General features: G+C 33.0%; 3 protein-coding genes, 1 long non-coding RNA gene and 1 pseudogene across 4 annotated transcripts in view; 1 reads left to right on the forward strand and 4 right to left on the reverse strand.

The window, feature by feature from the left end:
* The window catches only part of LOC148606018 (uncharacterized), a 5,930-nt gene extending 2,226 nt beyond the window's left edge, over positions 1–3,704 (reverse strand). Inside the window, exons 1-5 of the mRNA XM_088546491.1 lie at positions 3,558–3,704; positions 2,923–2,989; positions 2,214–2,336; positions 1,708–1,781; positions 780–925 (exon numbers count right to left, since the gene is read on the reverse strand). Of these exons, the coding sequence (XP_088402617.1) occupies positions 780–925; positions 1,708–1,781; positions 2,214–2,336; positions 2,923–2,989; positions 3,558–3,672 (525 nt within the window). The 5' untranslated portion in view covers positions 3,673–3,704. The remainder of the gene's footprint in view (positions 1–779; positions 926–1,707; positions 1,782–2,213; positions 2,337–2,922; positions 2,990–3,557) is intronic.
* Positions 3,705–10,384: 6,680 nt separating this feature from the next.
* On the reverse strand, positions 10,385–13,570 carry LOC148606019 (uncharacterized). The gene is made up of 4 exons (XR_015915417.1): positions 13,455–13,570; positions 12,933–13,006; positions 11,979–12,124; positions 10,385–10,821 (listed from the first exon to the last, which is right to left on the reverse strand). It is a non-coding gene; the product is annotated as an uncharacterized LOC148606019 (long non-coding RNA).
* An 11,344-nt stretch (positions 13,571–24,914) lies between these two features.
* Positions 24,915–34,978, reverse strand: LOC148606020 (uncharacterized). The gene is made up of 6 exons (XM_088546818.1): positions 34,872–34,978; positions 33,311–33,341; positions 32,188–32,310; positions 31,747–31,823; positions 28,829–28,986; positions 24,915–25,038 (listed from the first exon to the last, which is right to left on the reverse strand). The coding sequence occupies exons 1-6, from the start codon at positions 34,960–34,962 to the stop codon at positions 24,973–24,975; spliced, it is 546 nt and encodes a 181-aa protein (XP_088402944.1). The 5' UTR covers positions 34,963–34,978; the 3' UTR covers positions 24,915–24,972.
* Positions 34,979–38,222: 3,244 nt separating this feature from the next.
* Positions 38,223–50,209, reverse strand: LOC148606021 (uncharacterized). Its single transcript, XM_088546723.1, has 6 exons — positions 50,074–50,209; positions 48,770–48,860; positions 47,670–47,792; positions 47,138–47,205; positions 39,048–39,205; positions 38,223–38,435 (listed from the first exon to the last, which is right to left on the reverse strand). The coding sequence occupies exons 1-6, from the start codon at positions 50,177–50,179 to the stop codon at positions 38,274–38,276; spliced, it is 708 nt and encodes a 235-aa protein (XP_088402849.1). The 5' UTR covers positions 50,180–50,209; the 3' UTR covers positions 38,223–38,273.
* Positions 42,905–44,031, forward strand: LOC148606022 (uncharacterized; annotated as a pseudogene).
* Positions 50,210–58,453: the final 8,244 nt, after the last annotated feature.

Genomic DNA, 58,453 nt, shown 5'->3' on the forward strand with positions numbered 1-58,453 from the left:
GTTTTCCTTTCCTCGTTTGTCTACCCCGGACTTGACTTTTCATGAGCAACTCGGCGGGTGTTTCTTGAAAAGTAGATAGTGGACGTTTACCCTACTGGTGCACCTGGTCCATGCCCACAGTTTTTAGTGGAGTCTGAGTTGATCATTTGCTTTTGTTACTTTGTATGTATGATTTACTTCATGTTCTTTGTTGCGTATGTCTGTTTTCCATCTCTGGTCTTTGTCCCTGGATTACATTCTTTTGATTGCAACTATAACCTTGGTTCCCTTGATTACTCTTGTTGAAATAGATAAAGTTAGAATTGGAAGTAGATTATGAAAAAGGCATAGTGGATATAATATACCTAGGCCTAAATTCATTTTACACAGTGTTTCGATGTGAGTTGGATTTCACATAAATGCACAGAGGATAACGTACTTATACTAAAAAAAAATTGAAATATCTTACGGAAACCCCAGTTCAAGATTATTATCAGAATACAATAGCCGGGATGACCTTTCATTCTGTATTGTCAACTTTCCTGAAATCTGTGGCAACATCGCTTCAGGGCCTGGGTATGGGGATTTCATTTAACTTATACGTTATGCAAGAGCTCGCTAGACTTCTTAAAGTTAGGCTTTTAAAGCATGATTATGTCGCTACAAGATTGAAGTCATCAATACTACTACAGAAGTTGTCATTTGATGAAATCATAATTGTGAGACAGACTTTGGGACTGAGTAAAGAACCAAATTAATTTGGAAAGGTTACAGATTTTGCAATATTATACTGGGCTTACCTTTCCATTGAGGAACTTGTGCAGGAGTTTGAGAACAGCTGATTTGGGTTTACTGGTTAAAAACTCAAACATGGGACTTCCAGTGAAGGAAATGTCCAATTTCTTTACAGACTGCGAGCACTTCTTGACCTTAAGCGATTCTTTACCTGTGCAAATAGAGATAGCTTCTTTATTCTTAGTATGCATGATTGTATGATAAAGAATAAAAAAAAGGTATGTACCATGATGGTAAATGTAATGTCGTTCTGAAGAGAACGATATTCATCGGAAAAAATTCGATATATCTATCTGATCATAGGATCTTGAAAATGGAAACAACTTTCAAAATTAGCCTTGCAACTTGCTCTTGGTTTTCATAATGACCTCGTAAGTTTGGAGTGGCCCTCGGTGTTCCCTGGCCTCGGGCAATTACTGCATCCTCGCCCATTATTAATACTTAGAGCATGTTACATGGCCAATACGTAAAAAGTCATACATTAAAATAGTGCTAACATTATTTGGGTAATTTGTTTACTGTCCCTTTTATTGAATTTTTGATGTAGTAGATATAGACTATATCTATCTAGGATTCAGTACATAATTTCAGTACCCTAACGGTGCACCTGGTCCATGCTCCCAGTTTTTAGTTGAGTCCGAGTTGCTCATTTACTTTTGTTACTTTGTATGTATGATTTTAGTTACTTTATGTTCTTAGTTGTGTATGTCTGTTTTCCATGTCTGGTATTTGTCCCTGGATTACATTCTTTTGATTACCGCTATAACCTAGGTTACCCTGATTACTCTTTAATCTTAAAAACTTGTAAATTTGAATTCGCGTTTGCGTATTTTCAAATGCTAGGAAATTTTTGTCTCGATAATTCATAATATATCTCTCATGAATTGATATACATGTAGTTTATCACGCATAACTCCAGTAAATAAGTCTTACTTAATTCCAGAGTTACTTGTACGCCTTCGACATCCGTCATCACATCACCATGACCTTTGATGTTATGTTTGTTTCTATAAATAATTTCACTTTTAAATGTTGTGTTCAGGAAAAACGTGATTCCTGGATATTCTATAAACCAGGTTAGTCCCACAGGATAAATCTTAATCTATTCTGAATCTACTTGAACCAAACAAAAAATCGGCCAGAAAGATGACTGGATTAGGCAGATCTCCCACTTTTGTATTTAAATACAAAGAGCGACAATTACATGCAACATGAAAGTTTACAAAAAAAAAAAAAAAAAAAAAAAAAAAAAAAAATAATAATAAAATAAAATCATATTAGGATGTTCGTAAAGTATGTGCTTCTTGTTTTCAAGTTCATGTCACATATTTAAATGTTGCCGCATTTGAGTTGTCCCAATGTTCGAAAGTCGGCGTTTTTAGTCAATTTAAGTTGGTTAAAGACGGATCAAAAATATATTTCAGTATTCATGTACTTACTTTTTATAGTTCACATTCCAGTTCATCAAGTCTTTGAATCCAAAATCCAGAATATCTATAATAATTGTATTCTTGGAATCTGTTATTTTCACGTCAGGACTTATAAGCTGAAACACGTTATTGCTTTAACAGAAAGAAAATCATCTTAGGTAACGAATTGACTTGTATATAGGTGGTACATTTATTTTGCGCTTAATTTGGATCTCTAATGCTAAGACAGCATATTTGTAGGTACATAATCAAAACAATTGCGTTTTCTGTCAGAATTTCTGTATTTTGCGGAAGTGTACCGATAAGAAATCCGGAAAGTCTTTTTTGTATTTTGTTTGAAAATTTTCAAAAATAGTCTGTCTTGAAATGAATTCCGGCATAACGTTAAAGTCAATTACAGTTTAGTCTATTCTAAAGGTTGTATGTGTTGTTCCTTTGAATTTAAGAAAATTAATTAGGAACTGTTACAGGCTTAACTTTAACTTTAATGTTAAATACGAGACACACAGTAATAAGGTCAATACTAAAGATGACATATATTATTCTAGAAATACAGTTTGTGTGTAATATCAGAATGAAAACTTGTTTCAATAAAAGTTATAACAGTTGTCGAACCAATTATCTGACTAAAGTAAAGATGTCTCAATGCTAGCAGAAATATTGTTTCTACGTTCTACACTGGTCATTAGGTCATTTACCTACAGAAAAGATGACTTACCCGCTTACACTTTCGTCTTCTATTTCAGGAACGGGGTCTGGTTGAGTTCTAGGCAGAACTCCTACCTCTTAAAAAATAGAAATTAAATAATTATTATAACATGTTAATTACATGATACGTACATTTGCCTGATTTATAAAACAACATACTTTACATAATTTTAGTCTATTGGCAATCATCAAGATTTGACTTATCATAGCCATAGATCGGTCCGTAATGGCTTACTGCAGCCTTTTGGACCGGTTGATCATGATATATTATAGCATTTGGACCGGTCCATTGTGATATATATTAGTCTGTGCGACCGGTCTATTATTCTAAAGATATCTCATTTATGCTCCCAGTTTTTAGTTACTTTGTATGTATGATTTTAGTTACTTAGTGTTCTTTGTTGTTTATGTCTGTTTTCCATGACTGGTCTTTGTCCCTGAATTACATTCTTTTGATTACCGCTATAACCTTGGTTCCCTTGATTACTCTTTCTTACATCATAACAGGGGAAAACAACAAGTAAAGTGGTCAAATCTTCAGTTTCAAAAAACAAACTAGTAATTATTTTGTCATTTTAATTTTAATCTCAACATTTTAATTATGTAGTGTGAATAACAATTCATGAATATAACCTAATATTTTACCCCATGTCTCTCTCTTGTTTGCATGTCTACCATCACATAGCTTGTAAAGCCCAAGGACTACAAAGCATAAGAACAGGAATCGTCTACTTGTACACATGTCTGTATGTATGGTCATACTGAGTAGGATGTACAACCCTGCTACTTAAATACAATTGAGATAGAGATAAAAAAACAAAGGAAAACAAAACAAACATTGACAAATGCATTTATTACACTTAGGCACCCGGTACTTAACACCTGTGCTTTTGGTATTTCTGTAATTTTTTGTTTTAAATAATTCATTTATCGTTCAACATTATTTGAGCAAATGTATCACATTGCAATCTCAATTTAATTAATTGTTTTATTCATTTATTTGTTTTGTTTAGCAAAGTTACATAATCCGATATTATAAAAGTACAAAGATAGGAAGGTAAAAGATAAAGTGCAAACTATTAAGTACCAGTCCAAATAAAATTCAGACACTGCCTATGGTAAGGTGATTCATCTTGTAGAAATACTAATGGATCAGACGATGTTGTTTTCTGCTTGTGCTATATTTTTATGTAGCAATAGTCTTTTCTGTATATAGATCTCTACTTATGAGAAAACTACTCTTTAATATGCCACTAAAATCAACAAAATCAAACCAAATCAAGACCGACAACTCTTGCTAAGTAATTATTTTATGGAAATCTTAATAAACTTTTATCTAAAAAGGGCAAACCCCAAATGAAAAATAAAGACGGACATGTGATCTATAACGGTTCCAGAACAAGAAATAAAACTGAATTCGGTGTTTTTTTCACATGCATGAATCAGCTCTTGCCCAATGTTTATAAAGACTGTACTTAAAAATTCACTCATATGATTTTGTTACAACAATGGAGCAACATACGATGTGGAATTACATAATATGACATGATTAATATAGATTGCAATAAATTGTATGAGATTTTGGTATCATATTTCATGCAAACTGTTCATACCGGTTTTGATTTGTTAACTGTGTCATATTTTCGTTTTCCTCTTTCGTCTACTCCAGACGTAATATTTTATGTACTACTCGAATGGTGGTTCTGAAAAATCAGAGGACGCTTACCCTACCGGTGCAGTTGGTATATACATTAAGATTTTTGTAGAGTTTGGGTTGCTAATGTTTCCGTGATCTTGTTGCTTTAGCTCATGTTCTTTGTTGTGTATGTCTATTTTCCCTGTCTAGTTTATATCATTGGAATATATATAAATTGATTACGACTCGAATCTGGGTTCGCTTGATTTCTCTTTTACCTATATCTAACACTCAACACAACATTTCTCGGTATAGTTTATGTCTTATTGGGGTTCCTTTTATAGAATATGGCTTTAATGATGATAGATGTATTCCCTATTTCCCCTGTCATAACCGTAAGTGAAGAATTTGGGAATAAAATAACTGGTATTCCCGCTAATAAACGTATCTTAAAATTTGGAACTGTGATATATGCTTTAAGCTGTTGGTTTTGTGTGTATTATGATATTTAAAACACTTTTCTTCATTGAAATCTTTCCATACCAAACATCCTCAATTTATCTAAACTTTAGTTTCAAATTAAATAACTGCAAAGCCTTGAGATAGGCCATACGAAAATTCAAAGAGGACAGTAATTTCTTTAAAAGTCAGAATACAAATTTAATAGGAGCTGGAATGAATTAAATACCCCGCCCCAATGCTAATTGAGGATCTCGCTCAAATTCTTTTCATGCTACGCATATTGATTAAATCAAATTGTGTAATGTCTTATTTCAGAAAAAAAGTCCTTAATTGGAAAACACCCTTAAGGTTTAAAAGGAATGCAGCTCAGTACTTTTCACCTGTCGATATTTATTTATTTACATTTAAGGTAATAAAAGAAAAAACACAGTTGACGTGTCGGCGTGGTTTTGATTCGCTATGGATAAACATAAAATAATGTGGATATTTTTTAATGAATGTTTATATCAGCTCTAGGCTGAATTTTGTATTGTATAATTTTAAGTTGCTAGGAGATGCAATTTTACCTATAATGCGTATACTTATGTTTAGGAATACTTTTAGGATTCAAACTAGGAATGATGGTGTGGAGAACATATGGATGTGGATTCGGGGTTTCTAATAGTAGGACGTTGACTTTGAATGGGTGGTTAAGGAAATTTATATCGTACACTAACTGTACTACCAACACAGACGCTTAAATTTTTATAGTAAAAGGACATTGATTGGACTGAAAATTTTAAAGACTGTTTGTAATAATAGCAGTGATAAGACATACACTGCTTCCACACTCTCCAGACAGTGATTGTGGAAAACCATAAATCTGTGCTACCCTATTTTGGTCTTTTTACCGAAGACGATAATTGTGATTTACCATCTATGTACTGGATTCCTAACTTCCACAAGAATGCATATAAACAACGTTACATTGCTGGATCTGCAAAATGTACCACCAAACCTCTTTAAAAACTTTTAACTTCCATGCTCACAGCTGTCAAAGAGAGTGTGAAGTCCTACCACAACTCCCGTAGTGAATTAATTCAATGTGGATCCTGAACAATTCGAAAGATCTTCAGGAGACCATCAGTTCAAGACTATTATCAGAATATAATAGCATTAAAACATAAAAACATAAAAATCGAAACAAGTATGATCTTTAGCCCGTATTACTGGTTGCCGACCGGGATTTCACTATATGTACTAATGTTATCCGTTTAGATTACCGGATAACATTCTCATGTTAATATTCTGTCAGACTGAATCGGGTTTTCAGTGCTTCTCGATAGGATAAATTTATTACGAGAACAGGTAAGGTGTGTGTGTCAAAGAGACGACAAACCTACCAGAAAGAAAATGTTATCCCAAGGCCATCCATTTGTCTTCAATGAGCGACAAGGAAGCCCTTATACAAAAGGGAAGACTGCAGCGTGTCTCAACTATCAATATACACAGGTACAGCGTATTTGTTGTCATATATACTCAAATAACATAAAAATAAACTAAAGGTGAAAACGAAACAAGATATTATATATCTAATACGCCAACTATGAACTGACAATTGAGTTCGCAGATAAATCAACTCCAATGTTTGGAATGCTCGTCTTAGGGTTGAGCTTGTTTTAGTTAATTCCACGTTCGGAAGATCAAGGTGAATAATCTTTATGCTATTGCGTAAAAAATGTCATAATATGAAACAAAACAATGCTTACCAAGGCATAAAAATATATAAAAGTTAAAGCGTAATTTTATATTCTATATACATCTCTTATTTCTGCCTTAATTCAATACAGGCATCGAACAGCTATCTGATAAGCTTATGTCTTCCTAAATTCAATAAAAGCGTCATTCAGCTAGCTGATAAACTTATTTCTTCCTAATTGCAATATCAATTCAATGAAGGCATCAAACGGCTAGCTTATAAACGTATTTCTTCCTTAATTCAATAGAAATTCAATAAAGACATAAAAAAGCTAGCTGATAAACGTATTTCTTCCTTAATTTAATAGAAATTCAATAAAGACATCAAACAGGCATATGATAAACGTATGTCTTCCTTAGTTAAATAGAAATTCAATGACGGCATCAAACAGCTAGCTGATTAACTTATTTCTACCTAAATTCAATATAAATTCAATGAAGGCATCAGGCAGCTAGCTGATAAACGTATATCTTCTTTAATTCAATAGAAATTCAATAAAAACATCAAACAGCTAGCTGATTAAATTATTTCTTCCTTAATTCAATATAAATCCAATGAAGGCATCAAACAGCTAGCTGATTAACTTATTTCTTCCTTACTTCAATAGAAATTCAATGAAGACATCAAACAGCTGATACTCAGTTCGGTCAATTAAATCAAGAAGACAGGCTTTGTTGTGTCATATTGTCCTTACGTATATATGATTAATAATAATATATAAGAGTAATCAAGGAAACCAATGTTATAGTGGTAATCAAAAGAATGTAATCCAGGGACAAAGACCAGACCTGGAAAAGAGACATACACAACAAAGAACATAAAGTAACTAAAATCATACATACAAACTAACAAAAGCAAATGAGCAACTCGAACTCCACTAAAAACTAGGAGCATGGACCAGGTGCACCGGTAGGGTAAGCATCCTTTGCTTTTTTAGAAACACCCGCCGAGTTGCTCATAAAAAGTCAAGTCCGGGGTAGACAAACGAGGAAATGAAAACTATGACTCAGTTTTCACGGTGCAGATGGATACACTATAACGATCCACGAGTTCATGATGACCACCATAAAACTTCTGTAGTGATGACTTCAATCCCGAAGCAACATAACCCTGTCCCAGAAGCCTATTTGTTAGAGTTCTAGCGTGCTACATAAAGTCTGCATAGTGTCGGCAAGGTCTGGCATAACGTATGAGTTGATATGAACACTCCATACGCAGGTGGTTGCCACAGATGAAAGGAAAGTTGACATTTCTAAATGAAAAGTTATCACGTTTATCGTAAAGTTTGGTCAATAGTTTTTATTTACCATCGATTTCAAAGTGTAGGTCAAGATATGAGGCTGACTTCACATTGTCTGTAGTATCCTTTATCTCAAGTTCTTCTGGATATATGCGAGTTATCAAATCCCCGAAATTAGAATTGTTTAAAGGTATATAGCGGAAACTAAGATTGAAGGATCTAGCCAAATAATATTATTTCTTTCTGATCAGATCAGCTATAAAGTCAGCCTCATAAGAGTGAGTAAAGGAATAGGTCAGCAAGTAAAGAAGCACAATGTGTTCCCATTGGAATGCCGATCGTTTGTTGAAAAACACGTCCACCACACTGGACAAATATGTTTTCCATGTCTGGTCTTTGTCCATGGATTACATTTGTTTGATCCGCTAGAATCTTTGTTCCCTTGATTACACTTACAAAACGTTATCCTATGTATTATATGAATGATAGACGCACAATGCTACAATTCGAATTTTGCGATTTTAAAAAGTCAAGTAAAGACTTTTTTTTGGGATTGACCAAAACAATCAATATGTTGTTTTTATCATTGATAAAATGAGTGTACTATAATATGTTGCTGTTCACAATCCTTTATATCCCTCAGTCATGTTGAAGCTTGAAATATTTGGAATAATTTTTTTCTGATGATAATTTCTTTAGGTTTACAGGGTTGAAGAATTCGTAGTTTACTCGAATATTTTTTGAAATTCTCGTCTGGAATTTTGATTTAAGATGTAAAGTCACTGCATACTTATCCTAGAATTTCAGATTGCGCTGAAATTATATGATATATATATTTTAATGTGTAAAATGGTATTTTTAAGTTTTGTCATTGTTGTGTCCTTAAAAAATTAATATTCTATGAATTGAGCAAAGGGAAGACATAAAAAAAATGTTACAAAATGTTGCTTTTCCGTGCAAAATGGCTTGAAAACCACAAAATCAACTTTGAATTGACTATTTTTACTTTGTCACAATTTATTATTCGTTTGCTTCTTACTAACACTTTTCTGTAAACTTTATTTGGCATTGACTGTGGTACACCACACACAGTAACAAAGTTATTGACCTTTGCTGCATTTCTTAATTAATGCCATTCTGTAGTCTGTAAGAGCCAAAATGCATCTTTACCTCTACAACAGAATGTTAGTATGACAATTTCCAAATACTTGTCAAGATTATATAGTCGTCTTTTACAGTAAAATGTTGGGACAATTCGTTAATTTATATTGTTGTATTTAGTATTTTTGTAGCTATACATTATTTTTAACATCCAGTGGTTGGGAAGGCCATGCGCGATGCGCAATTTGCGCATTTGTATCGAAAATGGCGCATCAAAGCACAATCAGAAAGCGCCGTAGTGCGCCCTTAAAGTTCTTTTATTGATCGGTATTATTCCTGTTCTGTTCCGTTTTGCGTCATAAACTTTTGTATTATTTTTAAAATGACATGAAATTGCTGTTTTCCCCCGATTAAAAATAGACTTTAAAAATAAATCGCCGATCTGATTGGAGGATAAATTTGTACAAGCGGCTTTAGCCAATGAAATTGATTGTTGTCGTACGATTCTCGGAACTGTATTACCAATTTCCCGCATTTGGGGTCTCGATATTGGCCAATGTAGATATCCCTCGGCAAAATGAAACGATCGTAAACCGAAAGAATATAAACAAATAAAATGAACTTGAATTGAAGGTTAATATTGAAAATAATGCTTTTAAATGTTCTAAGTATTTTCAATCAAACTTTTTGACAAACCCTACGCGATTTTGATGAAATTTTTGCATCTTTTATGTTACGTAATATGATAAAGTTAGCCATGTCGATCGTTCGTTGAATTTGTTTGATAAAGCTGGTGGAGATTGCTCTAACTTTGCCATTACACACATGCAGTTGTGAGAGGGTGTTCAGTCAACAAAATCTCATCGTAACGAAGCTACGGTCAAGACTGAACCATCTCATATGCGACAGACTGCTGCGAGTCAGATTGGAAGGAAAAGGGCTTAAAAATCACAACTTCCAACACACATTAGAGACATGGAAACAGACAAAAAACAGACTTCTAAAACGAAAGACATTTATGTCCTAAAGCCTTGTTCAAATCAAACAAAAAATATTGAAAATCCAAATAAAGTCGTTACTCGTTTATTCAAAATTTTCTCCTAAATCTGAACAAAATGGCCCCCTAAAAATTCAAAATGGCCCCTTCAAATCTAAAATGGCCCCATGAAATTGTCAGGGATGGGGCCATTGTCCCATCATAAAAAAATCCTTCCCAATCACTGAACATCTAATCAAAATATTTCTTTTCATTATACTTACGAACAGTGTGATTGACCACTAACATAAAAAAGAAAGAAATATCATTCTTTATTGCTGAATGATTTGACTGTATACAGATAATTTGCTTTTAGGCATTGCCTATAACCAGCTGAGCTATGAGTGGTGACATAACCTCAACAGGAATATGCGACACAGATTTTACCTGTTCTAGAGTTCAATCACTTCCGAATGACTTACGTCATGTCTGGCAGAACGATTATGAAAATATTGCATATATAAGACGACATTTAGGCTATTATCTACATTTTAAAAACAGAGGTAATATATGCCACAAAGATGAGAACAAATTAAAAAGTACAACTGTAATTAATAGATAAAGTTGACATTCAATCCAAGGTAGATAACTTTCCACTGTTTTACTATACCAAGTTTATTCACTGATAAAGCATTTCAGGAAATGCCCAACTAACTCGTTGTTTCTGTATATTACTTTTCTGACAGTATCACAAAGCTATAAAAAAAAATATATGCATGATTATAAATTATGCTTGTTTACTTTATCTTAAAATAAATACAACTAGAAGAAGTTGAAGTAGAAATACAATTACAAAAAACTAGTCAAAACTAGGCTGTATAAAAGGGAAATCCCCAAACTAAACAAAAAATCATAGAACAAGCAAGAAGAAGATGTCAAAAGTAGGGTGGTAAAAGGGAGATTATCCAACCAAAAACAAAATAGGACAAACAAGATGAAATGGTCATACCGAGAGAGAATCTAGACAAAACAATAGAGGAATATCATATAAAGGACAAAACGGGAAGACCAACCTCAAAACACAAAAGAATAGAAAGAACACACATTTTAACAAACAAATTAACTCCTCTAAAAATCGATGATGGAATCAGTCTTGCTCCGAAATGTTTATCCGTTCCAGCTTCTTTCAAGATATCGACGCTTGTAAACAATAGATACTTGTTGAGATAGATATAGTTGGAATTGGAAAGAGATCATGCAAAAAGGCATAGTGGATAGAATATACCTAGGCCAAAATTCATTTTACACAGTGTTTTGATGTGGATATCATACAAATGCCCAGAGGATAATTTACTTATCCTGAAAAATTCGAAAGATCAGGCGGAAAACCTCAATTCAAGATTATTATCAGAATACAATAGCAGTAAAATCTATTATTTTCAACTCTTTATACTTTTTTTCTTCATACTCAGTTGACCTATTCTTTCACTCTTATGAGGCTCATCATATAGTTGATCTGATCCAAAATATCGTTTAGCCAAACCCTTTAGAATACAGAATAGTACAGACACTGAGAAGTCAGCATATATTGATTTGGACTTAGAGATCGATGGTAAAGGAAAACTAAAGGCAAATCAATCCGACAAACGGGATGACTTTTCATTTTGTATCGTCAACTTTATTGAAATCACAGGCAACATCGCTTCAGAGTCTGCGTATGGGTTTTTATTTAACTTATACGTTATGCAAGAGCTAGTCGTAACCTCGCTAGACTTCTTACAGTTAGACTTCTAAAGCATGATTATGTCGCTACATAATTGAAGTCATCAATACAACTACAGAGGTTGTCATTTGAGGAAATCATAATTGTGAGACCGACTTTGGATCTGAGTAAAGATTTCACAGTATTATACCTTTCCATTGAGGAACTTGTGCAGGAGTTTGAGAACAGCTGATTTGGGTTTACTGGTTAAAAACTCAAACATGGGACTTCAAGTGAAGGAAATGTCCAATTTCTTTACAGACTGTGAGCACTTCTTTACCTTAAGCGATTCTTTACCTGTGCGAAAAGAGATAGCTACTTAATTCTTTATATGCATGATTGTATGATAAATAATAAGAATAAATGTTCGAACCATGATGCTAAATATAATGTATTTCGACAGAGCACGATACAATCAGAAAAAAATCAAAATATCTGTCTGAGCTTAGGATCTTGAAAATGGAAACATTTTGAAATGGACAGTTTCCATGAAAAATGAAACATATATGACATTTGTAAAATCAAAATTGTCAAAATCAATTAATGTCCATGCTGATATATAAAAAAATCAAACATTTTTCACTTATTTACAAAAATAACCCACACCTATTAAAACAACAAAAATTTACGCATTTGATTTCAATGATGTATCTAGTATTAAATGCCATGAATTTAAGTTAATTAACAAAAGTATAAATATCTGCCCACTTTCAAAATTGGCCTTGCAACTTGCACTTGATATTCAATATGGCCCCAGAGGGTTGTAATGACCCTCGACATTCCCTCGGGCAATTACTAAATCCTCACATATTATCAATAATTCGTTACATGGCCAATACGTAAAATGTCATACATTAAAATTGTGCTAACATTATTTGGGTAATTTCTGTACTGTCCCTTTATTGAATTTTAGACGTACTTAATATAGACTAAAGATATTTAGGCTTCAATACATAATTCAATTTTGAAAATTTGTCAATTTGAATTTGCGTTTGCTTATTTTCAAACGCTATGATAACTTCTCTCGATAATCCATAATATATCTCTCATTAATTGATATACATGTAGTTTATCACGCATGAAAACTCCAGTGAATAACTCTTACTTAATTCCAGAGTTACTTGTACGACTTCGACACCCGTCATCACATCACCATGACATTTGATGTTCTGTTTGTTTCTATAAATGATTCTACTTTTAAATGTTGTGTTAAGTAGAAACAGCAAAATGATATGAACATTTTAATACAATACAGTGCAACATGAACCTTGGATATTCCGACAATCTGTATAAACCAGATTAGTCTTCCAAAGTCCCTCAAAATAAACCTTTATCTATTCTGAATCTACTTGAACCAAACAAAAATTCGGCCCGAAAGATGATTGGATTAGGCAGGTCATCCAATTTGTATTCAAATACAAAGAGCGACAATTACATTCAAGATAAAAGCACACAGGAAAAAAAAAGGTTGTTCCACAAGTCTGTGCATTTTGTTTTCAAGTTCATGTCATATATTTCAATTTTGCCGTATTTAAATGGTCACATTGTTCGGAAGTCGACATTTTTAGCCAATTTATAATGGTTAAACACGGGTATAAAAAAGATATGTAAGTATTCATGTACTTACTTTTTATAGTTCACATTCCAGTTTATGAAATCTTTGAATCCAAAATCCAGAATATCTATGATAATTGTATTCATGGAATCTGTTATTTTCACTTCAGGACTTAAAAGTTGAAACGCGTTATTCCTTTAACAGAAAGAAAATCATCTTAGGTAATAAATTGACTTGTATATAGGTGATACATTTATTTTGTACTTAATTGCTATTTTAGGCCAAGATAGTATATTTTTAGATACATATTCAAAACAATAGCTTTATTTGTCAGAATTTCTGTATTTTGCGGAAATTTACCGAGAAGACTCCGGAAATTCTCGTAGTTGTATTTTGTTCGAAAATTTTCAAATATCGTATGTGTAATAATGCATGCCGTTATAACTTTAAAGCCAATTACAGTTTAATCTATTTAAAGATGTATGTGTATTCCTTTGAATCTAAGAAAACTAATTAGGAACTGTTAGAGGCTTATCTTTAATGATAAATAAGAGACACATCGTATTGAAAGAACAATAATACAGAATATTGTACAATGGTAAATGATGATATCATATATTTCATTTAAAACGCTTATAATAAGGTCAATACTAAATAGGTCATATATTATTATTAAACGTTTAACATCATTTGTTATCGCGTGGCTATAAATCTACAGATATAGATCGGGGATTTGAACGTGCTAACAACACGGAACGTTCCGTGCTTACATACCATCCAGCCTTTGGCAAACTCTCGCAGTTACTGCATTCAAATTGGAAAGACATTCAAAAACATCCCAAGCTCTCCAAGCTCTTTCCTGGGGCCCCGGTCCTGGCATTCCGTAGACCTAGGAGCCTAAGAGATGCCCTAGTAAGAGCAGAGATTTCATCTCAGCCCAAACAAAATACAACAGGCCAGTGTCGACCATGTGGGGATAAAAGATGTAAGACCTATACCCAGATACTGCACACCAGAACGTTTAAAAGCTACTGCACTGGAAAGGAATTTGCCATTTTTTGCGACATGACTTGCAAAACCGAAAATACCATATACCTTCTCCAGTGCCAATATGGTATGCAGTACGTTGGCGAAACAGAACAACCTTAAATGGTCCTCGCAGTGACTACAAATGCAAACCAGACCTCCCTCTAAGTCGCCATCTTAGATCCGCCAGACACGTCCAGGTGGATCTCGAGAAAGCTTTTGGATGAAGAAATTACAAACAACTTCTCCAGATGGAATAAACAAGACAAAATAATTCATTTTTAGGTCTTGGTCTAAGGCTGGTACAGCACTAGATGCTATACATCAATACGCCGTACTACTCTATTTGTTTTCAATTGTTTTCCACAGTTAATTTTTACTTTTAAATTTGATAAAAAGACCCCCTTGGTTATTTCCATTCAGGCTCCTTATCATTTGCTTATGTGTGCCTTTGATAAAGGTACAATCACCCACAGCGTACGCGATTCAGCTTCTGAATCTGTTTTGATCTTGAACTTTGTGAGTTTTATGCTCGTGAAGTTTTGTTAGTTTTATGCGTATAAAGTTTTTTGAGTTTTATGCTGAAGAAGGATATCAATTATCCGAAATATTCTATTTAAATTTTACCATCTTCAGGTGATGTTAAACATATTTAGACGTTTATTTATTTATTGTTATTTTTGGCATCGTTTTATATATATATATATATATATATAATAACTAAAGGAAATATGTCTCATGAAAGCAAAAAGTTTTTTTTCTACATTCTACACTGGTCATTAGGTGTGCCTACAGAAAAGATGACTTACCCGTTTACACTATCTTCTTCTTTTTTAGGAGCGAGGTCTGGTTGAGTTAAGGGCTGATGTTCTTCCTCTTAAAAAATAGAAATTAAATAATTATTATTACATATTAATTACATTATACGTACATTTCCCTGATTTATAAAACAACATACTGTGCATAATTTTATTCTATTGGCAATCATAAAGATATGACTTATCATAGTCATGGATCGGCCCATAATGGCTTACTTTAGCCCTTTGGACCTGTTGATCATGATATATTATAGCCCCGTGCAGGTCCGGGTGTTAAAAGAATAGGCCTGCAGAAGCGCTAAGCTTGTCGTATAAGGCGACTAAATAGTGCTCAGAAACCTAGCCGGGGGCTAGGCGCTCTGCCCACAGAGCAACTGGGATGTGTGCCCCTGGTGGTGGAATGGGGTACCCTGGCGTATTACATGCTGGGGTTGTCAGGCTATAATACGGAAAACCTGACCGCAAACCATAGTGGTGCACCGTGTTGGGAAAGATTCCACGTTCCTCGCACGTTAAAGAACCCTGCTGTGGTATTCGATAGGAGTAGGAGCCTTTGCGCTCCGCCACAGGAGGCTAAATTGCCCGACCTTACCCACACCCCCCTTTTTCCAGTGGCAATCAAAATTTGTCGACCCTATTATCCTTGTGACCCATCCTTTTTTTCATTTCATGTTCATTTTATCATCCATTTCATGTTCATTGTCTGAATATAGCTGAAATATAGCTGCTCGGACGTTAAACCCCAAAAACCGGCCCATTATTCTAAAGATATGTCATTTCTGCTCTAAATTTTTAGTCGAGTCCGAGTTGCTCATTTGTTTTTGCTACCCTGTATGTATTATTTTAGTTACTTAATGTTCTTTGTTGTGTATGTCTGTTTTCCATGTCTGGTCTTTGTCCCTGGCAAACAATAAATTGTAATTGGTTTATACACGCACTGTCATTTTTCAAAGATAAATTATATGTTCTCGATCAGTAATAATGAGACCTTAAAGTTTGTTATGGTCGTTGCCAATATACCGGAGCATTATATTCTTCATGGGCCCATTATTACAGACTTTTGACATTTTGTTCCATGATAACAAAACACACTTATTTTCGCTATTTTCGCGGTCGACAGAAAAGCGCGAAAAAGTACCCTCGAAATTAATTTTTAACACTTTATAACGCCAAAATAGTTTTTAAACCTCGACAATTGATACCCGCGAATATTTTGACTTGACAAAATCCGAAAAAAAGATAAAGTGCATAATATTAAATACCAGTCCATATAAAATTCAGACACTGCCTATGGTAAGGTGATTCATCTTGTAGAAAAACTAATGCATCAGACGATGTGTTTTTGGTCTACATGTGTTATATTGTTATGTGGAAATAGTCCTTTCTGTATATAGATCTCTACTTTTGAGAAAAAATACTCTTTAACATGCCTTAAATTCATCAAAATCAAACCAAAATCAAGACCGATAACTCTTGCAAAATGCTAATTGTATGAAAAATCCTCATAAATCTTATCTCAAAAGGGCAACCCCCAAATGTAAAAATAAGACTGGATATGTGATATATAACGGTTCCAGATCTAGAAATAAAACTGAATTCGGTGGGTTATTCACATGCATTAATCGCCTCCTGTCCGACGTTTTTAAAGACTGGTAGTTAAAAGTTCAATCATATGATTTTAATACAACAATAAAGCAACATATGATGTGAAATTACATAATATAGCATGATTAATATAGATTGCAATAAATTGTATGAAATTGTGGTATCATATTTCATGCAAACTATTTATACCGGAACTGATTATTTTACCGTGTTATATTTCGTTATTCTCTTTCGTCACCCCAGACGTAATATTTAATGTATAACTCGGAGGGTGTTTTTTTTTTTTTATAAAAGCAGAGGACGCTTACCCTACCGGTGCAGTTGGTCTATATTCTAAAATTTTAGTGGAGTTTGGGTTGCGAATTCACGTTTGTTTCTTTGTTCATGTTGCTTTAGCTCATGTTCTTTGTTGTGTATGTCTATTTTCCCTATCTAGTTTATACCATTGGAATATATATACATTGATTACGGCTCGAATCTTGCTTCACTTGATTTCTCTTTTAGCTACATATGTATATCTAACACACAACACAACATTTCTCTGTATAGTTTATATCTTTTTGGAGATTCTTATTTACAATATGGCTCTAATCATAAAAAGACGTATTCCCTATTTCCCTCGGCATAACCGTTATTGATGAATTTAGGAATACAAGATCTAGAACTAGTATTCCCGCTAATAAAATAAATTAAACTTTGGAACTGTGAAATATGCTTTAAGCTGTTGGTTTTGTGTGTATTATGATATTTGGATATCTTTAATATAGTTTTCTGCATTGTTCTTTCCATACCAAACAGATGGAATTTATCTAAAATTAAGGTTTAAATCAAGTAAATGCAAAGGCTTGAGATAGGACATACAAAAATTCAAAGAGGACAGACACTTTTTTTTAAAAATCAGAATAAAAAAAAATAATAGGAGCTGGAATGAATTAAATGCCCCGCCACACTCCTAATTGAGGGTATCGCTGAAAAGTCTTTCATGCTACGCATATTGATAAAATCAAATTGTGTAATGTCTTATTTCCAAAAAAAATATTTGCCCCGTGCAAGTCCGGGTGTTAAAAGAATAGGCCTGCAGCAGCGCTAAGCTTGTCGTAAAAGGCGACTAAATGGTGCTCAGAACCCTAGCCGGGGTTAGGGCGCTCTGCTCACGGGGCAACTGGGATGTGTGCCCCAGGTGGTAGAATGGGGTACCCCTGGCGTGTTACATGCTGGGGTTGTCAAGCTATAATGCGGAAAACTTGACCGCAAACCATAGTGGTGCACCGTGTTGGGAAAGATGCCACGTTCCTCGCACGTTAAAGAACCCTACTGTGGTATTCTCCCGGAGTAGGAACTATAGGGCTCCGCCACAGGAGGCTAAATTGCCCGACACTACCCACCTCTCCCTATTTCCAGTGGCAATCAAAATGTCTCGACCCCATTGTCCTTGTGTCCCATCCCTTTTTCATTTCATCATTTCATGTTCATATTATCATCAATTTCATGTTCATCGTCTGAATATAGCTGAAATATAGCTGCTCGGACGTTAAACCCCAACAAACAAAACAAATAGAAACAATCTTTAATTGGAAAACACCCTAAAAGTATAAAAGGAATGCAGCTGAGTATTTTTAAGCTTTCGATATTTTAAGGTGACCCAACTGTTCACGTGATATAAATCTGGCTTATAAATTGTTAAATGTCAAAGGCATTTACATTTAAGGCAATCAGAAAAGCAGTTGACGTATCGGCGTGGTTTTGATTCACTTTAGGATACGCGCAAAAGAATATGGACTTTTTTTTTAAATGAACGTATACATATCAGCTCAAAAGATTCTAGGCTGAACGAGTGTTTTGCATTGTACAATTTTAAGTTGAAAAGAGGTGCAATTGTTACATATATTCAGTAAAATACTTCAGGAGAAAGGAAAGGAATGCGTCTGCAGATGATTAGGAATAGTTTTGGGATTCAAATTAGGAATGACGATGTGGATAAAATATGGCCGTGGATTGCGGTTTCTAATAGAAGGAAGTTGATTTTGAATGGGTGGCTAAGGATTTTTATATTGTACAAAAAAACCGTACTACCGACGCAGATGCTTAAAATTTTATAGTAAAAAGACATTGATTGTACTTAAAATGAAAAAAAAAAAAAAAAAAAAAAAAAAAAAAAAAACAGTTTTGCATTTCTGACCACATAATGCTCGCACAACAAACATTTCCAATTGTTTCACAAGTCATGTAAACTTAGCCAAAATAAACCAAAAGTTCTGAAATGTATGGGAATACATTGTAAATATTTAAAGATGAGTTTTTGAATACACAAATTCACAAATGCAGAAATGATATGGTTTTCATTTTCTTCTCCTAAAGCAACTTTCTTTCCTACATCCTCTAAAATTGTATAACCTGCTTATTCGAAAAAAGTCCTGATTTGACATCAGTGGGAAGATGCGATATATGAAATCTAAGATAACAGGATAAACTTCAATGCATTTGTTTTTCTTTTTACCATTCCTTTGTCCAATCGACCGCCTGTTAGTGTTATTTGTACCATACAAACACCCAAATTAAGACAGAAAGTGATCCACAATAAACTTATTACCAGATACATTAACAAATCTGTCACTAAATGTTGATCATTCACTAAAATCAACACACCAGTATATAGGTTACAGACCACCAATTCAACCAATGAGCATTTGGAACGTACGCAAAAATAGTCCTACGCAGAAAGTACCCCTGTTCCTCATAGTGCTGTGGAAAGAGTTCTCATCTTATTTAAAAAAATTTACAGTTTCTGAAAGGAAAAACATTTCTGTACATTTTATAGGTACATTTTCTTCTTGTGATGTGAAGCCTAATCTCCATAATGATTTTTAAATATACCCCTATCTTGTGAAAACACTGGGATTTCCCATGCTATTTATAGACCCTTCACTTCCGGTGACCAGTACTGCACTGCAAGTCTGCTAACCCCACATGCCATTCTGAGGATTGTGAGCTGACATATGTAGAATCATGCTGATATATAGTCCTCTGCAGGTTAAAGTTAAGGTAAAGTCCAGAGAAGCCATTGAATATTGTGAAATTAGCATAGAAGCCTATGGGAAGTGGAATTAGTGGTTTTTAGCCTTAAGCTGAAGGCATGGCAAAATGAAAAGTTTCTTGAAATAGCTTTAAACTACTTGAAGATCTTGTTAACTTTGCCATGAGAGGAATACACTACAAAAATCCTTCAAAATATGCATTTTTTTAAGTTATAGGTCCAAATTATGGAAAATTGGTCTTTTTGGTTGATTTGTATGTCCTATCTTGTAAAAAGTGTAGAAAATTTAGTAAAAATATCAAATATTAAACTTGAGGGCTGTATTTACCTAAATATGGTGGTAATAAGCACTTGAAATCAAGTTTTGTGTAGATTTGATTAAAAATTAGGTTAGAAATGAGGAAAAACTCACTTTCATTACTGCGGTTAAGGCCATATAAGCATTCCCCTATGGCAACATGGAAAATCCATTATTGAGTACTTTTTTTGCTTTAGGTGCCCTTTACTGGTCATGCTTTAATGTGAAAACACTGTATTTACAAATTTAAAGCCAAATATATTACCTTTTGTGAAAATTTAAAGATTTATGATTTTTGACATGTGATCAAGAAAAAGGGGGAGGCATGTCAGAAATAAATTTTTAAAAATAGACCAATTTCTCAGAAAATGATTACTCTTAAAACTATCTCTTTATTAATATTGTTAAAAAACAAGTTGTGATTGATTTTTTTACTTGAAAAGTCAGAAAAAGTTCTTTGCAAATATTTAATGCATTTAAGTATGGTAGAATATTATCACTTTTTTGCTCGCGCAACTTGGTTACCCTATATTTAAAAATCAAATATTTAAAAAAGTGCTTGTCACATTTCACTGAAACTTTGCAAATGCATTCAGTATGTGTGTAGAAAGATACCTGTATAGTTATTTATTTTTTCTAAGACAAAAAGTGACTCTTTAGGTTACAGACCACCAATTCAACCAATGAGCATTTGGAACGTACGCAAAAATAGTCCTACGCAGAAAGTACCCCTGTTCCTCATAGTGCTGTGAAAAAAGTTCTCATCTTATTTAAAAAATTTAAACAGTTTCTGAAAGGAAAAACATTTATGTACATTTTATAGGTGCATTTTGCTTCTTGTGATGTGAAGCCTAATCTCCATAATGATTTTTAAATATACCACTATCTTGTGAAAACACTGGGATTTCCCATGCTATTTATAGACCCTTCACTTCCGGTGACCAGTACTGCACTGCAAGTCTGCTAACCCCACATGCCATTCTGAGGATTGTGAGCTGACATATGTAGAATCATGCTGATATATCAGTCCTCTGCAGGTTTAAGTTAAGGTAAAGTCCAGAGAAGCCATTGAATATTGTGAAATTAGCATAGAAGCCTATGGGAAGTGGAATTAGTGGTTTTTAGCCTATATACATTTTAGAAAAAGAATCTCTTTTATGCATCTTTGTCACGAATAAATTCTTTGTGGAAAAATGTTGTTACGGTACAATCTTCTGATTGTTAACGATGAAGTTGTTTGCTCATTATCATCAAAACTTCGTTCTAAGAGTAATCAAGGGAACCAATGTTCTAGTGGAAATCAAAATAATGTAATCCAAGATCAAAGACCAACAGACAAACCAACAAAGTACATAAAATAACCAAGATAATACATGGACCAGGTGCACCGGTATGGTAAGCGTCCTCTGCTTTTATAGAAAAAAGTAATCAAGGGAACCACGGTTATAACGGTAATCAAAAGATTGTAATCCAGGGACAAAGACCAGACATGGAAAACAGACATATACAACAAAGAACATAAAGTAACTAAAATCATACATACAAAGTAACAAAAGTACATGAGCAACTCGGACTCCACTAAAAATAAGTTTGTCAAAACTCAGCAGCTAGTATGAGGTTGAACGTTTAGTTTGAATTTCAGAATGAATTTGCAGTATGCAAATGAACTGAGCGAATGACTAAAATTTATTGAAAACCATTTAAAAGAGACGAAATGATATATAAGAGATTATGGATATTTAAAATAATTAATAATTGAGCTATTAAAGTTTCAAAAGAGAAAACTCTTGAATGAACGTGTTTTCATATAGATAATTAGGAAATAAATAATTGATTAAATTGTTGAATTTTAATATGTAAAATAATATTTTTATCTAATGATGTACTCAATTTTTTTTGTGTTTGTAATTTATGTTATTATTGTTTCATGGACACATCCATTATGAATCATATGTTTGCTTCAGGTTTTATATTATGTATTATACTTTATGAAGTAATGTATTATACCAGACAGTTAACCTGACATTTTCATCTCTTTGAGAGAGTAATCAAGGGAACCAAGGTTATAGCGGTAATCAAAAGAATGTATTCCAGGGACAAAGACCAGACATGGAAAACAGACATACACAACAAAGGAAGGCATAACGTTGTGTTTTTTAATATTATTTTTGTGTTAACATACCATTTGTGGCAATGTTTGTCAAACTTATTATTTTGCTGTTATCTTAAATCTTTTACAATTTATAGACTATAAGAGATCTGTACGGAATAGCATTATGTCAGAATTTACACAGATATATTAGTATTAGATTTATGTCAAACATGAATAATTATTATTCATATATGTAGACGAAAATATATTGAGTCTTAGAAACAGACAAATACATAAAAAACATGATTTATATTTTAGTCTAACAATGTTGTACAGGTTGATAGAATATGTTCTGTATTTAAAATAGAGTTATCTTACTTTCCTCTGTACTATTAGTATTTTTTTTTGTTACAGGAACATTAATTTATTTGTAACAGATTCCCACCGCAGCTACCATATCAATAAAAGAACCCTAAATTATCCATGTTTATTTTGTGGATCCCGACATGGTTTCATATGTTTCCGAAACATGAATAGGAATTCATGAAACAGTAACCAGAATCATGAACTCGTATCACAATATTTTTATCAAGTTGGTGAACTTTACTTTCTATTGTTCATGCTTTATGTACCATTTTGAATACTGGTTTTACCTGTTAAGAACGGGCGTAATTTTATGTTGCCCATTTTTATTGTAAAACATCGAAAATGATTAACCATACTGGAACGCGGGAGATTTAGTGGATTATCAAACCTGGTTTCACCGACCATTTCCATCTGAATGGCGAGTTCCAAGTCAGGAACATTGCGTGCATTCTGATCCGGTTTTCACCTCAACATTGCCTTTTATTAAACGGATTTTCCTTTTGACTACTGCCTAAAGTTTGTTCGTTCGGTACTTTTGTTATTACAGACCACGTACATCTTTCTGTCCAAACGTCCCAACGTAAACAAATTTGACACCCACAAGTTGCACCAAAATGCATCAAGGGAAGCGTAACGTGTTTGTATTTCAATGTCAGACGAAACCATCACTTAATTGCGATTTATGGTTGTTTCAATATTGTTCATTCTTTACTCTTAACTGTAGTACTGACTGCAGATATATCAATACCCGTACATTCTTATCAGCTATTGACCTTATTGCACAATATTCATTTTTTTTGTCTTGAGTAACGTCTGGTGATAGTGACATTGTGGTATTTCTTGTATTTGTTTTCGTTGAATTTCTCCTTTAATGCTCTTTTTAGCTATGCACTACTGCACAAAATACACGCTATACTTATCATAATATAATTAAGGCCAGAAAACAAGAGAACTTTGATTTTAAGTCACATCAGCTCAACAATTAAGATTGATATGATTGAAAGTATATTATATTCTTGAATATTTCAAGGACCTAATAATGTCAATCCATAAATCATTGGGATTACACATGTTTCAACTATTTACAACTGTATTAAAAATTGTTACATGGCAATGATTTCACTCCCGTTTTTTGTGTTCATTTTGTTATAACTTTAGTTTTTTTGGTAACGTCTGGAAGTTTTATTTGTAATCTATTTCATTCGGTTTGCTTCATCGTGTTCTGTCTACGCGCTCTGGATATGTGTTTTACTATTGACGTATTTGATTTATCCCATTGCTCACGCTTCAATATATTTGGGCCGATTTGGTTATATTTGGTTATGTGGTTCAATGTGTCTTATTTCCATAGTTTTTTAATGGAGTCCGAGTTGCCCATTTGCTTTTGTTACTTTGTCTGTATGATTTTAGTTACTTTATGTTTATTGTTGTGTATGTATGTTTGCCATATCTGGTCTTTGTCCCTGGATTACATTCTGTTGATTACCGCTGTAACCTTGGTTCCCTTGATTACTCTTTCCTTTCCCCTTTCGTCTACCCTGCACTTGACTTTTTATGAGCAACTCGGCGGGTGTTTCTAGAAGAGCAGAGGAGGCTTACCCTACCAGTGCACCTGTCCTGGTCCATGTTTATAGTTTTTAGTGGAGTCCAAAGTGTTCATTTACTTCTGTTACTTCATATGTATTATTTTAATCATTTTATGTCCTTTGTTGTACGTGTCTCTTTTCATGTCTGAACTTTGTCCGTGGAATACATTCTTCTAATTTCCGCACGAATCTTGGATCCCTTGACTACTGTTTCAGAAAGGGTAAACAAATAAAGACTCGAAACAACGACTTTAGACTAATGACGACATTTTTTTGCACAAATCTGGAACTTTAAACTGATGAATATCATTCATGAAGTATGAAAATAGTAATTAACAAAATTTAATTTAATATAGAAATTATTCAAGAAACATTAATATAAAAACACCGAATATGAACGCTTAAAGGTAATAAAAACATTGAGCCTCAATGACTTCAAAAAATCACGTCTCTCATTTTTATTTTTATTATTGAAACAAAATGTCATCTTTACATGTTCGTTTGATCATTCTTATATACTTTTAAATGAAAAAATACAAGCGAAGTTGATCCAATTTCCCAAACTAGAGAGGAGATTGAAACTCAATAAGGTTGAATTTTGTTTGTTTTGTGTTCTCCGTGGAAACTTGAATGTTAGTACACTAGAAATAAAGTGATAACCTGCTGTATATACAATGCACGACAAAAAGTTATAAAAAGAAAAGAAAAAAAATTCAACGTGTATATTTCAAATATTATTAGACTTCATATACGGCATTTAATAACTTAGTCTATGATATTACCAACTATCTCTGCATTTTTGTTTAATACCTTCTCCACTATTTCACAAATCTACAATAGAATAAAAAAAATAAGCGAAGGAAGACTTTTATGCAAATGTTTAAATATTTTTAGAAGGGTATTAGTTACTTGAACCGGTCATAGTCTTTGCAAAAACGAAGCAGTGGGTGTTTCATATAGCTGTTAAATACAAAATAAAATGTTTAAAACAACCACCAAATACACCGGAAACAAAAGTGATGAAGTATTAAAAAGTCATTATTCAAGATACTGGCTCCAAAACATTTTTTGAAAACACAGATGACTAAAATCGCAAATGCTTGTTTAATGCCACATTCGGAGGAAAGAAAACGACAAAAGGGCAAAATTAAATAGTCATTTTCCAAGACACTGGTTCCAAAACATTAATTGAAAACGGAAATCACTCACCAAACAGACATTTGTTTACATTTGGAGGAGTAATCAAGGGAACCAAGGTTATAGCGGTAATCAAAAGAATGTAATCCAGGGACAAAGACCAGACATGGAAAACAGACATACACAACAAAAACATAAAGTAACTAAAATCATACATACAAAGTAACAAAAGTAAATGAGCAACTCGGACTAGAAACTGGGAGCATGGACCAGGTGCACCGGTAGGGTAAGCTTCCTCTGCTTTTCTAGAAACACCTTCAGAGTTGCTCATAAAAAGGTCACGTCCGAGGTAGACAAACGAGGAAAGGAAAACTATGACTCGTTGAATAAAGCAGTTTTCATGGTGCAAATGGATACACCATAACGATCCACGAGTTCATGATGACAACCATAAAACTTCTGTAGTGATGACTTCAATCTTGTAGCAACATAACCCTGTTCCAGAAGCCAATTTGTTAGAGTTCTAGCGCGATACAAAAAGCATGCGTAGTTTCGACAAACTCTGGCATAATGTAGGAGTTGTAATATGAATACTCCATACGCAGGTGCCGAAGGGATGGAGGAAAGAAAATAGGCAAACAGGGCAAAATGTCAACTTTTGAAATAATACTATAAAACTTTTTTTGTAATCATTATTTACAGCTTGTATAAAAGTAAAGTTTATGTAGTTTTAAAAAAAGTAAAAAAGAAACTTTTCTGCATGAGGCTATTAACAATTGTGTCATGTGAGAGTGAGTTGTTTTCCTTAGCATGAGATGTCTAACATCATGTTTTAATGAAACAGTTAATAGAAGGTGGATTTTACGTTTTACTTTTCTTAGTTATTGTGTTTACCACTACTGTCCCTGATCAGATCCGTGGAACTATTTGATGGATTGATGACCGCTAACTGAATGATCACTTCTGGATCGATAACTGATGGTAGTTTTGTTATGTAAAATGACGGATGAATTGGAATGAATCCAACATAATACAATATCAAATTTATCTAAAATTTAAAATATCAAATTCACATATTCTATTTCGTGAAACATAAAGCAAATGTTAGATAGAAGTAATTTAATGATGTTTAAATCTAAAGAATCTTTAAATGGAATATTGCAGATATCTCTATAATCATTTAACAGTAACACAATTACTGATTTAATTGACAGAAATATAAATGCAATGAAACATTTAATACATCTTTAATTAGAATGTACAAATAGAAGGGACATGTAAAAAAAGAGAAAATTTAGTCTGATCAAACCTAAAATTAATATGTATCTAGTGGACATATCCACCATATCTACAATCGTTTTATATATGATAAAATAAGTTAGTAAGTAGACTACTTATTATAGTGACATGTGTAATAACAACCGTTTAGCAATACTATTTACTGATTACTAATTTCCACCTGGTCCAATGGGCCATAAGTCACCTTTCTATATAGAAACACTTGTTCAAAATTATCATGGATAACGCAGGACATAGTCACAATATGAAAAAAATTACGAAATTTAACGTTTCTTAATGTAAATAATGTAATTATACAGAACAAAGCAGAGAAGTATAATATTTCCAACGTTACGTTTAAAATATTATTTCAGTGTTTTTGACGTAATGGCCCCGTGCAGGTTCGGGTGTTAAAAGAATAGGCCTGCAGCAGCGCTAAACTTGTCGTAAAAGGCGACTAAATAGTGCTCAGAACACTAGACGGGGGCAAGTGCGCTCTGCCCATCGAGCAACTGGGATGTGTGCCTCTGGCGTGTTACATGCTGGGGTTGTCAGACTATAATACGGAAAACTTGACCGCAAACCATAGTGGTGCACCGTGTTGGTAAATATGCCACGTTCCTTGCACGTTAAAGAACCCTACTGTGGTATTCTCTCGGAGTAGGAGTCATAGGGCTCCGCCACAGGAGGCTAAATTGCCCGACCCTACCCACCTCTCCCTATTCCCAGTAGCAATCAAAATTTCTCGACCCCATTGTCCTTGTGTCCCATCCCTTTTTCATTTCAACATCATTTCATGTTATCGTCTGAATATAGCTAAAATATTGCTGCTCGGACGTTAAACCCCAACAAACATACAAACATTTGACGTAATGTTGTAACACATAATAATTACTCCTGGATGTCATTAATATCAAATTAATCAAATAATGAAAGCAGACTATAAAATGTGTTGGAATAATACTTTAGGAGCAGTTGTTGTGCGAAACATGCAAATTCTAAAATATTTGATACTCACACATACAAAGGTAAGATATGATATGAGGTGTTTAATTATTATTCCTATCTGATTTGTATAATGAGACAATTCACATTTAAAGTCCAAAAGTTGCTATTGTATTTCTGTGTCATATACACAATTTTCTCCCTATTGTTAAATGAAAAGACGTATGCTATTTCATGTTTACTATAACACTTAATGGTGTATCCATCTGCACCATGAAAACTGATTTATTCAACGGGTCATAGTTTTCCTTTCCTCGTTTGTATACCCTGGACTTGATTTTTTATGAGCAACTCGGCGGGTGTTTCATGTTACTTGCGTGCATAGGGGAATTCTTTCGCTGTACCTATACATAATAATGTTCGGGGCCAGCTGCATCCTGCTATATGGGATGAGGGTTTCCTCGTCGTTCATTGAAGACCAATGGGTGGTCTTGATAGGGTTGTTGTGTCTTTGACATATTCCATACCTATTCTTGTTATATTTCCAATCAGCTATCACATTTTGCATGATTCCTAGCTGGGGTACTATCTAAAGGCAATATGTTGATGCATCCATTTTCTGATGATTCATATTGGGAGTACTACCTAAATATGATTCTATTAGTTTTCAGATATTTTGAATTGATTATTTGTTAGGATGTAATTGAACTATTTGCTGTGTAGTTATTGCTGTGAAAGAGCACGATATCTAGTAATAACTAACATTTCAATTTTTACGTGTCAAAAAACGTAAAATATGTTAAAACAAAAATCGGATGAATTAAAACATTCTTGTGATTTCTTTGTTCAGCGAATAATATAGGCAGTAGGGCCGGTATTCTCGTGTAAAGATATCGTAGCTAATACAATATCTGAGAAAGGTGATTGTACAATTGACAAAGATGTTAAAACTTTAAAACTTAAAACTAAGGAAAAAAAAATAAATCCCTTTTTCCAATTATCAAGTCATCTATCTTTTTAAGGTAATTATCAATTAATAATTGTGTCACTGAAATTTAACGTTTTATTCGCTGTCAGACATAATCTTTTATTTCACATGCATTGTTAGCTATTGTTACTTTGAGACAATTTCTGACCTTGATTTTGTTGCATCTAGATACAATTGTGATTGTCAGACCGCGTCTCTGAATTCTTAATGCAACAAGGCCCTGTGATTGTTAGACTTTGTTAAAATAAGACAGGAAATATGGTAATTAGTTACCTTTCCAGTGAGCAGAGTCTGCAGATGACTTATTACAAATTCTTTGGGTTTTCTGGTTAAAAACTCGAACAACGTTTTACCCAAGGGACTCCCTGTGTAGATAATATCTAAATTTTCGACGGACTGGGTACACTTCTTTACCTTAAGTGACTCTTTACCTGCATGAAATGAAGAAAATCTTGGTTAATTACGAGTAGGTTAGATACACATATTACCCAAATAAATTCACCCATTAATTCAGGTATGTAGTAATGAAACTATACTGTTAGTATTATGTATATTAGAAGGCAAATTGAATTTACAGTTATTTGACATCATTTAAACAAATCTGAATTTTAACTATTGATTTCTTTTTTGTAACATAAAACAAAAAGAAAAAAAAAAAAAAAAAAAAAAAAAAAAATCCCATTATATTTCAATAGATCATCTTAGCACTAATTTTCTTTCTAAAGTGACTTTATACAATTACTGTTTGTAATATTTCCGTAGGATTTTTAATGTCAAAAACGCATTACGTATTTTAAATAATTGTAATGCGCTGTTTTTATATCATTTCAAGCACCATTACTTTATTGAAAGAATAATCAAGGGAACCAAGGTTATAGCGGTAATCAAAAGAATGTAATCCAGGGGCAAAGACCAGACATGGAAAACAGACATACACAACAAAGAACATAAAGTAACTAAAATCATACATGCAAAGTAACAAAAGTAAATGAACAACTCGGACTAGAAACTGGGAGCATGGACCAGGTGCACCGGTAGGGTAAGCGTCCCCTGCTTTTCTAGAAACACCCACCGAGTTGCTTACAAAAAGTCAAGTCCGGGGTACACAAACGAGGAAAGGAAAATGTATATGTCTGTATACTTTGTAAGATGACAGAAAAGAATGCTCAGGGTAATGGGAATAATCAACCTCAAACGACTTCAACAGCTGCTCAGGTCATCATCTCACCTTAATTATCGAGTCTATTGCATGTCTTCAAAATATGGTTTTATATCACCACTGAAGTAGTAGACTTGGGGTAAAGGAGGTTGTCTGAATAGAAACGTTTTCACTCAATAGAACGTTTGACTGATACTCAAGCTTCAAAGTAACACTAATGTAAAAATGAAACAACTCAAAGCAAGGGTTCAACTTCTAGAACAAAGATGTCAGCCTCCAGCAAATTTGCTCTTTAAAAACTATGCGGTTGAAGTACTTATGAAACGTTTAAGAGGCATACATTAAGAAATATATTTTCCATTAGGCGGGATAATATCTGAAATGACGCCATCAATGTATTGCACACAAGTATTCCTATTTTAAATTGAAATATAGAATATAAAATGTGATGGATAAGGCAGGATGACCTACAAATAACACCAATATTCTTGTCATCTTATTGCTCCTTAACCTATTTTATAATTCCTTTTTTGTTTTTTTTGTTGTTGCTAAAACATTTACACTATCAAAACATAAATAAAACAAATCTTACATATTTATTGAGTTTAAGTGATTTGACTTTACACTTAGTTGTTTATTTAAATATTCTATCAAAACTGACCCTAAAATACCAGATATGGTTTAGTTTGGGCGATGATTAAGATTCCCTAAAACATAGCCATTCTTTAGTCTTTGATGTTCGAAATCTGACCGGTGAAATTTCTGAAAATATAGTACTATAGTTACAGAAAATTGAATTATGGGACAATTGGGGGGGGGGAGGGGGGAGGGGGGCACCCCAAGTCTACTACCTTCAATGATATTTAACTCAGAGCAAGTTGCATGCCTTGTATGGCTATCATTGTTCAACCATTAGATTATTCCGACTTTGATTGTCAGTATGCATTCAAAACACTCGTCTTTTGATGGCGTTTAACTCATTGTATATAGTAAGCAGAATGAGACACCCTGATGAGCATCATTTTGCATCTCTACTTGAATACTTTATGCAACCTATGGGGATAGAATTTACCTAAAACATTTTTCACTGAAAGGAAAAAGTCAACACAGTTCTAGCTTTAACCTTCCACTGTATAGACGACCCTTTATCTTTATATAACCTCAAGTTGGAAATTCTGACACTATACTTTACTTTACTTTGACTATCATCATCATTACGCTCATTTTCAAATTAATAACGCGATTGAGTATATGTAAATATTCCTTTGCAATCACATACGTGTGCAAGGGAAGATGTGTATTGAAGTGTAAACATAAACAAAGTGTATCAATATATCTGACTGAGGCTCTCAGAGGGTAACTTTGGCTGCCGGATAGAATGATAAGGATTAAACAGCTATTTTCGGCCGTTCATGCAAGTATGAACAGACCTCATCATTCCCAAACATTACATGATTTGCCCTCGGCCATTGATTGAATTTTGGAAATCCGGGATCCGTTCATACATGCATGAACGACCGAAAATAGCTGTTTAGTCATATATCAATAGCTTAGCTCAAAGAATAGAGTATGCATAATACATCTACTGTAAAGCTACTACGGAGTGGCACATAATTAGGTTCAGAGAATCTGACATTCTAAATATCATAGTGAACAGATGCAAAGTTAGTTTCAAAGATGATTCCGTATAACTACCGTTAATCGATTCTGAATTGAATCAGAATGACATATAAAATTTCAACAGGTAGCTGCAAAATCACCATTTAACGTAGTTTAGTCGTAGTTGCATTTCCTTAATAGATACCGCAAGATTATCATTTGATAAAATTGACGTAAGTCAAAGTAAGCTTGTTATACATCGTCGATAGATGTCGTAATGTAACCATTTAAATAATACTTACTTATTTTCAGATTAAGTTATCTGCCGACTATAACTTGTGTAATATCACCATTAAAATGATACTTACTTATTTTCAGATTAAGTTATGTGTCGTCGACAGCTGGTGTATTATCACTATTTAATAACACTTACTTATTTTTATAGTTATTTGCATGCCGTCGATAGCTGCCATAATATCACCTTTTCCTTTAATGTTGTACCATTTGTCACTAAAACAATATATTCATAAATGATTATTTTCTTTAGGTTGTTTGAATTTTTAATTTACAGTGTGATTAAAGTGTACACTTGTATGCATTGTTCATTAGGAACAAAACGATAATTTTAAGATCTTTGTAATTGTTATCAGTTGATATTCCTATATGCACGTATATATATATATATATATATATATATATATATATATATATATATATATATACCTTATTTTGGCAAACATGTATGACCTTTATAATCATTCAATTTTCTACCATCAACTGGCTCTTAATACGTGTTTATCGAGTATGTACGGTGAAGTAATAAAATCGTTTTGAAACATACTTCTTCTTACAAACTTTATCTCAGAATATCTACCTTGCATAGTTGATATTCCAGTTTACCAAGTCTTTGAATCCGAAGTCAAAAATATTCACTGTAATTGCATTCTTTGAATCTGTTATTGTCATGTTGGGTGTATTGATATGAAACACATTATTGCTATAACAGACAAAGATACACATCTAAATTAGCCTATGTACTTCTTTTGAAGTGTTGATTCAAGTAAGTACGAGGTTATATCTAAGGTATTAAGGCGAAAATACTACTGGATATCGATTTTGTCGTTTGTCAAAACTTCACTAATTTGAAGCGTTCTGAATTAAGCAATACCCGAATAGTTTTTAACTAGTGGTCTTTGTAAGATTCATGCACATATTGTAATATGTGATACACCTAAAATAGGCTACACATTTTTGTTATTGTTGATTTTTTTTTGTGGGTGTATATGATGGAATATATAATCTTTCATTCCAATCTGGCTGCTCTTAGGAGATAATCCACATTGAAATCCAATATTTTTTTTGGTGTCATTTCCTTTAATTTTGAATTTTATAGTGTTTTCTATATAATTTATGTCTCCTAAGACCAGTGGTTATATGACAAGATATGTGTAAATTTCTTCATACTATACATTTTAAACAAAATATCAAAAATAAAAATGCAAAGGCTCTCAAACCATGAATCACACACACACACACACACACACACACACACACACAAACATACAAACACACAAAAACACGTACGACGAAACACAAGGAGACAGTGGCATTGAGATGTTTTCCAGAAGTAGCCTGCTTTTTTCAAATCTTATACCTTGAACCTTATTATTTTCTAAAATATAGAACAATTTATTATATAGCACATATTTTTCTTATTTACAAAAAAAAACAAAACATAAATATGAAATCACTGGAATCAGGATTAGATCGGACTGGTCATCAATTTAACAAAGAACAAAAGGAACATAATCCTAAGATAACGACTAAGAAAAGACAAAAGACATATGCTACAATAACTTAAATAACAAGAACATTAAATAAATGAAAGGGAACAATCTGGACTCCACTTAAAAGGTGGGCAAAGGTACAGTATGTATATGTCGACAGTATATTTAATTATATACATCTTATATTGATAAAGCTAATCTGTGATTTACCCGCTGAAACCTTCCTCTTCATTGCCCAGATCTGTAAAAACGTATATTTAAAACAAAATAAATTAAACAGCAAATGAAAAGCATAAGAAATGTAAACATTATAGTTGATCCATGTTGTTTACCTATCTAATTTTGAACCTCTAACTTCTCTTAGCCAACTTATTTTCACGAGCAACTTCACTTATATTACGAGGGGAACGAAAATCAGCAAAAAACTTAAATACATACTTCAGAAAACATAAAATAAGTATCCAGAAATACAGGTAAGTTTACTTTATATATATTTATCCTTGCAAGCTTGGAAAAAGTAGGATGCAAATAAATCGAGTATACAATTTTCATTTAGAAAAGCCAGAAATTATAAAAAAGACGGCCGTTTATGTTGAAGATGTGAAATATTTGAGTTTTTTTTTAAATTCTTTAACATTCTGATTGTCAAATGTTACACATTCTTCGGACACATCTAAACGTGAGTTACATTTATCGCAATTGTTGTCAAATTGCTGACTTCTCCAATAAGAACTGGTAACAATACCCACCCTTTGCCGTGATTTTTTTTCATTCTTCATATTGCATACGACAATAAATAAAATAAAATACAGTGCTGACTTTTTAAGTTGTGGTGCAGAAAGTATGCCTTTTTTAATGTAATAAATATTACATTGCTTGTTGGCAGTAGCTATCATTTATTTCGGAAATACATGTATACGGCTAGCATTCACCACAAAATGCATTACTTTTTTACATTGAATTTTTCCTCAGTGTTCCTGCTGGATCCGAACAAAATAACATTTGGAATTACGGACGGCACTGTGACTGCTAAACTATAATAATTACAAATTACAAAAACCAATTTTCTCTTTCAAACAAAATGAAAAATTGCCCATCTCCGTGCTTTCATGAATTCATATGAACTTTGAATAAAGGATACAGAAGTTATAAGCCAAAATCGGCACATTACGACCGTTTCAATGTACAGCACGATCGTTCGAACTTTGTTCAGTGAAAATTTCCACAATAAAAGATTTTCATACATAAATATTTGTGAAAGTAGCTTAAAACATGCGACTGACTTGAATATACAATACATAAAACTTGTATTGTTAAATTTCAAACTACATTTCTTTTCAAATTTGAACAACTAGAAATATTTTGAAAGAAATGATAAAAATACAGTAAATAATGCCCCCGATAATTCTTAATTGAAATTTCAATTTACACACTTTACGTATTTATGTGGAACTAGACAATCCTGTTTCTTCCAATCGTCAATACCTCGCGGAAGTATCGTCATGTAATACAGTAAATTTAAGAGTATTGTGTCCATAACAATTTCTTCACCATAAACCTTTTTAATTCGTAAAAATGATGATATAAAAATGACAATGACATGTGTATACAAATTGTTAAGATTAGCTTAGAAACAAATCAAAGAAAATTTAAAAACTAAGCTTAGAACAAATCGTTCTTCGAGTTTGATCTTGTTGTCTATATATATCAGACTTAATAAACTAGATAAAAAAATATTTAATAATGCTAATAATAATAGTAATAATAATACCTGTTATCTCGTCAGTATACCAACCACCACATAGTTTGAAAAGCTCTAGGGAAACAAAACAGAGAAATACAAATTGTCTCCTTGTAAACATACTGTTAAAATAATGATAAAATCATACATATTGGATACTTTAATACACCCTTCACAGATACAAAATGAACAAAGCAATAAAAAACAAAATTGACTAAACCGCATATGAAACAAAGATAGGCTTTTAAAACAGCTGTGCAATATGTTTGATTTTAAAAGCGGCTTTTAACTATTGGTCATTAGCCAGAATAGTAATAAATGTGTATTATTACAAAATTTATGGCAAAAATTTAAAAATATTTAAAATATTTTATTTGATGAGTAACACTATGACAAATATCGACGTAGAGAACATGAAAGTACACATACTTATAGCTTTCAAAAATGTTACCTAAAATATATATGTATGATTTTTGTGTTTCAAAATGCTATCACACACACACACACACACACACACACACACATATATACTGCTTCATCGGATCAAATTGATACATGGAAGATAATAGAAACTTATAGAAGGTTCTGAAAAATTCCCTACGATGTTTGAACCGCCAAATTTGCGATAGTCTGGGGCGCGCTGGACTCTGTGCAAGCGGTGTTGAAATAGATAAAACAGCGGTTCGAGTTCGAGTCCCACGGAGGGAACGACCAAAAATTTGCATCACACATTTGACAGTTCTAACATCGTCGGGAATTTTTCAGACCCTTCTATAAGTTTCTGTTATCTTCCGTGTATCAATTTGATCCGATGGAGCAGTGTAGCGAATGAAGTCGTCACATTCTGAGACGTTGATATATCGGTCATAATGACAAGTACGTGTCTACCAACATTGATACAGACGATTTAATAATACATTTCGAATTTCGATGGTTTGTATTGTCAAATATATTCTTCTTTCTCTGGACATAACCAACAAGTAACAGCACTTGGGTTTTAGACAAAAAACGACGGTTTATAGAGTCTTTGTTTGACTCTTTATGTGCTGTATTGTGTGTTTTTGTATTTTATCCTTTGTTTGGTTTCCCCCTTCTTTATGTTTCACTTTTTTTTTTAAGTAAATACCTCTTTAACCCTTTAACATTACGAACGGAAGCAGTTTTTAATGTTTTCTAATTTCTAATGTCAACCTTTGTGCTGCACGAAATGTAAAATACTGTTTCTTAATTTAAAAGCCCCGTTTCCCTATGGCTTTGAAAGAAAATGTTTAAAATCATTAATGTTCATTGTCGTTTAAATATAATAACAGTTATTATAAGTGGTTTTGTTAAAGAAGTTTGGACATGGCAAATAGGGCCATGAAGGACTGATAATGGGGCAATGGAGTATTGGTAATGGGACAATGGGAAATGGGAAGAATGGGTAGTTTCCACCACAGAGCAGCTATATCAGTAAATGAAAAGTTCAGTAAATGACTTTTTGAATCAGACCTGCATTTAAGATAGGTCTGCACTTATATTGTATAGTATTGTTCAAAGAAACGTGTGATTCTGAGTGATGTTTTTCCAATGACATTTATAGAAAATACATATTTAGTTACAATTGAAATAATAAAATGACGCAGTTATTAGACAATAATTGAACGATATAGTACATTGTACAATTCGATTAACTATTTGTACAACAAATGGACCCAACGTGTACAATGGTCTACCAATCGACAGCTGTTTGTGCATTGTTTAAAAGTATAACCCTTTACAATTCATTTATTCATCAATTTGAACTTTTGTTTAAAGTTCGTCAAAATGACATAGCTACAAGCTACAATATCATGTGCCACATTTTGACTATTGGTTTTCCTATGTTTTGAGTTCTTTTTTTAAACATATGCTGAGGCATTTTTAATAATAAATTGCCTGTCAAAGAGACAGTAATATTGCAGAAACATTGACAATATAGTGAGCCATAAAGGAGAGGGTCCAACAATATCACTTTATAATGATAGTTAATTCATTTATGGAAGGTAAGCGTCCTTTGCTTTTCTAGAACATACGCCCAGTTGCTCATAAAAATCAGGTCTAGGGTAGACTAAAAAGGAAAGGAAAAGTATGACACGTTGAACAAGTCAGTTTTCATGAAATATACTTAATCTATATTCAGCTTTTTAATTTCCGTTTTAACAAAGGACTTAGACCGTTTTGAACTGAGTTTTAGGTGTTTTTAATTGAGTAATATTTGTTTTCCACAGTGGTCATATTTTAAGTGGGGACGGATGTGATCACGCCAAAGTACTTTAACATCATGTAATTTTTTTGCCTCTGTATGTCTTGCTTCGTTTTTGCCTCTAATTGATTTTTTTCTGTTACTTCAGTATATAGGGACAACTCATTCGCTGTACCTGTGTATAGTTATGGGATCAGCTGCAGCCTGCCCTGTGGTATTATAATTTCCTCGTCGTTCATTGAAGACTAATGAGTGGCCTTGGGCTGCCATTTTCATTCCATAGGTGTTGTTGTCTCTTTGTTATATACACCATACCTATTCTCGTTATATAATAATGTTGGCTGATGGAATACGTTACTTGATACTGTGTTTTGAAAATCAATACATAGTTGTTGATATTTACAAGTAAGTCTATTGACACAGTTTTTCTTCAAAAATGAGATAACCTTGCTTTGTGCATTATATGTATACAGTAGTGAATATTATTTTCTTTGAATTCATTTCGTTTCTTGCTGTTAAAAATAAAAACAACAAAAAGGAGACCAACTATTTGTCTAAAGGTCCTGAACAAAATTGTAAATTTAACATTTTGATATTGAATCTAGATACATATTGCTTTAATTACAAAAAAAGAAAGAAGTACTTTTCGTGACATTAGCCTTAACCTATGCTCATTTCATGTTTATCATAGTTGCAAGTCCATAGAAGTAACTACGGTTCTCTAATACAAAATTTCCGCTAGAATCTTGGTTCCGTTGATTACTCATCAACCAAAAAGAAACTTATCATGAACTATAATTCATTTACAACGAGTATTGACAATTTTGATATTCAAGGGGTTGATAAAAGAAAAAAAAAACCAAAAAAAAACAAAAAATAAAAAAAACAAACAAAAAAACAAACAAAAAAACAAAAACAAAAAAACAACAAACAAACAAACAAGCAAACAAACAAAAAGTATTGAGAATGCTAATTGCTGACACACTGGCAAGATTTTTTGATTTCTAAATGGGCAAGTTGAATTTTCTTAATTTATGCAATTTTACAAGAATGAGTCTATTTTTTTCATTAATTTAGAAAAAAAGTTTAGAAAACGGTCGATTTTGGTCATTTGTGAACCCATCCTTTGTTTTAGTAAGGTAAAAATGGGAGAAAGGTTTTTACTATTACACATTTTAATACATGAAAGAAATATCCGGAGTTACATTTCATGCGGCCTTTGGTTTTGGTGGTCGCGGTGGTCCTGGTGTTACTTTTGTCTTTGGTGCTGCAGCAGAACCTCTAAAGCCTATATTAAAACCCTTTGGCGTAAGAAGTTTTGAAAGTGTTTTAGTATCCTTTTTCAAAATATCTTTTAGCCTTTTGCATATCTACAATATAAAATATGATGATAGCTTAAATAAAACGAAGAAAAGATAATCATTATGGTATCCTAATCTGAAATGCGTGTATTATTTAAACATGTAAATGCAAAAAGATGGTAGACTTTCCATAAGATTCCTTTTAAATATATTACTTGGTATGAATTTATCTGTAATATTTTGTTACAAATCGTTTACTGTCTTGCTCGATACAATCAGAGATACTATCCAGTTACATTATGTACCAGTGTTCTCGCTCTAGATGACTAACGTGGAAGTATCACTTGGTTGATGAACATTATTTTTATAGCCTAGTAAACCCAGCGGTCTAGAGCATAAAACTTTGGGCAGGCGGTGTTGCCATAGATGTGAGAGCAGAGAATTGGATCGAATCCTGCGTCGGGAACGACCAAATTTTGATCGCAATTTTCCTGTCTTGCATTGATTCCAGAGTTTGGAGTCTATACAAGTTTCAACCACTATGCAAGTTCTCCATTTGAATCGTAGATAATCTTACGATAAAATCTGCCACTCCATTTGAGAAAAGTTCTTTACATTGATCAATGTTATAACGAACTAGGTGCATTTCCAAACAAGCAAAATTCCTCTTGAAATGCTTACCTCTCCTCGGAGTCTCTTTTTCACTGCTTTAGAAATTCTTTTCCTAAAAAGATTTGCAACTGCGGAAATGATTTTCCCTATCAAACCCTTGCCTTTAAACTTCATCGACAGAGAACCAATTGAATCTTTACATTTCAGTACTTTGAATGTCTTCTTGTCTTAAAAATAATAAAATCTTACCATAAAAAAAGAAGAAAAATCACATATCCGTTCAAAATTATATGCATATGTATGGTAATATAATTACGTAACGATTTAGGGAATGTGATAATATCACATGTTAAAATGCAACAAAACCCAAAGGTACATGATATTTTTTAACCGGAACTGTTTTCTTTTTTTAAGGTATATTACTAGAGTCGTTCAGTAATAAATAGAATATAGAATCAGAAGTATGTCCTTAGTACCATAAGTAATACAAGGTATGAAGACATGTAATTGTATATTCAACTTGCGGTAAATTAAAAATTGTTTTATCTGCAATGTTTCTACTTTGATACAAGTCAAAGTGGCTAGGCCATAGAAGTCACTACGGTTCTCTACTACAATAGTTTAAACATATATATTAGCTACAATATCAGCAACGGGATTGGACATACGTTATACAATATTATCGAGGTCCTCTCCGGTATAAACAAAATGATTATAGTGGTATAATAATGACGACAATTTCATATATATATATAACTTCAGGATAACTGAATTGACGTCGTTATGGGTAACGTCGTTAAGACTTTTAAACTTAAAACTGTTAACCGAGACATCCGGAAAAATAACATCAATGATTACAAAAATCGAAACATTAACGGGAGCAGTAATGAATATGGGAAATTCACTGAAAAATCAAGGTAAGACATTTGAAAATTATCTGGAAAAATCAGGAGATTCTGTGAAAAAAACAATTGCCACTAATCTCAATCAAATTCAACAACCATTTCCGTTTTTAGAACTTGAGATAAAGGATACTACAGACACTGTGAAGTCAGCCTCATATCTTGACCTACAATTAGAAATCGATGGTAAGGGAAAACTATTGACCAAACTTTACGACAAACGTGATGACTTATCATTCAGAATTGTAAACTTTCCTTTCATCTGTGGCAACATCCCTTCGGCTCCTACGTATGGAGTGTATATCACAACTCATACGTTATGCCAGAGCTTGCCGAAACTACGCAGACTTTTTGTATCGCGCTAGAACTCTAACAAATAGGCTTCAGGAACAGGGTTATGTTGCTACAAGATTGAAGTCATCACTACAGAAGTTTTATGGTCGTCATCATGAACTCGTGGATCGTTATGATGTATCCATCAGCACCATGAAAACTGTTTAATTCAACGGGTCATAGTTCACCTTTCCTGGTTTGTCTACCCCGGACTTGACTTTTTATGAGCAACTCGGCGGGTGTTTCTAGAAAAGCAGAGGACGCTTACCCTACCGGTGCACCTGGTCCATGCTCCCAGTTTTTAGTGGAGTCCGAGTTGCTCATTTACTTTTGATACTTTGTATGTATGATTTTAGTTACTTTATGTTCTTTGTTGTGTATGTCTGTTTTCCATGTCTGGTGTTTGTCCCTGGATTACATTCTTTTGATTATTGCTATAACCTTGGTTCCTTTGATTACTCTTACAAGAAATGAACGATATTCAAATAAGTGTCGAAGCAACCCGACAAAAAGATCTCATGAATGATATATGATAAAGATCGTTGAATGAGAGGAAAATTGCTTACTACAATATGCTAAGATGTGATAAAATCTCTGACATATATTTAAGATGGCAATCAGTAGATAATCCGATTTTACCTGAAAAGTTCCTAATTAGAGAAATAAAAGGGGAACACCGTGAAGAAACGGAAATCCGGGGGAAACTAGCCCTTCAACGTCTTAATACAGAAATCTCGTTACTTCAAACAAGAAGAAATCGGTTCGAAGAAAAGTTTTTGTCAATAGACACAACAATCTTGGCCGAAATATCTGAAAGATGTAAAGGTAAAATAGAAGAAAAAATTCATGAAATGTGGAAACAAGACACAAAACGCGAGGAATAAAAATTAAAAGCAGTTTGGCAAAAACAGCAAGAATTTTTCAATAATTACGAAAATAATTATGGTGATCAATCTATTACGAAATTCAAATCCAAACGCCATACTAAATGGAAAAAAGACAACGGTATTCAAAGGAATTATAAAAATGACAATACCGCCCCGACCTCGCCCAGAGATACACAAAATATAAATGCTGGTACATATGCCGAGGTTGCCTCAAAATCATCACGAAAGACAAAAGACAACTCCGCACAGAGGAATACATCGCCCGAGAGACCAACTACTCAAAGCCGCAATCAATCCCCATCACAATATTATTATCAAAATAACGACGAATGGACAACTGTTGATAACATCAGAGGAAGACACGGAAGAGGTCGTGGAGGAATAGGAAATTCTAATCGCGGGAGTAGAGTTGGAACTCTTACAAAACGCGGTGGAAGTAACAGAGGTCGTGGAAGGGGGTCTAAACAACCTTTTGTAGAGAGAGGCCAGAATCTAAAACTTCCAGACCCGATTCCAACGGCAATTCAACTTCCGAACCGACAATAGACCCAAAGATTATAAATCTCTCACAAAGAACATTGAGTCAAAATGAAATAAATCTATTATCAAAGGGTTTTAAATTTGCTCCTGTTCCGTACACTAACGTTCAAGAATTAAAATCTGATATCAACAATTTTTGAAGATGCCTCCGTTTAAGGGAAGAATTCGGAAATAAGAAAGACGATGACAAATCTCTCGTAAGAAATAAATCAGATTACACTCCCAAACCGGGTAAAAATGAATATTTAGACTCTTACATTGAGACTATCTCAAAATTCCCTAATAATATACAGAAATGTAAAGAAAACTTATCCCGAAATGAACAAGAAGCGTTAAAAGATCTGAAAGCTGATAGCTCTATTATCATAAAAGAAGCAGATAAAGGAGGAACAATCATCATTATGGACACAGATTTTTATAAAAAAAAAGTGTTGGAACAACTAGATGATGCTGGATATTACGCAAAACTCACAAACAACCCAGAACACGAAACCAAAAGGAGAATAAAGAAATTAATAAAAGACTATGATCATTGTCTAACAAACAAAGAAATATCATACCTTTGTGACTTTAGTCCTAAGGAGAGTTATTTTTACGGACTCCCGAAAGTTCGTAAAAGTACAATAATACAAAACGCTGTGCATAATCAAAACAGTATGTACGTAGAAACGTTCCGTCCCGTCGATTTAAAATTAAGACCGATCGTAGCAGGGCCGGAATCATTAACCCAAAGACTTAGTCATTTTATTGATCTTATTCTGAAACTTCTATGTCCGTCCATTCCAAGTTATATCAATGACGATATGGAATATTTAAATCATATCCCTGCCACAGTCCCAGAAGAAACGATATTAACGAGCTTTGACGTTACAAGTTCGTACACAAATATTCCGCTTGATTTTGGTTTAACAGCCGTAAAATACTAGATCGAAGAAAAGCGGAATCAAATTAATAGTCGGTTTGACACAGACTTTGTCTTGGAAGCCATAAAAATAGTCCTGGAAGAAAATACATTTTTCTTCGATGGTAATAGATATAGGCAAACAAAAGGTACAGCCATGGGAACAAAAGTTGCACCCACCTACCCTACTTTAGTAATGGGAAATATGGAGCAACAGATGTATCAACAAGTTGCTGTTGAATATGACCAAAATTTTAGCAAATACGTAAATAAATACTGGAAAAGATATTTGGACGACTGCATAATATATTGGAGTAAATCAAGGGATGATTTAATAAAGTTTCACCAACTAATAAACTCACAATGGAAACCATTGACACTAAATTACCATTTTTGGACATTTTAATATTGAAAACAGGCAGTAAAATATCAACGGATATCTTTTACAAACCCACAGACACGCACCAATATTTAAATTTCCTATCGTGTCATCCATCCCACACAAAAAGAAATATACCTAATTGTATGGCCGGACGGATTTGCGCCAAAGTATCGGACAATACCATTCGGGAAATAAGATTAAACGAACTGAAAACAAACCTGACACAACAGTCATATCCAGAAGGTTAATCAAATGTGGAATAAATAAAGCAAAGCAATTAACATTTCAAGAATTACGACCCATCAAATTAAAGAAACTGATACAAAAGCAGTACCGTTCGTTAGTACACGCGATCCCAGGTTACCAAATGTATTTAATACAATCAAATCAAATCTTCTTTTACATCAAAGTGAATTGATGAAACAATTGGTACAGGAAGGGAATTTAATTTATAGTCGGAGACAACCGAAAAATCTTAAGCAGCATCTAAGCAGAGCTAGATTTGAATCTCAACAAAATGAATTTTCGATAAAATCATGTGGAGATTCTAGATGTGGTGTTTGCGAAAAAAAAAACTATATATATTTAGAAGTAGGCACAACAAAAACATTTAGAGATGGAAAACGTTTTAAAGTAAATGCAGATATGACTTGCAAGACGACAAATCTAATTTATTGCATCACATGTCCCGGTTGCCACGAAAATTATATCGGACAGGCAGGAAATAGTGAACGGACACGTGTTCATAAGGAACAAATAAAACATCGTGCATACAGGAATACACCAGTAAGTGCCCATCTGGATATATGTGGCAAAGGACACTTTAAAATTATGCCTTTTTTAATGTTACCGGGATGAAACTTATCGGAAAGAAATAGAGCGATACTTCATAAAAAATTTCAAGTCGAAATTAAATCCCGAGAATACAAAAACTTAATGTACAACAAACAATGCTGGAACGTAATAAACCTCCTTAACGACGTTACCCATAACGACGTCAATTCAGTTATCCTGAAGAGTCCCTACAGAAGGATGAAATCGATAGAACTATTATATTGTTTACTTATCTTACTACTAGTTTTATGAATATATTATCTACACATGTGAAATCTTTTTATACATATATTTATATATATTTTAACTACAACAAAAATCAGATAATTCCTTGACCATAATATAAATACAATATTTACAAAGTAACTGGAGACAGAGAAGAATTAATACATGAAAACATATACGCATTTGGATTTACAGTTAAATTTTTATCCCCAGCTAATATCAATTCAACACTGTATAGTGCTAGCCAAACGGTGATGTTGTACAACGTAGTCATCATTGTTACGCAGGTTATATTGTATTTCGTCACTTACTAAAGGGGTAATAGATCAATGATACTCTGGGCAATTTTATTACAGTACCTGTACCTACCGATTCGTGCAACAAAAATTGCGATCGGTCATCGATCACCGATCAGTTTTCGGTCAGTTATCAATCCGTCAAACCGATCCGTTGAACCGGTGATCGAATCACGTGACCACAGAGCGGTCACTGTATTTTAAGGTTTTTGTTGTTTTCATTGTCAATTTTACACATATGTACATAATGTAATAGATTTAAACATAAATTCATACTTTCATTTTACATTTCGATTATTTCAAACAGATCTAACGTCATTTTACACAACAAAACTACGATCAGATCGGTCACCGGTCATCGGTGATCGATCCGTCAGCGATCAATCAATCAACGGTCATCGATCCGTCAAATCGTTGCGCGGATCGGTTCATGGACTGTATGAATAGAATAGAAAAGGTTGGGGCGTCGATGTTTTCGCCTATCAACTAACCGTTCCCAACCGGTTTCAAAGTAAAGAGATTCCCCGCTGATAAACAGGGGCAAATCTGTTACCATCTTGTCATTATATATCTTTTACCTAAAATAATATCAGATTCTATCTTTGTACAACAATCCCAAACCTCACACGCATACGCCATCACAGGTCGAAGATACGTCAAATATATACGAGCCAGATCAACACATATTTCGGCTTCTTAAGCACGCACGATTTTCTACTAACAGACTGAGTGATATTAAGAACATGCTTGTGAAATTTACCATTGCTGTCAAAAGTGACGCCTAGATGCTTATGCATATTGTACTCTTTCATCTTTAAGAAATAAGCTGATACTGTTCTCATCTATACCATTATTAGTAGTAAGAAATGCTTTCGTCTTCTGAGAATTGAATTTCACCAAACATTTACGAGACCACAAATCTAAAGTTTCAAAATCAAAATTCAAAATATCTTCTATAGTGTGAGGATGTTGAAAGGAATATGAGAGGGATGTGTCATCTGCAAACAGCCTTGCAAAAGTTCGTCTGCTATATCATTGGCATATATTAGGAACAACAAGAGCCCTAAAACTTATCCCTGAGGAACTCCTGCATTGGTGTGTGAGTTGACGATCTAGAGTTTCCTATGAAACCACATTGATTTCTATTAATTAAATAACTCTCAAACCTCTGTGTAAGTTACCATGAAAGCCATAAGCTTTTAATTTAACTGAAAGTCCTGCATGCCACACCCTGTCAAAAGCCTTTGAAATGTCACAAAACGACTGCATTGTAACTTTATCGTCTAATGACATAACATTTCTTTGATAAATTTCTATCAGCTGGTTGAGTGACATGGTATAAAGCCAGATTTAAACTTATATAAGTTGTTTTTAAGTAAATAATCAAATACGTGCTTAAAAACGACTCTGTCAAATAATAACTTGTCAACAGATGATAACAATGATATTGGCCTATATTTTTTTACTTCTACAACAATTATATTATTATTAATCTCTACACTTAAAATGTGATAATGGCATTGCTTTTATCTCAAACCATGGCTTTGCTTTTTCAACAGGCTTTTTGGTTTTTGAGTTATTGTCTATACATTGAATGAAATGTGTTTTAAAGTATGTGGTTTATTGGAGTTACCGGAATATCCAAACGCAGGTTTAGTTCAAATAAATATTAATATTTCGATTAAATTCATTTAATCTTTTATTTGAAAACACCGTGCGTTCGTGCCAGTCCGTCCAGAAAGATATACTTTCTATTTTCTTTGAAATCGTAAAGTAAATCTTTGGCCTTATGTTAATTTTTATAGTATAATTTATTGTAGTGCAATATCAAGTACACTTAAAAAATATAATGGCGTACGTTTAATGGTTATTTTTCGTAAGCAGAGGATGCTTATCATACCGCTACACCTGGTCCAGGCTCCCAGCTTTTAGTGGAGTTCGAGTTGCTCATTAACTTTTGTTACTTTGTATGTATTATGTAGGTTATATTTATGTTCTTTGTTGTGTTTGTCTGTTTTCCATGTCTGGTCTTTGTCTCTGGATAACATTCTTTTGATTTCTGCTAAAATCTATGTTCCGTTGATTACTCCTTCATCTAATTTTGTCAATTTCAGATATTTGTTTACTATTGTCAAGTTATCTACTACGCGTACACATAATATTTAGTTATAAATGAATGATTTCGAAGTTTTTTTGTCGTCATCATGGACTCGTGGAATCGTTATGGTGTATATATCTGCGCCATGAAGACTAATTTATAAAACGTATAATAGTTTTCCTTTCCTCGTTCGTCTATCCCGGACTTGAATTTTTATGAGCAACTCGGCGGGTGTTTCTAGAAAAGCAGAGAACACTTAACCTATTAGTGCACCTGGTCCATGCTCCCAGTTTTTTAGTGGAGTCAGAGTTCCTCATTTGCTTTTGTTACTTTGTATGTATGATTTTAGTTACTTCATGTTCTTTGTTGTGTATGTCATGTCAACAATGCAAAATAATATACATATCTAGAGTAGTCGACTATGATATTTCTCGTTAAACCCTGAGCTACATTTATACAAAGAAATATCCAAGGCATATTAATCTGTACTTTTTCCCTTTGATCTTGTTGACTGATATAACCTTATTTATCGCACATGTAGGTTTCTTGGTCAGCGAATGTAAATAAATATGAAATGAATGAAACAGAAAAATGATTCATTTCGAATTTTAATTCTACAATGTCATTTGTAATATCTCAACTCGTCATAACACACTCAGCATGATATTACACATGGTACAGTCAGTCTCAAAATTTAAATTGAGTATTTTCTTTTTCTCTATATGTATACAAACCGATTATCTATATGATATTTCACAAACCTATGTCGAGATAGATGCTTATTCCTCTTGCACTTGCTGTCAATGTCCCTTCTCTCTTCTTGAAAAATCTATAAAATCGTGTTTAACTAATTTAATCGCAATACTGCAGTGTAGAACTTGTAGCATTCTATGCAAGTATGATTGTCCTAGTTTTAACTAAATGTTTACGATTTTGGAAAAAAAATTACTGAAATGATAATATTTTCATGGGTATGAATAACAAATGTATTAATAAACATCCAGTTTCAGTGTTCCACATTCCTATTTGTCGTTTTAGATAGTGAAATAAAAACAAAAGTATCACCTTTAGTTTTGGAAAACTAGTCTTCTTGTACATGGAATGTGAAATGACCATGAAAAAAATAACATTTGTTGAAATTATATTAAACATAAAATAGTTTTGACACAAAATTGATATTGCAACAATGAAAAATACTTAGCATACTAAGAGCATGTATTAAAACACTTAAAACCAGTAAGTAATGAGTTGGAACACTAAATACAATTAAAACCACAACTCGTTTAGACTTACATCTTTCTTTTCGTCTTCCATCTTGCTGATAAATCAACACCAAGATCAGTGATCTTGATCCGGTAAAACGTCTTGTAAGTTTTGATGGAAACTTTCGGAATTGTAAGTCCAGTAATTTTAATGCTGAGTGATAAAGTTAAAGTTAAAGTTTTATTTTGTGTCTAACTATTTCCAATACGTAACATTTCAGAAGAGTAATGTTCATAAATGAAAGAAACAAAAAAAAGAAGAGTTTTATAGTAACAGATAACATGATATTTCATTGTCATACGTTACAAGGTTTAGTCATCTCGATTCGTGGGTTATGATTTCTTTATTTGACAGCAATTTTATATGAAATTATAATTGAACTGTATATCAAATTTCGAAACTTTCAAATAGAGGTAAAATACAATTTCCGACAACATAAAAGGCCTTAATTTTTTAATTTTGATTAGTTTGGAAAATAAAATTTGAATGACATATTGTCTACAGTACTAACGAGCTTACCGTTCTTATAGCTGCTCAACACTCCAAATGTTATTTGAATAAAGTTTGTTAATTCGATTTTTATTTTATAGTTTTGTTTCTATATTTATTTGTGACGTGTTTTCCCAGTCTAGATGCTCCTCTCGGATAATATCTGTTCCTGTTCCAACCATGACCTTATTCCATGCTTAACATTTATCAACAAATTTATTTTAAGAGTTGCGCTAAAAGTTTCGCATTATGATTACGGTATATATTCTATTCACTGTCCACAATATTCTTCTTTTATTATTGTATTAGGTATTAGAACAGTTGGTAAACGGATACGATCAATGAACCGACAGCAATATATAAGACAGGTTTCTTAGGGCTCTGCAAAGTTCTTCATATTTGTTTTATTTGTAATAGAGAGTAATCAAGGAACCAAAATTCAAGCGGAAATCAAAAGAATGTAATCCAGGGACAAAAGACATGGAAAACAGACATTCACAACAATAAACATAAAGTAACTAAAATCATACATACAAAGTAACACAAGTAAATGAATAACTCGGACTCCACTAACAAAATAATTTTGTAAAATACATAATTTGTGAAATATATACTAAGATATTATTATTACAATGACTTACTTTGATACGACAACTCCTTTCAAGTTTAAATCAGGTATTTTCAAAAGTGGTTTGAGATCTTTTCCGACAAGTTGACTTACATACTTTATGGCTGAATGAAAGATGTTATTAAAAATATTAAATTAACTATCAGATATCACTTATCTCTAAATAACCTTTTCAATTTTGAAATTAGATCTGTCAAAAAGAAATGATCTTCATAAATACCCCATCATTCACAAAATGTAACTAAATATTTTGATTTTAAACTTCAGATGTTTATGCATTGAAAATTGTTCATATATTCAAATTCATATGTAGTTTAATTTGGTATTTGTATGGTGCTCGCTTTTTCTATTTTATTTCAGTTTTTTATGGTATTTTAACTTATTTCTTTTGTGAATTATTTTAGGTTTGAGGTTTGTGTTTTGTTCGCTGAATCTATTGATCGTGTTTATATTTGGTTTTCATTTAAAATTGACGAAAGTTTTTATGGTGTTTGATTTTTGTATCATTTATGGTTGATGATTTATGTTTCTGTTGTAATGATTTTGATTCAACTTTATATATAATCCTTAAAGTGCAATCAATTTGAATTTATTTTGAAATGTAATCGACTGTGAATGATTCAAAGAATGCAATTACAAAATTCCAAACACACACTAGGAAATTATCAAAAAGGCGCAGATCATTTTCTTTTAGAGGACAGCCTGGGAATCTGTTAAAAACATCTGAGCAGAAACTATACTTAGAAGTTCATTTAAAATAATCAGTGTTTAGCAATAGAGTAAATTGATTCCAATCTATTTGAAAATCTTCCCTCCACGCTATTCCAATTTCTATGTTACATTTCTAGATAGTATTCAAATGAAAGCTCATGATATTCAGTCGAGAAAAGTAATTAAAAGCCACCATTAATATTTTTCCATATAGTGAAGCCCTGTTCGAATGTTAGAGATGAAACAAGATCAACATTTTGACACAATTTACTGTTAGAGATGGAAGCAGACTTTGACAATACTACAAAAACTCATTTCCCAATAATAAAATATAAAGGAAAGGATCAAAGATATAAAAAGAAAACAAACAAACAACACAAAACAAACACAAACAAAAACAAAAATAGAAAAAAAAACTAAAAAAAAAAAAAAAACAAAAAACAAAAAAAAAAACAAAAACAGAACAAAACAAAACAAAACAACTTGGTCATATATGAATAGTTGATTTTAAAAATTAAGCATAAGCATTTCATTCAAAAAAAAATAAATTGATTGATTGCCTTGAAATAATCAAAGTCTGATTTTTTTATGAGAAAGTTGATTTACCTTTATCTATTTGATCCTTTGTTAAGCCAACATTAAGTTGTCCAGACGTGTCAGGTACGGTCAGTACAACACAAAACACAAACAAGAAATATTTACTGAGAAACATGGTTTACTAAACCGTGGTGCCTGTAAATAAAAACTGATGAAGGGACCAACTTGAAGACCTAATATACAAAATAATAAAAAAACACATCTGTTACAGATTTAAAGGTTAAGGATAATATGGGTTTTCACTGGAAAAAATCTTTTCATATACACATTGAATGAATTTCCGAATTTATACATAAACTTTATTTGGCACGTTAATCAAACATTTGATTATGTTTTTCCACCTGTGAGTAAGCCGCATAATCAATAAGGAGACAAATTCTCTTGATGGAAATGGCTACAATATTCTTACGTTTGTACGGACAGGACTTAAAATACGGCTACAAATCTACTTATTAGGTCACTTTCATCAGCATGTACTCTACGGGTAGCAATAATTAAGCAAAAATAAATCACCTTTGCAGGCCAATAACCACAAAAACCCGCTTGTACAGTATAAAGGCCATGCTATACAGGATATGACAAAAATTACAGGGCATAGGTATTACATATTACGAATGAGCGAAGCTGATTCCGGTGCACTGTACCATATTGCATAAAGGGGTGGTATCTAGCACAGAGTGTATCAGGTGGACAAATCTTTGAAATAGGGAGTACAACCTCAGTGTAGGAAAATGAACAAACATACCGAAATTTCTGTCACTATTCGGTATCCGAGAGTAGAAACCATGATCAAAAGAAAAAGAGACATGTTTGAGAACTCATTAACTAACAATGACAAAGACTAAGAAAAGCAAAAAATAAAAATGCATACAGAAACAAGCCACGTAAGTAATGTCAGGTGCCCGGAAAACTTTTTTATCTTGTAAGACGACACAAGGGCTGCTTATGTCCAGTAAAGGGGCAGATATACATATGTAGTTCATTAGTCATTCTTTTTAAAAACAAAGTCATGAAAAAAAACGTATGAACTGTGAAATGATATTTACATATGCTAGCACTGCTGGATGCCAAGAAGGTGGAAATTAGTCGTCCTGATTGTCGTAGAGTTGTGTTTAGAATTGTCCTTATAAAGGTATATGGTAAAAAGCAAGACAAGCATTGATCTTTGGGAAAGACAGGGTGTACATTATCACTACCAAGGGTTGTCCGGAGAAAAGTAAAACACAACGGAAATTAGATCACTAGGCTACCTTGCGTTCTTGTGACAAACAAGGAAATTGTTAACATATATTATGATATCATTTTAAAATACACATAGAAGCTTACAGGCAGACAAAACTGAATGGACAAAACAGATTGTCCACTTTCTACAGAAACATTTGTTAGACAGTATAGTATTAATGATTTAGTTCGCGAAAAAGAAACAAGTTGATATGCAGTAACTTATTAAATCCAAAAAGAAATGTAACATATTTGTTTGTAATCTACTTATGTTCATGTTTTTATTCATTTGAATGCTCATATAATGACATCAGTAACCATAGGTGTATTAAAGGGTCAATCTATGTCAGTCGAGGCTCAAGCATGGAGAGAACGATGGTTATATATAACTCAGCATTGTATTTGACTATGCATACCATTAGAATCAAGAAACATAGACAATATTTGTCAAAACGATATTCATAATATATTGAAATGCACTGCAAATGAACATTTACGTGGTAAATATAAAATTACTGATCATGTTAATATTGACAACTTTGACATGCTGCACACGTGTTCATGTCTCATCAACGGCATTAGAATAAAATATATAGGACAATCAAAATCCAAAAGATTATTTTTTATACAAACCAAACCGTAAGAGGAAGTAAATTAGTATGCCAAAAATCTTAATATCCTAGCATTTTATGATGAAATTTTCAATTAATTTCACGATACATTGATTCACATCAATATTCCTTGAGCAAATTTCTATCGTCAGATCTTGCTTTTGTCACAAGTGTTTTCAACCTTGCATAATTCCACAAAGATAAAACTAAAGAACAATGTTAGTTATGTCTATGGAATTGTGTCACTGCTTACATGTTAGACTCATTTCCATATTAACGCAAGCATAAACATGCATAGACCATATGAACAACAGTTATTTATCTTTAAAATATATGGTTTACCAATAATTCAAATACTAAAAGTTATTGATTTCCACATCTCTCATTTGTATATTGAAAGATCATATCGAAATCTTGATATAATGCCAATTCTTGTGACATTTATTATCAAAAATATGTTTATTTTTTCTAAAGGTGAAAGGCTTTGAAAAAGAGTTTTTACAGAACTATGCACAATTTTTTAGAAATCATCTTGCTAAATACTTGGCAGTAGGGCTAAACTGCAGATTTTTTCTCTCTTCGATATCAACCATTCGGATGATTCGGTTAAACATTAATTGTCGAGTTCGAACATCCAGAACCTTTAAGGTATGCTTTTTATAAATCTTGGGGCACAAAAAGGAACATGCACGATACAGAAAACAGTACTAGTGAAATGGTTAAAAAACGTTATTATTCTTTCAACATGTTGCATATTTGTGTTACATATACCGAAAAAAAGGATGGTAATAGAAGCGGAAGGATGAGGGCACTATAAAATTCATCTTTCATTTTGAAATGCCCGTATTAAGTCAGGACCATTGCGACTTTCAACCCTCCGGTGTTACCTTGATTTTGGCATTTGTTTTACGGACTCTCTTTTTAACCATTCATTTTTAACTACTGCCTGAATTTAATCATGTCAGTGATTTTGTTTTTAACTTCAATTTTGGTCTTGTCAATAAAAGGAATCGTTGATGCTTTGGGTCGAAATAAAAATTTAGATGCAACTACCGAGTAATCGATCTTAATTGACGGAATAATCATCAAATTCAGAAAATGTCAAAAACTATGATGAAATGAAACGTTAACTATGCTTTTGAACGGTTTGTGCGATTCAGAAAAGGAAAGGACACAATTTAAGCTGGTAACCACAAAAAAGACTCTACGGCAAATATATGTAGCAATTAGGAAGGATTTCCATAAACATGGAAAACAAGGCAAAGCGACAACATTGGTTTACAGTACAATAGGAACTGGTAAATACGTCTTACAATCCGAAGGAATTCTTGCGGAAAGGTGTAAGCAGTGAACGTTGAAATAAAACTCTAAAGGAAGTAAAATTGAGTGATGTGTAAATATCAAGGGATAAGAATAATGTTTTTAAGTAAATGAAAAAATGATTTTTGCAATATGATATACCAAAATCATAGTACTATTAATGTAAATTGTTACATATAAAGTTTACGATGAGTTTCTATGAAACTGTGAAATAATATCAGAGGAAGTATTTAATACAAAGTAACAAAGGAAATGAGCAACTCGGACTCCGCTAAAACCTGGGAGCATGGACCAGGTGCAACCACTAGGGTAAGCGTCCTCTGCTTTTCTAGAAACAACCGCCGAGTTGCCCATAAAAAGTCAAGTCCGAGGAAGACAAACGAGGAAAGGACAACTATGACCCGTTGAACAAATCAGTTTTCATGGTGCTGATGTATACACCATAACGATCCGGTAAATCTCCCGGTATAGACGATATTTACTTTGAACTGTACAAAAGCCCCACTGAACTTGACGGTTTGACTTGTATATTCAATATATGTTATGATAGTGATAAATGTTCAGTTATGTGGAACAGAGGGGGTTATCGCGCCAATACCAAAGTCATCCACTTCTGATCCTAGAAACCCATTGTCGTATCGTGAAATAACATTTGCCACTCCGTCTTATAAACTGTACTGTGGTGTGTGGAACACTAGATTAACTGATATACTTTATAACTCTATGACTTTATAAACGATAAAACAGAACGGCTTTAGAAAAAAGTGCAATACCATAAACCATTTGTCAACTTATTGTCTATTACAGAGACAAGAAAATTAAAGAAGCTTTATGGAGCAAAGTTATGTTGTAACAAGATTGAAGTCATCACAACAAAAGTTTTATGGTCGTCATTATGAACTATTGGATCGTTACGGTGTATCCATCTGCGCTATGAAAACTGATTTGTTCAACGTGTCATATTTTTCCTTTTCTCTTTTGTCTACCCCGGACTAAACTTTTAATGAGCAACTCGGCATGTGTTTGTAGAAAAACAGAAAACACCTACCCTACCGGTGCACCTGGTCTATGCTCCCAGTTTTTAGTGGAGTTCGAGTTGCTCATTTGCTTTTGTTACTTTGTATGTTATAATTTTAGTTACTTTATGTTCTTTGTTGTGTATGTCTATGTTCCAATGTATCGTTTTTGTCCCTGGATTACATTCTTTTGATTACCACTATAACCTTGGTTCCCTTTATTACTCTTTCAACATATGTTGCTTTTATAGACTTTAAGAAAGCTTATGACTGGGTTAATGGAAACATGTTCTCTAAGCTTGAATCTATTGGTATCAGCACTAAAATGTTAAATGATCTGTATTCTATTTATAACAATGTTCAATCATGTGTAAAAGTAAATGGTAATTTAACAGATTTGTTTGAAGTGACATATGGACAAGGCTGTATTTTGTCAACTCTGTAATTTAATATTTTAATTAATAATCTAGTTGACGAAATTAAACGTGTGAATATTTGGATAAAAATTTATGATGACATTATATTTATACTTTTATATGCAGACGATTTTGTATTTTTAGCAGAAAATGAAAAAAAAATATTTGCAAACTTTATTGGACACTTTATATTTATGGAGTAATAATAATGATCTTGTGCTAAATTTAGATAAATCTAAGATTGTACATTTTAGACCTCAGTCATTTAATAGATCTTCCTTCAATTTTATGTTTAATGGAAATAACTTAAAATATAGTTGATAGATTTACTTACTTAATGATTTTTTGAATTATAATGAGACTGCCAAAGCTGTGGCAAAATCTGCAAGCCGTTCACATGGTATGTAAATTGGAAAATGTAAAGCTAATGGTGGTTTTGAATAGTCTGTATTTACTTAGTTATATGATACACTGGTTATATCAGTAATAGAAAATGGTACATCCATTTGGGGTGCAAAGGAGTTCACATGTACAAATGCAATAAAGAACAAAGCCATGAAATTTTTTATGAGTGTTGAAAATAAACTCCAAATTTGTCATTATATGGAGATATGGGCTGGATGCCATGTATTATAAAACTACGGTCTTGTATTCTACGAACATTGTCAAGCTATACAAAAAATATCATCCTGGTTTGCCCACTTTTAATTAATGGTTTAAATAAACATGGTTGTAATGTTTTAACAATTAAAGTCTGTTTCTGAAATGTATGTATGATATTACCTGTATTTTACCTGTAAAATCTGATAAATGATATTATGTTCAACTGTTAAATTTATAGGAATATGAATCTTACCAGATAAGGGGTTAAAAATACATGTACAAATAGTACACACTATGCATTATGTGTAAATAAGAGCTTTAAACAATAATGATAGAAAAAAATATGAATGAATAAATAAATAGTAGAAACATGTGATAATAAAAAAATATGCATTATATATGCACTACGTTACTATATACTACTAAGCATCAAGAGTAAAAATGAAATGCATGGTACCATGTCTTGCTGGCAACATTTAATGCAAGCAATCGATGTAAAATAAATGTTTCTCAGCATTAAATTTTATTCGGCTGAGCGCGTATGACATGTGTATAACACAAGGCTAAAACAAAATTATCCACATCCATATAAATTCTCATCCCAGGAAGAATCAAATATAGAGTAATCAAGGGAACCAAGGTTATAGCGGTAATCAAAAGAATGTAATCCAGGGACAAAGACCAGACATGGAAAACAGACATTCACAATAAAGAACATAAAGTAACTAAAATCATACATACAAAGTAACAAGAGTAAATGAGCAAAAAAACCCGCCGAGTTGCTCATAAAAAGTCAAGTCCGGGATAGACAAACGAGGAAAGGAAAACTATGACCCGTTGAATACATCAGTTTTCATGGTGCTGATGGATACATCATAACGATCCACGAGTTTATGGTGACGACCATAAAATTTCTGTAGTGATGACTTCAATCTTGTAGCAACATAACCCTGTTCCAGAAGCCTATTTGTTAGAGTTCTAGCGCGATACAAAAAGTATGCGTAGTATCGGCAAGCTCTGGCATGACGTATGAGTTGTGATATGAACACTCCAAACACAGGAGCCGAAGGGATGTTGTCACAGATGAAAGGAAAGTTAACAATTCTGAATGAAAAGTCATCACGTTTGTCGTAAAGTTTGGTCAATAGTTTTCCTTTACCATCGATTTCTAAGTGTAGGTCAAAATATGAGGCTGACTTCACAGTGTCTGTAGTATCCTTTATCTCAAGTTCTGTTGGGTAGATGCGATGTATCAAATCCACGAAATTAGCAATTTGGAAAACACTTAAACTCGGCGTCACATAAAAAACATACTGTTAAAATTTGAATAAAAATATTTTCTACGACTTTATTGACCCCTACCGTCGTTTAAATTGTCTTAAATGACTTGCTCATTCGTTTAGCCAAACGGCTTCTCTCTAAACATTGAATCGTTAAATTCTGGTCAGATTTTAATTCTCGGTGCCAATATTTACATTGTAAAAAGTCGGCCATGTTCACAGTGATCGGTTTGCTATGGGGATGTTGTTTACGTTTAAATGGTTTGTCTAAAAACCGAAGAACCCAGAATGTATTTCGGCGTTATTTCGGATATCTCGGATTTATTTTACGCGAACAACGTACAATACCGAGAAGTTGATCAAGCAGACGATTGTCACCGGAGTGGACGAGAACTTACGAACTTCGTTTGTAAAAAAATCGTCCCGTATAAACCAACATGACGGATATTAGTATGGGATTTTCCCGTTTGGATTTGTTACGCATGATTTAAGCTTATAAGCGACTTGTTGGCTAAACGAATGAGCAAGTCATTTAAGATAATTTAAACGACGGTAGGGGTCAATAAAGTCGTAGAAAATATTTTTATTCAAATTTTAACAATATGTTTTTTATTTGACGCCGAGTATAGTTAAACATACAGATTTCTAAAATAAGGTCAAACAAAATGTCTCCTTGGACAGTTGTGAAACGGCAATCACAGCACGCATGCATCATTATTTTAGCATTCAAGAACTAAGTTCGAAGTTCAGAGTAGCTAATCCATTTTCATATGTCAGCAACAGTTACACACGGGTTAAGGAACAAAAGACACACAAACAAGTAACGTATAAAAAGTCACAGAAAAAAAGTCGTGGGAAATATAGTCACGGTTTACGTATAGCGGAATTTTTAGTGAAAATATCAATTGAAAATTTTAAAATTTGTACTTCATAATACTGTTTATATCATTTAATACTGAAATTAATTATTTTTATATTATGTTGGCATATAAATGACTGATAAGTTGAAAGTTTAATCTTCAAATAAAAAAGAAGATATTTCCTTAATTTGAATTTTTTTTCAATAATCATATAAGCCATTTAGTTTCTTACATATCATTTGTACTAATAAAATGGCCACATCCACCAGAACATTTAGAAGATAAGTAAAAAGATGAAATATAAACATTTCCTTCAGTATAGTCTGGTAGTATTTGTAAAATAAAAAAAAAATTATTATATTAAGATATGCATTTCTTTCCTTTTTCTACATTTACTTTTATTACTTTGTATGTATGATTTTGGTTACCTTATGTTCTTTGTTGTGTGTGTCTGTTTTCCATGTCTGGTCTTTGTCCCTGGATTACATTCTTTTGATTACCGCTAAAACTTGGTTCCCTTGATTATTCTTTGATTACCGCTATAACCTTGGTTCCCCTGATTACTCTTTGATTACCGCTACAACCTTGGTTCCCTTGATTACTCTTTGATTACCGCTACAACCTTGGTTCCCTTGGTTACTTTTTGATTACCGCTATAACCTTGGTTCCCTTGATTACTCTTTGATTACCGCTATAACCTTGGTTCCCTTGGTTACTCTTTGATTACAGCTATAACCTTGGTTCCCTTGATTACTATTTAATTACCGCTATAACCTTGGTTCCCTTGGTTACTCTTTGATTACCGCTATAACCTTGGTTCCCTTGGTTACTCTTTGATTACCGCTATAACCTTGGTTCCCCTGATTACTCTTTGATTAACGCTATAACCTTGGTTCCCTTGGTTACTCTTTGATTACCGCTATAACCTTGGTTCCCTTGATTACTATTTGATTACCGCTATAACCTTGGTTCCCTTGGTTACTCCTTGATTACCGCTATAACCTTGGTTCCCTTGGTTACTATTACACATTCAAAAAGCAAGCAACTATTGCTTCAAATATA

Source organism: Perna viridis, chromosome 9 (assembly GCF_037379345.1).
Source record: "Perna viridis isolate PV_CMFRI_1.1 ecotype Kerala chromosome 9, ASM3737934v1, whole genome shotgun sequence".
Classification (NCBI taxonomy): domain Eukaryota; kingdom Metazoa; phylum Mollusca; class Bivalvia; order Mytilida; family Mytilidae; genus Perna; species Perna viridis.

What these genes read in the sequence shown, in the direction of transcription:
- LOC148606021 (XM_088546723.1), bottom strand. Translation starts at nt 50,179, where the DNA reads ATGTTTCTCAGTAAATATTTCTTGTTTGTGTTTTGTGTTGTACTGACC. An exon ending in AAAGGATCAAATAGATAAAG is followed by an intron (nt 48,861 to 50,073) that starts GTAAATCAACTT and finishes TCTTTCATTCAG; the next exon opens with CCATAAAGTATGTAAGTCAA. An exon ending in AAAAGAGACTCCGAGGAGAG is followed by an intron (nt 38,436 to 39,047) that starts GTAAGCATTTCA and finishes TTTATATTGTAG; the next exon opens with ATATGCAAAAGGCTAAAAGA.
- LOC148606020 (XM_088546818.1), bottom strand. Translation starts at nt 34,962, where the DNA reads ATGTTTACAAGGAGACAATTTGTATTTCTCTGTTTTGTTTCCCTAGAG. An exon ending in GAAGAGGAAGGTTTCAGCGG is followed by an intron (nt 32,311 to 33,310) that starts GTAAATCACAGA and finishes TGTCTGTTATAG; the next exon opens with CAATAATGTGTTTCATATCA. An exon ending in GCAAATAACTATAAAAATAA is followed by an intron (nt 28,987 to 31,746) that starts GTAAGTGTTATT and finishes CATTTCATGCAG; the next exon opens with GTAAAGAGTCACTTAAGGTA.